General features: G+C 39.9%; 1 protein-coding gene across 1 annotated transcript; it reads left to right on the forward strand.

The window, feature by feature from the left end:
- Positions 1-829: 829 nt before the first annotated feature.
- Positions 830-52,519, forward strand: FYB2 (FYN binding protein 2; the record flags this gene model as incomplete). The annotated part of the gene is made up of 18 exons (XM_084242365.1): positions 830-1,547; positions 4,857-5,018; positions 6,708-6,741; positions 18,655-18,755; positions 23,563-23,597; positions 26,035-26,066; positions 28,211-28,313; positions 30,939-31,083; positions 34,698-34,812; positions 34,923-34,963; positions 38,275-38,332; positions 40,418-40,516; positions 40,841-40,872; positions 41,797-41,857; positions 46,637-46,723; positions 48,908-49,001; positions 52,221-52,377; positions 52,482-52,519. The coding sequence occupies exons 1-18, from the start codon at positions 896-898 to the stop codon at positions 52,517-52,519; spliced, it is 2,046 nt and encodes a 681-aa protein (XP_084098491.1). The 5' UTR covers positions 830-895.
- Between the last annotated feature and the right edge of the window lie 19,570 nt (positions 52,520-72,089).

The raw sequence follows: 72,089 nt of genomic DNA on the forward strand, positions 1-72,089 counted from the left end.
AAAGATCATCTAGTCTTCTCTAAATAGCTTTTATTCATCATGGGCTTACTATGTATCAGGCACTGTGATAGACACTTGTGGTAGTCCCGATGCTTCTACCACTTGAAAACTTATTTTTAGGATGAGACTACTTGTAGGTAATACCAAGTTTCCCAAAATATTTGCCTAAATGATCGAGCAGAGTGAAGATTTGAACATAGGTCTGTCTAGTTCCAAAGTTTGCTTTTTTCTCTATTTCATGGTGTTAAATTCAACAGCCAAAGAGCTATGGAAGCAGCAAGGAGATAGGGCAGATGTTAGCGCTACCTATCATGCCCAGGGGAAGTCTGAATAGATAAGGTAGTTGGGGGCACAGTTCATGAAGCAAGCTCATACAAGCAAAGTCAGGGTGGTAGAGAGTACAAGGTTTCTAGCAAAACTGTAAAATAGTCCTGTTTGGTTTAAGGGTAGTTGTGTTTGTCTGGAACTAGAGGCATTGGTTCCACCATCTTTGAGGTAATAATTCCACAAAGAACCTTGAATGCTGACTTAGGTGGTCAGGACTTAGTTTTATAGGCAGTAAGGGAGCCATCAAAAGTTAGTATCAAGGGATTTATCAGCAATTGTTACAAATATCTAAAGAATATTAAAAAAGGAGACAATCGATTTCATTCCATGTCATGTAGATAGTAGTATTATTGGCTGATAGTACCTGATATGCGAGCAATGATATTACATGGACACGTTATTACATGGAACCCTTAACATGCACAGGGAAGTCAGCTAATCACACTGCTTTTTCCCCTAGAATAATGACAGGTATTTCTTTTCTTTTATGCTTTAGGAAGGGTTAATAAACTTCCAGGAACTTCGAGCCAGATTTCAGAATCCTGATGCCTCATCTCTTCCCGGAGTCATGAAATTCCCAGCGGGTGTTTCTCAAAAACCAGGAAGCACACAGTTGTCGAAGATTTGGGCCAATGGGAAGCCCCTCTCATCCAGCCATAATCAGCTTCCATCCTATTGTCCCAGCACTGAACCCCAGACTCTTAAACCCCAGAAAATGGAGGTGGTGCAGAGGAGCGAAGTTCAGAAATGTCCTAATTCCCCAGGACCTCCAGGAAGGACTACTGCCTCTCCAGTAAATTTGCAGAATGCTTCTGTGGTAATAGATGTGAATTCATCAGATGCTGAGATAACCAAGAAGAAAACAACCAATAGTTTTAGAGACAAACTATGGAACTGGGAGAAGGTTTCATCACAGAAAAGTGAGATTCCACCACACTTTCTCCATTGTGGAAGGAGGGCCTTCCATCTGGAAGAGCAGAAAAGTGTGGGACTTCCTTCAGAAGAGCACGGGAAAAAGCTGGAAATTAAACAAGCAGAGACTCTTCCTTCTCAGAGGCACTTAATGGCCCAAAGAAACTCTATCACTCCTTCTGAAGATTCCGCTTTTCTACTTTCTCAGCATGGTAGGAAGAGCCTAGAAATGCTACATCCTAAGAGGAGCCCAGGAGAGAACACCTACCAGCCTGTCTATGAGAGTGAGCTCACCTGCCAGGACCCAGGTAAGACATCTAATCCCACAAGCCTGGGGGAAGACCCATTGTTCTAATTTCGAGCTTGCTAGCTTGGTATGGTCACATATGTGACCTTTGTAATGTTTGCTCTAAACTCCAGAGAAGATTTTCTAGGCCCATCTGCTGAATTATAATTTCAGGTCTGGGTAAAGTGATTAGGCTCCAGAAATTACACTGACAGACAATGGGGCAAAACTTGAATTTGAATGCCATGTAAGATGCATGAACTTGGATAATCTTTCTTACTTCTGAGAGACTGATCTGCTCTCCTATAAATCTGATCCATCACCTGTCTTTCCTGTCTCGGTAAATAGCACCACCATCTTCTTAGTGCTCAGTCCAAAAAGGTAGGAGTCTCCCTTTCTACCTCTCCCCCTCATTCTTGGCATCTAATCTGTCAGCAAGGCTTTTGGCTCTACAAGCAGGATTCTTTCTGAATCTCCCCTTTTGTCCACTTCTGCCTTCTCCCCTTATTTGCCAGCAGTCTGTTCCCTAGACCACTACAGCAGCCGAAATGATCACCCTGCCTCCACACACTTGCCCCCTTCCTTTCTGTTCTCCTAGAAGGCACCATCATCCTCTAAAGTATAAGCCATATCTCCCCTGCTCACTTGAAGTCCAGTTATCTGCTATGGCTCATGTGATTTGGTCCAGGCCTACTTCTCTTAGGCCCTCCTCTCAGAGCATCAGCCTTCTTGCTGATCCTTAGATATACCGAGCTGCTTCCACCCCAGGGCCTTGCATTTGCCTATCCCTCTGCTTGGAACATTTCCTCCCCAGCCTTTGATGTCTCACCCTCCCACTTCATCAGTGTCTTTCTCTCCCCATTCAGTTTCACCAACTCTGAGTGGACTTTGTAGGCCATTCTATCTAAACCTCCTCCTCCATTACTATCTTCTTACATTGTTTTGGTTTTCTTTATATCACTTAGCCCCACCTGGTAGATTGATATGTATGTATTTAACCTCAGTAAAATGTAAGTTACATAGACATAAAACCTTTCTTCTTTACCACCATGTCACTAGCACCAAGGAGAACAAAGCCAGGTTTAATGATTGGTTGAATGAATGGATGGAGATGTGCATGGCCGGGTCTCTTGATGACTATGACACATGGTTTCTCTTAGAAAGCATCCAAACCACTTACTGCTGGTTTCATAGCTCTGTTCCTTCTGGTCCCTGCTGTGTGTCCCTGACTTCTGGCCTGCCTCTCTTCCTCTGTATTACTAACCCATAGTCAACAAGGTTCTTGAGTGGACCTTGATATGCCTTAGGAGTTTAGGCCTGCAGTTCCCTCTCCCTAGAAAACTCCTTTTGAAGTTCAAGTGACACTGTCTCAGATAATCCTCCCCTAAACTCTCCTTTTCAAGGACAACCTCCTCACCACAAACAATTAATACTTTTTCATATCAGACTGTTCTATATCTTTCATAGAACTAATAGATCTCTGTAACTATATTGATTGTTTATGTCTGCTATGTTTGTTATCAGTCTGCTCTTACAGAATGATAATTCCTGAGGGCAGAGGTATATCTGTTCTTGCCCTTAACTGTCCCCAGCTACTGGGATAACAGAGTAAGCCTTGGAATATTGTAGGTAAATAGTTATTGAGGAATGGAGGGAAGATGCATGGGGGAAAGGATGGATAGAAGAAAATGTGGATTACCTACCTGATGAGCTGTTGAGAGGATTATATGAGATAACCCATTTAAGATAACCCAGAGTCTTATAGAAATTCAGAGCCCAGTTACTTGGTGATCATTCATTTTCACATTGTCATCTCCTTAGTTTGATATAGAACTTTCTGACAATGGAACTTGTAATTAAAGTCAAAGGAGATGGGAACCCCTGCTGGTAGAGCAAGGAAGAAACTCCCTCCCTGCTTGCAGAGGACAGCAGAGCTTTGAGGAAGTGGCACAGAGGTATTGGGGAAATATTAGCCAACTTTACTTTTACTAGTGAAAATGATTCAAGAAAATTCATCTGAATAAATTGGAAGCTCTAATTGACTTTATGAGATGATTCACAAATGGGCAGCACTGCTTCCTCTAGCAAGTAGAAAGGGGAAGGATTTTGTAACCCAAAAGAAGGTATGCCAAGGTTATTACTAAAAGAAGAGAAAGATCATTTCAGGCAAAGCTACCTTCCCTTAGTGCTGGCAAAAATTCTAAGTTGAGTGATTTAAAAATTCCACATTTGCAGGGAGACTGAAACTATATTTAAATTAGGTAGTAGGTGTTGAGGGGGTTGGTGTAAATGACTCCATTTGGGGCCTATTTTAATTTTAACATCGTGGAGTCAGCCACTCTACAATTTAAGTCAAAAATCAAGGCACTTGGATTATATAATATTTTGTGTTATTTCCAGTATAAGAGATGGAGATGACTTCATATATAATATTGGAATTTGTGTTAGGGTTTCACTTAGGAGTGCAGAAGGACAAAGTAAATTAGGACTGTTCTGGCAAATTCCAGGACACAAAATTCAAAGATGCCCAGATACCACAAAGTCAGCTTGATGCCTGGCCCAGATGTTAGGCCTGGAAATCAGAGCAGCCCTTCCTCCTTGAGACCTTGTTATTTACTCCATCATAAATCTTTGAAGAATGGCATTGTCCATTTCCTCTGAAGCAGACCCTGGGTTTGGAGTAGATCAATATGACTTGGTCTGTGCCTCTGAGGAGACTGCAGTGAGTGAGAAGATAGACAAACCCTTCTAACACAGGCTGGAGTGGTGTTAACAATGAGCTTTGGGGATATAAAGCAGCATGGTTGATTAAGGCCTTGATTTCTGATAGAAATGAGGGAAAGCTTCCTAGAGGAGATGTCACTAGAACAGGACCATAAACGATGAATCAAGCTTTGCCAAGAGAGAAGTGACAGAGCAACATTCCAGGGCCAGCATTGGCATGGACAAAATCTTGACATATATGAAAGCTTTTTGAGACTTTTAAAATCAAATCTAGAGGATTGAGAAACTAGTGGCATGACTTAAAGAGGTTTGAAATTAACATCTGGGAAGTAGGATGCTTAATGTGGTAAGAAAAGAATCTGGAAGTGTAGATAGGGCTGGTGGTGTTACATGCGAAGATGGAGGAATGGCTGACATTCTGAGGTTGCATCCTCTGGGCAGCGGGAAGGTGACAGCATCAGGTTTGCATCTCTATGGGGCACTCTGGCTGCTGGGTGGATATAGTTTGGAGGGGTGTGAGACTGATGCAAGGAATTCAGTCTGTTTCATCAGACAAGCCACGGTATGGGAATAACAATAACCTACATTTTGGACTCTTTGTTCTTAGAAAAACAGCCAGATGTCAAGCATCACCAGCTTCCTAAAACTAAGCCACTGCCTTCCATCGAGTCCCTGGGTCCTCCTCCAAGAAAACCTCCAAAGCCCCCAGTTGTGGACCTCCAGGCCTTCCAGAGGCTGCCAGCTGCTGTCCCCAAGACCCACAGGGAAGGTAAGGGAATGTGTAGGGACTGTACACAGCCAGCCAGAGGCATGCCTGTGTCCCCCAGCATCACCTCCTCCTTCCAGGTGACAGAGCCAAGCTGCGTTTCACAGGGCTGGACATCCATCACTGCTCATTCTCACGCAGAGCCATGGCACCTGGCCTGAGAAATGACAAATCTGTGGGAATTGGCCCTTTATCGCTCCCGGGTCAGCCTGCTTCCCCTGAGAGCATTGCATTTGATCACTGGGAATCTGTCCAAGAGGAAGAAAACGAAAAAGTAGCTGAGCAGGAGGCAGTGAGCCTTTGTGTTTCCACAAAGCCTGTGTTGTCAATACAACCTGTGCAGTAGGTGGGTGGAGGGGGTGAGAAAGGAGGAAAGTCAGTGTGAACTTGACCTGAGATCCTCTGAGGACCCTCAGGACTCAGTGGTGAGTTGAAGGGCTCCCACCCTGCCGCCACTGGTCCTTTCCAGGAACGGAACGACCTTGGGAACTGGTTTGGTGTGCTTTTCTGTGTCTTCCCTGCTGTTGTTTGGGACGCCACTTCAGCCCTCTGCACCCACGCCAGCCTGAGCCTGTTGACGCCGTAAGCACCTTTGCTTATGTTTGCTCACATGAAACATGAGGTGAACGTACACTTTGGAGTGCTCTGCCAGTGTTTGTTTTTCTGTAGCCAGGAGCGCTGGCAGATGGTAGCCCAAGAGAGCAGATGTGGTCTTGATATATTTGGTGACTTTGGGCAACCTCCTGGATCTATGCCTTTAACTTGGTTGTTCTCAAACCTAAACAGTTTCAGCATCACCTAATCGATTTGTATTGCTGGGCCTCATAATATATATATATATATATATATATATATATATATATATATATATATATACATATACATATATATATACAATACATATATATATTGCTGGGCCTCATCCCCAGAGTTTGAGATTTATTTGGTCTGGGCGCTGGGGTACCAATGCTGCTGCTCTGAGGACCCACTTTGAGAAGTACTGCTAGAAGTCATCCAAAACCTTAGCCTAAAGGAGAATTCCACATAGAGAGGTCAAGCCCTACAATAGAGTAGACCTAAATAGTGCAACCACCTCCATATCAGAGAAGGCTAAATAGGGCTTTTATAAATAATAAATAATGTAGGCCTCCGGCCACCTCTCTGAAAAAAAGTTATCACAGGACAAATTGCTAAGTCTTCTGTAATTAATTGGATGCGGTCAGTCCCAGCCGCCCTTCTCACTAGGTATTTAACTTTGGGCACATTGCTCTCCGAGCCTTGTTTTCCTCATCTGTCAATAGGGATGACACTCACCTCATAGGATTATTGGGAAGACAAACAACATGAGGTAGGGGAAAAGTTTAAACAGTGCTCTGCACACCAGTAAGTGTCCAGTAAAGTCAGTATTACTTTCACTTCAAGCTTGCCTTGAACCACTCCACTCTTGGGTGAGCCCTGTGCAGACGTGGGAAATTAAGAGAGCCCCACAGAAGTTCTGGCCTCCAAAGAGCTCAAATTCTGACACGAGAGAGAGTGCTCATAAGGGCAGTCCCCTGGGAACTTGGGGCTTGGGAGGCATGGGTCACAAACCACACCACACTTTGCTTCCAGGGTCAGGTCACTGCACATACGTCATTCACTTTATCGGCCGTTGCTAATGCCTCTTTCTCATGCCGCCCCTTGCCCTTTCAGCTGCCATGAAAGAGGGCAACCTGCCTCCGCAGAGGTGAGTACCTGTTTCTTAGTTGTGTGGAAGTGTAGCAAGGCACTGAAGGCAGCAAGGCTGCTTAGCCTGCCCAGGAGCAAGCAATAAGCACACGCCAAGTGTGTGCATTTCTCAGAAGGATTGCAGGAAGAACAGATTTATAAATAATGAGCTGCAACTTTTGTTTTAAATGAGAGATTAAATAAACCGCAGTTAACTATGTGCTGTGCTGACGCTATGTTGCAAAGATGGTTCTCTGAGGTACTTTTATTTATTATACAGCTAGGTTCAGTAAATTGAAACATCAGCTTCCACAGTAATAAATGGAATTAGAGGCTCTGGAGTGTGCTGGGCAGCTGGTGTGATGCTAGGGATTGGTAATGGGACAAAGGATCTTCTATTTTTGGTGTACTCATTCTAAAAATCTGGCCACAGAAGTATCAGTTCATTAATTCACTCGACCAAATGCTCTCTAGTGAGCCTTTTGATGTGTCATGCTTCGAGCTGGCTATTTTACACAGATGTTCTTATTGCCTTTTCTCAAAAAGGCTGCGAAGTTGCTGTCACTGTCCTCGTTTTACAGTTAAAGACTGTGGGTTCAGAATGTTTGTCACTGCAGAGTCACAATTCCAGTCCATTCTGACACAATGACCTATGATGTGTGTACGCTTGAGGTGTGCGTTGGTTAGATACATTTATATATTGCAGTATGAGTAAGAGAGTAGGGTTAGCTACTGCCTTTACCACCTCACATAACCATCATGTCTTGTTGAGAACAGTTAAGATCTAGTCGCTTAGCCACTTTGCAATTTCCAATTTTTTTTTAATTACAATCATTGTGTTCTACATTAAATTTATAGATCTACTAGTTGCAAGTTGGTATCTGTAAAAATATTTTCTCCAATTCCTTCACCCCAAGTGCCTGGTAAACATCATTCTACTCCATTTTTGTAAGTTCAGTGTTTGTTGATTATACATATAAGTGATATTATACAGTATTTGTCTCTGTCTTACTTTTCTCACTTAATATGTTGCACTCAAATGGCAGGATTTCCCTGTTTCTGATGACTGAATAATAATCCATTATATACATATATGTATCGTTGCACTTTCTTTATCCATTCATCCACTGGTGGACACTTAGGAGTGTCCATATCTTGGTTATTGTAAATAATGCTGCAGTCAGGACAGGTGTGAAGATATCTCTTCAAAATATTTCAATTCCTTTGGATATATACCCAAGAATGGGATTGCTGGATCATAAGGTAAATCAATTTTTTTTTGAGGAACTGCCATGCTATTTTCCATAATAGTTGTGTTTGTAGGTGTACCCAAACTATTTTGATGATATCACCTCCCCTCTCTTCCTAAGATGTTCCTGTTCTTAAGGTGAATCTTAAGAGAACCAAACATAAAAACCAGTAGTCATGTTACTAATTCATCAAATGTTTGTAATAGTAAAGGATGTTAAGTTTCACAATTGAGGAAGGTAAAAGACTCACAGGCTGAACAAACAAGGGAGGGATTTCTTTTCTCTGGAGTGTTTATAGAACGTCAGTTGTCTAACCCTGCAGCACTGCTATGTAATAAGCAACTAGCCTTCTATGGCATGTACCATGAGTGTGAGCTGCACCTGATCTGTACTGGGTTCTACTGGGCTTTGTCAGATATTTGCAACGGACTGGGGACCATCTACTTAGCTTTGTGGTTATTATCTGGAGTTGCTCACATGTCTGAGTCAGCTTGCAGGTAGCTGATGTAGGATTGCCTTGGCTGGGATGAATAGGGCAACCTGACTTTCCTAGCACATCCAACATCTAGCAAGCTAGCCCAAGAGGTGTCTAGCAGTCACAGCAGACAAGCAAGACAAGCCCAATTGCACAAGCCCACTTAAGGCCTCTGTAACATTTGCTGTTACTCAGAGCAAGTCATGTGGCCAAACCAAGTCAGAGGAGGAAGGCACTGAAAATTTATCTGGCAAAGGGCAGGAATCCAGGAAGGGGTGAAGAATAGGGGTGTTAATCCAATCAACCTAACACTGAAGAGGAAACACTTGAAATAAATATTACGGATAATGTGAGAAGCGACACTGTAGGCAGAGGCTGGAGATGTGAAATAACATGGCATATCCGTGCATGATCCTGTGACTCTGAATCACAAGCAGTATTATAAACCAGTGTTGCCTCAATTAAAAAAAAAAGTGGCTTATCTATGGAAATTGGAAATAAGTAGAATTAGAATATGGAAGGTATAGTAAAAATTAGAAAGAAATGACCATACATCCCATTAACTACAGGGATACGTTCTGAGAAGTATTAGGTGATTTCATCTTTGTGCAAACATTATAGAGTGTGATTACAGACATCCACAGGATAAATCCTACTGCTTTACACCAGGCTGTATATAGGGGCCACGTTGGTCTATGCAGTCTGTCATGGACCAAAGCATTGTTATGTAGCATGTGACTTTATAAGCAGATAGGAACCAGATTATGGAGGATCTGTATACCAAGGAATAAATAAGGAACTACTGCATGGTGCTAAACGCCTTTCATTGTGCTCAAGAACTTTTTGTCCAGTTGCCCACTCCTTGTTATCCATTTGAAAGAGTGGAATGACAGCATGAGGTAGTTCAGTGGAGTCACATTCTCTGTGCATTTCTGTGAAAGGGGAAATTTGGACAGCTTGGCTGTGATCTGTACCATGGACTCAATAAGCATCATTCCCAGTGTCAGTTTGAGGGGACAGTGTGTGCTGTGCCCTATCTTGTCTTGGTTCCCTGGTGCCTGGCATAGAACGGGCATCTCAGTGTGCATGTGAGTATGCTCTGACCATGGCATTTAGTTGGGTATGCAGTCTTCCTAACACTTGGCTCTAATTAGACTTCTTCTCTGGCACTTCAACCAAAGAAACAGCAATTCATTTGAACATGGGGCAGACTTGGTGTGATAAGCAAGTAGAGGAGACAGTGGTCAGACTATATAGTGTGACACCTTTTCCCTCAGAGATTTACAAGGACAATTTGTCTATTCTGTCCTAATGCACTGACTTTAGAATCAAACTGCCCTCTGAAATGAGTTGACCGTATCTCTTGGATTCAGGTCTTAGTGCAGTAAGAGTGCAATAGACATTATCTTTTCCTCTTCTTTACATAGCAGTCTTTAGACAATCTAAAGACATCTAAGGACTATATTCTTCTCTAAACTAAACCTTTTATTGTTTTCTCATTATTCACAAAACACAAGCTTTTGTGTTTTAGTTATATTTTTGTGGCTATTTTAATCATATTGTCAATAATTGAGCACATTTATAACAAACATTCCATTAGGAGCTTCTTACTGTGCACTGAATGGGAGATGCTGCATTGTATAATGGGCAGAGTACAGGTCTGCACTCAGATCAGCACGCCGTCAAATCCCTCCTCTGTACCTTAGCTAGCCACCTAACAGCTTTGGATCTTATACAGGATGGATAAAGTAGATGCAATATTTTCTTCATTATTTGGCATGAAGACTAAATGAACTACGTTATATGAAGCATGGAGTACCCAGAAGGTGTTCAATGAGTCCTAGTTCCTTCAACCATTGGCCTCTTTGTCTCTTGTTATCTCTGAAATATTAATATCTCATTAGTCTCCAACAGTGAAATGATTCTTTTGAGATTATTCTGTCATCACTCTTTCATGAGAACTGAGTTGGCTGGCGTCCCTCTTGAATAAGCAGCCTCTACTTGTGTGAGCCAAGCAGGTTATCCAGGGCACAGCCATCCCTGGGTCTCTCTCATTACTTAGCAGAGTTGGCTAATATTTTATTCATTAGCTATAAATATGGCTTTTCTCCCATTAAGTAGTGTCAGAGGGTAGTCCTGACTCAGGCAATCTCCCCCTCAGACACTGGTCCCTCAGACAAGAAAGAGGCTGTTTATTTCAGAAATAGAAACTGTTCAAAAGTACAGTGTTTCTTAGATGAGGATCTGTGGGTGGATCCCAGGAGGTCACCATTTTCTCTCTTGAACATTTTAATTTTGTGTATTTATTTAATGATAGTCTTTAAGAGATAATATAAGGCCATTTGGAGTCTTCTGGATGACCTTTTGCAACCTAATACTTTGGGACATGCCCTGATGTTTCTGTTTTTGATAATTCTACCCCCTTGCAGAGCAGGAAACACAGATGTCTAGGGACAGGTTATGTGACCGTGTGACAGACCTGTGTGAGATAATCAGGAAGGGAGGCCAGGGAAGTAAATGCATCACCAAAGGCACGAAAATAAAATAATGACAACCCCCACTACATCTTGGCCAAACAAAATGTATCTGCAATCCTTGTTTGGATAGTGGTAAGTGCTATAAAGGAAAAATTTTAATTAGCATTAGGGTCTTAAGTAGAATTGGGAGTAAAATAAAGGAAATGGAGGATGATCAAGAAAGGCACCTCTGAAGAAATGCCATTTGGGTTAAGACCTGAATAATGAGGACAGTCATGGAAGGTCTAGGAAAGAACATTACAGGGAAGGGAATAGGTCGGACAAAGTCTCAAGGCAGATTCCCCCTCAGCATGTTTAAAGAGCCAGAAAGGAGGGAAGCATAGCTAAGCAGCTTGTCCCGGGGGATTGGTGACTGAGCCCTAGAAGAGTTCAGATTTTGCACTAAATGCATTAGGAAGCCATAGGTGAGTTTTAAGCTAGGAAGTGATGTGAGCTGACATTTATTTTGTAAGGATCACTCTGAATGCTGTATGAATAAATTTAGTGGGGAAGCAGGTGGTACTAGGAAGCCAGTCTCAAAGGCCATTCCAGCAACAATGAAATGATGATCAGAACATTAAATACTACAACCAACACTCAAATTGTGTCTGTTTTTGACAATCTTAAGAAGTAGATGATGACCATTTCCTAAAGAAGACTGAGTCACAGAGAGTGTAAGTAACAGGAGAGGAACAAAGGGATAGAAATGGAGATAAATGAATAGATTTGAGAGATATTTTGGAGGAAAGGCCAGCTTCGAGGAGTGAGATGGAAGGCAAGAGAGGAATCTAACCCAATTTGTAGGTGATTTGCTGCTTCCTCCATTGATACTAACACATGTCAAGTACTTGGCAAATCATTTGTGCTCACTCAGTCCAAAACTGAGCCCTCCTGAAAGTTATTGAAGGTTGTTTACTACTTAACAAAACAAGCCGTGATTTTTCTTTGTCATGAATTTTTTAAAACATTTTTTTTGGGTTCTATTTTATGCATTGTTTTTGTTCCCTCCACCAAACTACCCACACCCATTGCCCATCTGCCCCCTCCCCCAATCCCTCTATCCTTTCCCCTATTTCCTCTGATACCTATTCTCTTCTTTTTGCCAAGTTCAAATTGGTTTTTGGGCATTTATATTCTGCAGATGGGTGAGACCATCTGAAATCTGTCTTTTACTTTTCGACTGTGTAATATTCCGTTGAATATATGCTCCACAGATCCTCTATCCATTCATCTGTTAAAGAGCACTTGGATGTATTTGTGCCTTTATGCATGTAAGACCTGAATGTCTACAGGCTGATTTTAAAATTATTTTTAACTACAGTGTTCTTTCCTGAATGGCTGTGTTTTGGGTCATTGAGACAGGAATAGACCTGTTCTGATTGACCATCAGTCAAGCAGAACCCTCATGATGCTATCTGGGAGATGTGGGCTACAAGATCCCAGTGTGCTAAAGTGAATTACTATGGGCAAAAATAAAGAATAGGAAATTTTTTGAAGCCTATGCCTTTAAATTTTAGACCCAGAATATTCAGTTGGCTTCAACTCAAGTCACTTCAGTAAATTCTTATTATCCCCCTTTTAATTGGACCTCAGGGATACAGGCCAATATTTGGTCTACTTTTCACAAGGGCAGTGCTGTCAGGAGTAGTGGGTTTGTTTTTAAATATTCTTCCTTTAGAGAAAATTCACTTATCCATTCTATTTATTGAGCACTTTCCATAGACAAGGATGTGTACCCTGTATTTATGTCTGCTTCCTTATTTTAAAAGTCCCAATCACAGCCACCCCACAAAGCAGGTGGTTAGTAGACAGTCTGACCACAAGTCAGGTAAATTAAATCAGGATGATGCAACAGGACCACAATTAGTCAGCTGACTCCAAGGCATCGCTTCACCTGCCGCCCCTGGCTGCCTTACAAGATGTCACATGGGGATCTTCATCCACAACAAGAGGACAAGGGTTAAAAACTCATGGTCTGCTCTACTACTGAGTGTGGACTTACTCCAGGCAGGTGTTCTTGAATGCCTGTGTTAGGATAACATTTTCTGTCTGCAGAAAGATCTATGTAAGGGAATAGGCAAGGGTGGAGCTAAACTATTAAAAGCCTTTGGAGCCAAGTATGGCTTTTTCTCTTTAGAGGCATTTAGATGATAATCTAGAAAAAGTCAACTTTGGGAGAACTCAACAATCCCAAGATGCAGACCAGCAGCCTATTTTTGTACATAGGTATGTTCAGGAAAGGTGAGTCGAAATGAAGCCACATTTAGCCACATGTAGTGAAAATCTTTCTGATCATCTAACATCAGACATTCATTGCTGACAAAAGTATTCCAAGAAATTGATTAGACATCTTTCCATTTTTCCACAATTTGTTACTTATTAATAATTTTCTCGGGCCTCCCCGGTGGCGCAGTGGTTGAGCGCTGGGTTGTGAAGCTGCCTGCAGCCTCTGCAGCGCTGGTTCAATCCCCGGCCACCGGGCAAGGGTCCCACATGGCGCGCAGACCTCTCCTGCCACCTGCTGCTCCCCTCAGCAGTGTATTTCTTCACTCTGCCTGTTCTACTCTCCGCTCTGGCTCTGGTGAATTCTCTCACCCTCCCACACCTCTGACTGTACCCAATGCTTGTATAAATAAATAAATCTTAAAAAATAATAATTTTCTCTCTGTCATGCTCATTTTAGTGCCGTGGCCAGCATTAATATCCCATTTTGTAAAGGAGAAACCAAGAGCTCAGAGACTTTCATGACTCGCCCTAGAGCCAAGGTAGTACAATTTATCCAGGATGTGAGCTGGGAACTGCCTTTGGAAAGATGTTCAGCTACACTATCTTATCTCAGAACTTTCCCAACATGAGAGCTTTTGGAGATAAATGCCATGTGAGAAGAGATCATCTGTTTTTTTTTTTCCTTTCACCTTTGTTTCCCTGGAAAATACCAAGCATTTATTTAATGACTTAAGTTGGTAAGGAACTGATAAATAGGGAGAATATGGGCTGATAGACTATTCCCTTCTGTTAGTTTTTATAAATAATAATAATTTCAGGAGGCCATTATCTGTATATTTTACATTTATTTGCATATCTAATAGTATATCCTTCTTATGTTGAAGAAGGCTAAGTAACAGCACCATCAGAGCTCTTCACTCGCTCTGCAGATCATGTAAGGATGCTGCCAGATGAACACAGGAACTCACTGGAATCCATCTTTCCTCTGCTGCTCCTCAGTCCAGTGTCCAGCTCCAAGGGACATTGCTCCAGGAAGCTTCTCCTGGTTACCTCAGCCCTGCTAGGAGGTGCACACTTCTCTTTTCCTGCTCATGTGAACCCATCCATTAGACTTTGACTTACATGTTTATTTAATCAAACAAATCACAGAACCATAGCCTTCATTTTAAACTCAGAATAAAATTTAAAGGTCCTAAACTTTTTACCATGACCAAGAAAGTGCTCTAAGTTCTGGACACTGTTTAGCTCCCAGATTCTTTTCCTAACTCCCTCTCCCCTGTTCACTGACTTCAGTTCACTGACTGGCCTTCTGCCTTCTTTCTCCTCAGGAGAACAGCAAGTTCTCACAAAGCAGAAATACTTGCATTTTTCTGTGTATAGGGTGGTCTTCTTCCAGGTCTTACCTGGTGATTCTTTCTCATCACTTAGGATTCCCCCACCTGTCTCCTGCCCCATAATGTTGGAGATTACATTAAAAAACATTAATAATGTATTATGTAATTTTTAAATTTCTAGAGATATTTCCTTAATAAAATTAGAAAAGATTAAAACATACTCAAAGAATAAAAAGAGCCTTCCAAAATTCAAATCTCAACACTAACTTTAAAAATGCTATCATTTCTGTCCTCTACTAGAGTATTACTAGCCCAATTTTGTAAAATCATTTGTGCAAATGGAAAATATTTCATGCAATATCTACCATATACCCTTAAAGTAGATCTTATTTCTACTTTATAGAGTAAAATTCTCAGAGGAAACTGAGCATCAAGGTATTTATCCAATACTTTGAAACTGTGAAAGTAAAAGAGATAGGATTCAAATTCAAATCTGTCTGACCCCAAATTCCGACTCTGTCTGTAATTCTATGCTGCCCCTTAATGTCGATAGTGCTAGAGAGAGATTAGAGACAGGTATTTTAATAAAGGTGGAAGCAAAGGAATTGAAGCATAGATGTATTTGAATCATGGTGTTATTTCTTCCTTGCAATCCAAGTTCTCTGTATTCACCCACACTATATTAAATCAAGGTAGATCTCAGATCTGGTTTTAATGGACCAGGAAAAGGATAAAAGACTTTCTCAGGTAGCAAAAAGGAAGATTTAAATACATCAACGATATCCCTTTTTTCTGTAACATTAATCCTGGGACTGCTTCTCTACAAAGACAATTGATCTGAAACACTGAATCTCTTTATGTTCAGTTGAAAAATCTTTCTGATCATCTAATGTCAGATAAATTTATTCATTTCTGACAAAAGTGGTCCAAGAAATTGATTAGACTTCTTCTTTCAATTTTTCCACAAATTGTTTCTTATTAATACAGTTAATTTACCATTGACCTGATGAGACTGTCAGGCCACTGGAGCATGGGCTACATGGAAAAGTCCATAATTTAAGAAAGTTTCTCTCAATTACTTCATGCAGGGGGGAGGGAGCAAAATAATTAGGGGAGAAATAGTTGATACATAAGCATTCATAATTTTTCCTTTTCAGCGAAATGAACTATCCAGACATCTTTAGAAATATTACAGAGTAGATGAAAGAAACCACAAAATATCTAAAATGGTCAAAGGAGAGAAAATAATTGGATGGAACCTATTTATGATATAATAATAAATGGGGGGGGGTAGAACTGTAAACTTCGCATTGTCTGCAATAATTATATGCCTATAAGTAGGGGAAAATAAGGAAAAACACCAAAGTACTGAGACCTCAGTTTTGTGTGGTGGGAAGATAATGGGTGACCTTTTCCTTCTCTCCTGTCAGCATTAGGTATGAAATAGGATTTTTCCACGTGTTATGGACATAGCTGAAGCGTCCTTCATTTCACTCCCCAGTCCCGTTACTTTCTCTCCTTTCCCACAGGCAACTCCTCTTATGAATGGAGTGTCTCCATTTAGTATATTTCTTATACTTTAGCTACAAACTCACAACTCACATCTACAAAACAGCACTCACAGTTTTGTGTAAATGACATCTTACCCTTTGCAACTTCATTTTTTCCAAGCTAGATTTTCTGTTCTATGTTGATGAATGTAAGTCTGGTTTGTTCACTTTATTACACACCACAGCCTCTTCCTATATTTTCTTGCTGAAGGATATGTAGGTTGTTTTAAATTTCTACCCTTCAAAGGATGCTGCACATACTTACAAATGACTGTAGCCCGAGGTTTCCACTTAGAATTGCTGAACCACAGTAATAAACAACTTCAATCAGTTTTACCAGATTTTGGAAACTTACCCTCCACAATGGATCCTCTCAAATCAGTGAAGTTGTTTCTCCATGGCCTTTCCAAGTGAGATATTGGGTTCCTGACAACATGGTGGGTATGAACCAAATTATCATTGTCTTTTCTTCATTTCCCTGTTTACTGTGAGGTCACAACGTCACTTTTGTAAGCTATTCAAGTTTTCTCTTCTGTGATGTCCACCATACCCTTTGTTCAATTTTCTATAGGTTTGTCTTTTTCCAATTACACAATTTCCCAATAGAGTTTAAATATTGACTCTATATTACATTTCACTCTTAGGTATGATATTATTATAGGTTAATCTCACTAAGTTTACCTGTAATTTTTTTGCATCTCTTAAAATCTTTTCTTCCCCCTCTCACTGTTTTAATATGATTAATTACAATAATAGATTTTCAAATGTTGAGCTATTCTTGTAAGCCTTGGAATAGATTTGAGTTGTTAAATACTAGTTCTCTTTTTCAGTATTTTTGGTGAGTTTTCACTAAAATCTCTTAAGTGAGATTATGTTCCTCTTTTCTCCTTTTGTGGATACATATCGAAATTGCACTATCCTCTTAAACTGAGTGGGGCATTTCTTTTTCTGTTCTCTGAAACTGTTAAAACTTGCCTATTAAATTATTGGAGGAGGAAAGGGGAGAGAGGTGGGTTGAACTTGGAGGTGGGTAGAGGGGAGATGGGTGTTTGTACCATTGATTCAAGCCTTTAATGGTCATGTCCCTTTTCAATTTTAGAGAAGTCTTAGCTATTATCATTTGACTATTTACAGCTTTTCATCATCTGCTTCCTTTTTCATTTTGAAATCCAGTGTATCTGTGTGTTTACAAACACATTATACCTTCTGATTTTATTCTTGCTACGGTTAACTTCTCTTTTTTAATATTATTTATTTATGCACATGAGAACTGGGGGTACAGGCCAGAGTTGTGGGGGGTGAGAGGATTCACCAGAGACAGAGCGGGGAACAGAACAGGCAGATCGACTGAAATACACTGCTGAGGAGAGCAGCAGGCAAGTCAGGAGAGGTCTGCTGCGCCGTATGTGTAGCACCCTGGCCAGGTGAGTGAAGTCATGCTGCAGTGGCTGCAGACTGCCTCATAGTGCTGCATCTTAATGCCTTGTGCCACCAGGGAGGCCCCAACTTCTCTTTCAATATTTTCCAACTCTTACTCTATCTTTGCTTGTCTATTTTCCAACCTCTACATTAATTTCTTATTTCAAGAGCTCTATGATTTCTGCAACTCCTTTCTTCTGTCCTTAAATCTGCATGTTCTTTTATTCACACGCTCTGTTTAACCTCATGGCTTATATTTCTTTTTGTTTTCTTTGAATGCACTTAAAATATATCTTAATGTCACTTTTGTGTCATTTCCCTATCATTTAATTCTCATGTTGGTTACCTCTACTCACAGTGTACGGTGCTCATCTCCTTGTGCTGTTTTTGCTTGTTCTGAGTTGGAATGATTCCCTCGGGAAATCATAGGTGCCATGGTTGTAGGAGAGACTTGACATGATTTCAGATTTGCAATTTGGATCTCAAGCACCGGTTTTGACTTTGTTTTCTTAAACATACAGATGGTATGTGTTTAGAAGCCACTCTCACTTTGGTGCTGGGTTTTTTTTTTGTTTGTTTGTTTCTGATTTCCTTTTTAGTTCCAGTGGCCTGAGTCCCATAGCAGGTTTCCCTCTGTGTACCCAAGAGAGACATAAATGCTTTTTAGAATTTGTGTTGCTGATGGGGTGGTGTTTTGTGACACGTTTATGCTGATAGCTCATTTCCAGTTTCCCATTCAGATGAGGCCTGTGGCTGAGATTTAACATCTGACTCATACATTAATCCCCAGCCACCTAGTCAAGAGCTTTCTTTATCTGGTCACAATTTGCCTTTGAGTCCCTGGGCTGCAATTCCCACCGACATGTTTACCTGTAAATTTCCTCTCTATGAGCGGCACCCAGGGATTTTAACTTACCGAGTTACATTTCCTTTGTAAGTTACATTTGCAAGTTACTTTTTCTTTGTATAATTTTTTGCCTTGTTATATTTCATATAGAATTCCTACATGTTTAAAGTAGGGGGTGGTGTACCTCTTTATCTGCTTAGGTCACTGTACTGACCAGACATACTACTTCCCTAATAAGGAAAAGAGTACAAAAAGTTTTAAAATGTTTAAAGATATTTTAAGTAACCTTTTTTTTTTTCCCTCCATGCTTCTTAGTGCTGAATTTGAAGAACCACATAATTACGAGGCCACAATTTCATATCTGAGACACTCTGGCAACTCCATTAACCTGTGCTCTGCAAAAGAAATTGCTGATTGTAAGTCGGCTAAGCCAATTAATATTGTATCCCCATGTGGAATGAAAATGTGTCAAAAATGGTATTTCCTTCTAACTAACTGAAGGTTTAAAAATTCACTGCCGTGCTGCCCTTCCATCTCATTTCTTTTCTTGCCTTGTCTGGTCTCATAAATAAATCCAGTTGTATATCAATGCTATCTCACAACTCCTAGTGCTGGCTTCTCTCTGCCTTTTCTCTCCTCCCCCAGTCTAGTTACATGCTTTGCCCTTTGTAGATATGTGGGAGGGAAAAATCAAGATACAGTCATTCATTTTTCTTCCTTCTCCTCCTTTAGAAACTTCTTCTCTCTTTCTTGTGGTATCTTTCTTGAAGTCCCCTGGTAACTCCATGTGTGGAGAGGGAGATAACAAACCATGAGAATTAGGTCCCTGTGTTGAGCCTGAATAGGAGCTGAGGATTCATTTAGTGGATCCGACCATTGGTTCAGAGCTAAGGCTTCCTGCCTCTGCTATTGTCCATGAAGCCTAGACCTTTTGGTGAATAAAAGAGACCCCCAGGTAAGAAGATGAAGCAGGCATTAAAGCATTTCTACAAGTTTCTCTGTCTTTATTCTGCCCGTAGGATGAGCCAGTTCTATAGAAACAGCGTGAACATTAGTGCTGGGAAGCGCTTGTATGTCACTAAGCCTGTGCTGTGTGCCACGTTCTGTGTTAGGTTCTCTGTGTACACCCTTGCCCACAGCGCAATTTCATTATTCACCTACCTTCAGAGAAAGTAAACTGAAGATCAGACAGATTGCACAGTCACATGAGTAATACGTGATAGAACTATAATGTGAAACAGGCTGGGGCTGCCACTAAGATTCATGCTCTTTTCACCATTTAATGCTGCTAAACATTTGAGGATGTTTTGACTTCCTTGGAAGGAGGGTTAGAGAGATCATCTGGTCCCAACTCTGTTGCACACACAAGGAAACTGAAGCTCTGGGAGACGAAGTAATTTGCTTGGGAATGTAAATTTGGGAAGTTTGTGGCATTAAGACCCATTATAATTACTCTCCCCTTCCTCAGGAAATAATGGGTTAAAGAACTACTGGAAAAACTCTCACTTCTAGACTGGGCATTTCAAACCTCCCTTGTGACTTGTAAAGCACTTGCCATAAAGAGTAATGCCTGCCTCCCAACACCCCCATAAGGCAATACTGTTTCATACTTGGGGGTGTCTGGGCCTCCTGCATTAAAATATGGCTTGTCAGACTCTTACAGTCAAATGAGTCACCTAGAATCTTGTTAAAACAGATTCCTGTTCTGTGTCTCTGGGATGGGGCCTAAGGTCCTGCATTTCTAACAAGTTCCCTGATGCTGCTGCTGCCGCTCAGCAGAGCAGAGTGAATGGAAAGGCCATAGGCCACACATGGGCTGAATTCTCACTGCATACCTTTCTGCAAAGCTAAGGGCTCACAAGCCAAAGGGATGCTCCAGTCAGAACTGACACGTTCTCCCTCTGGACTCCTTGCCCAAGATCCTGCTTAAGACACTTCCCTGGTCTTTGCTCCTCAGGACAGACTGTGCTGCAGGGAAAGCATATTCTTTAGAAGCCTCCCCTAAGGTGGTGTGCACAGGGTTTGCGTATAGACAGGGTCTCCTGTGGTTCTGGGTGAAGCTGAGATTTAAATTGGGAAGTTGGACTTAGAGGTCTGTATTCATTTTCTCCAGGATACAAATGTTCCATAATGCTAGGAACATTGAGTTACTTAGAGAAGGAACGATTAACCCAGGCATCTCTTCAGTGTTTCCCTGAGGGAGTATCTGTGTGCATCATGGATGGTGCTGCTAAAGAGGCAAATGGTTGTGACTAAAAAGAGAAAGGATTCAGAAAATTGAGTGGTGACAAAACACAGGGCCATAGACAGGGGAGTGGGGTGGAATATAGGGGAGGGTAGTGAGGGCATCCCCTACCAGAGTGGGTATCCCTGTGGGAGACAGAAATAGATGGGCTGGGGCCCATGAAACTGGGAACTGCAGGCAGGGATCCACAGCATTCTGTTGTAGGCCCCCATTTGCATCCCTGTTCTTCTCTAAGGAGCAAAGACAGTTGCCCTAGAGGAAAAAGAATGGGTGGACATGGGTTCTCTTACTGCAATTTGTTCCTGTCCATTTAACCTTTTCCCCAGTTTCTTCTATACTCTTTCACATCACTTACTGATTGACAACTGTACCTCAGTTTCCTAATCTATAAAATGGGTATAATCTTTGTAGCATTATTCTGATATATATTAAATGGAATTCTGCTTATGAAAGGATGGAAGAAATCTACTTTTCCCTGTTCCCCTGCTAAGTATAATACCCATGGATATTACATATAAAACAAGCACAGGAAAACCAGAAGACTCTGAAAAGGCAGACAGAAAAAGGTAGACTGGGTAGGGGCCTCAGGACCTGAGGAAAGATAGTTGGTGAAGTCCCTGGGCACTGATGAACAAAGCTCAAACTAAAGCCTGCTTTTTCTAGCCTAAACAACAGGAAAATAGGAAGCCGGGAAACCAGAAAGCCTCTAGACAATAACCACTCTGGGTAAACATCACAGGAAAAAAAAAAAACACCATGATTCTACCCCCACTAACCAGTGCTGAGTAAGGAGTCCCCTTCCTCAGGCTGTGATGAGGCACCCCTCCCTGCCTCCATCCCGGGCCCTCCACAGTGGTGGTGACAGAGCAGGCCAAGAAGGGGCTGAGATTTGCCCCTGCCAGGGTTAACAAAAATCCTACCTTTAGTGAAGGTCCATAAGAACCACATGGGTAAAATTTCATTTAAAGGAATGATTCCAAGCCCGAAGAAAATTTCAAACCATTTCATAATGGAGTGGCTTTGAGCAAGTTACTTCACTCTCTGGTTGTCTGCTTTTGCATCAGTAAAGTTTGAATACAGTAGTAATCAACAGGAGTATTAAGTGAAATTGCATTGAAATGTTTAGCATTGGTGCCTCTATCTACAAGTGCAGAAAATATTAGCTGCTTCTTATTTTTATAATTTTAACAATCATCTCACCTGGTGTAAATGAGGTAAAGGGATATGTTCGGGTCACATGGGAGTTGATGCAGAAAATGCTGAGTGTCTGAAAGTTGTGACCACATTACAGTAGTAGCAGTCGGAATGTTACTGAGGGCCATATTCTGATATTCATCCTTTTCCTCCCAACTGGGATGAAGCTGCTCAGTGGAGAGTGTGTCACCCCACAAATGAGTGAGTGGGGGCTCCAATTCTGTAGGTTGCATCCTCCCACAGAGGATGAGATTTTCCTAATCCCTTCTGACCCTCTTGGGTACAGTTCTTTGTACTTCTACTTCAGGAGCACCTTTTGATGGAGCAGGTTCGTTGGCAAACCTGTACTTTGTTAAAAAGCAGTATCAGATTATGAGTGTCTGTTATTGATTACTGATTATATATTATCTTTAATTACAAGCCTTGGCAAGTAAGGATTCTCTGCCCCTTGGCTTCCCCATTTGTAGGAATAAGCCTATCTCTCTTCCCTCCCCAGCAGACAAGGAAAAGTAAAGACATCATCACTTGTTAAATATTTGAGAAACACAAAATGGTTGATAAATTTGGGGAGGGAGGGGATTATTATACCCATCTTGGATGGATACTTGAAACGGACTTGAGGCAAACTGCATACATTTTGAATGAATTAAAGGCTAAACAAAGTTTCTAAAGCAAGTAACAGGATAAAATTCTCTGGTCAAATAGGATAAAATGCTCTGGTCAAAATAAAAGTGTAGTAGCCCAAGTTGAAGTACATATTCTTAATCATCCATGTAGCATTTTAGCTCTGTATGGCCACCATGATCACATGTGGACAGTCCCTGAAGGAAACCTAGGATTTTGTCCACTTCATCAATGGACTGTATGTTTAGAAGAATAATACTTAGACAGCAGCATGTTTCTGGTCAGTACTTGGGACTAAAGCCACAGGACTCTCTAGCAGCAAGAAAGAGAAAATAGATTGGGGAGCCCACTAATGAAATTCACTACTAGTAGAGGGGAGGCTTCTACAGAGAACATTCAAGCAAAGAAAAGTCAAATTCACAATTATCTAAAAAACACATCACTAGTTGCTATACCTGTCTGGTACTTTGCCAGCTAGCTATTATGTTCTTGCATCTTCTCCTTTAATCTCCGCATTAACTCTGTAAGGCAAATATCAGTTGACCACATTTCTCAGATAAGCAACCCAGGGCTCAAAGAATAGAATTTGTCTGTTTTCTCACAAATAGAAAGAGGCAGGACTGGGCTTTGAACCTAAATTCTTGCCACAACTTATGTTAGTTAATAATTTAAGTTGGCATTATATTATTAACTAACATCCACAGAACTATCAGAAAAATATATTTGAACCAGCATTGGTGGTGATATATTTCCAAGCTATTTTTAAGGGAATAAATTACTTATGAAGCCACACTTGTAAGCATGTATTCACCTTTCGAAGTAGGCTTTCGGCTTTTGTGTGTGCCTGCTGTTGTTGCTCTGATTTTAGGACTTTCTCTTATGTATGAAGAATGCATGTGTTTAGTATAACAGGAAACTGAGAATTGTTTCATGTTTCCATTGACTGTACATTCTACTCTGGAAATTCCCACAGAAATTAAAACCTTGATCAGTGACTTAAGAATTTCCCAAACCACATAGTCAAAGCCTCACATAGATCAATGTTCTGTTAAGTTGATAAAACTGAATTCTGCAATCTTGCATAACTGCTTTAATTTTGAGTGCTGTGAGAAACCAATGAGTAAGTTGCCTTGAAATAATTTTCTTCCTGTTTATTTTAGCAACTTATGAAGTTGGAATTGAAGAACTCAAAAAGGTATTGTTTCATCTCTTCTTACTACCTCTCTAACAAGGTGTGCAGGGTTGATTCCAAGCAGTTTCTTTTATGAGAGGTCGGTCTTGGTTTTCAGTTTTCCCTTGATGTCTGAGCCTTTTCCAGAAACCAGCTGCTAAGACTCTGACCTCTCGTATATCGGAGACAGAAAATGAGTGAGGGGAAGGGGAAAGATAGGCCTAATTCATTCCCAGCTTCTGATCTAAGGTGGCCAGCACCAGCTGGTCTTTAATAACTCTCCCTTTAGACAGAAGAGTTATTTGACACAAACATTTGTGTATTTTGTGCTTTCAAAAACAGCATTTCTTCTAAGCTCTCTGTTGGCAGGGTGCTGGGCGCCACCTTGCAAGCAATGGAGCAGCTCAGTTAGGGTCCAGGCAGAATCACTGCTGGCCTCCATCTAACTTCTAGCTGTATCACCTTGATTCCATTTCCTTACCTGTGAAACAGAGATAATGACACAGCCACATCCGAGGTCATTGTGAGAATGAAAACAAGTGAAAATAATAGTAAGTGCCTAGAATCTGTTCTACACGTCACTTCTCTGAGCTTCAGCTGGTTCTTCTGTAAAATGATGTATTCTGCATAAAGGCAAAAGGTATATGCCTTGTGACTACTGTTCCATAATAGATGCTCAGTAAATAAAGGAATCATTGTTCCTGCGTTTCAGTGAATGGCTGGGAGAGCTAAGTCAAACTGTTTAAGCACTGACAGCAACACCTGGCTCACAGCAGTACTTCCTGCTGTAATGGACGCAGTGAAAGTTTTCTTTTCTCACTTGGTCTCGACTCTGTTTCAGTTTTCTTATGCTTACTGGAAAAAATTGTTTATAAATACACTTTCTATCTAAAAAACTACAAATGACTATTAACAAAAGCAGAAACATTCTGTTAAAATGCTTCACTTATCAAGAAATATCAGTGAATACATAAACTTTCCTGTACAAGCGAACTTTCCAAATAGCCAGATTTTATTCCATTCAAAAAATGTAGAAGCAGGCCTCCCTGGTGGCGCAAGGGGTTAAGACACAACCTATGAGGCTGTCTGCAGCCACTGCAGCACGAGTTCCAGCCCCGGCCAGGGAGGTACCCACATGGTGCAGCAGACCTCTCCTGACTCGCCCACTGCTCCCCTCAGCAGTGTATTTCAGTCAGTCTGCCTGTTCTGTTCCCCACTCTGTCTCTGGTGGATCCTCTCACCCCCCGACACCTCTGGTCTGTACCCCAGATCTTGTATGCATAAATAGATATTTAAAAAAATGTAAAAGCATGAAACTTTAAATACTAAGCTGTTTAGCTTTAGACATGCGTGATTTGCACCTCAGTGTTTTCGGGCTGAGTGGGTGGAATCTGGTTTTCTGTGTGACTTGGAGCACCCTGAAACACAGGGACCTAGGGACCACAGCTGCTCTTGCTGAGACTCTTGGGCCTTTGTAGGGGGTCAGAGTTGCTTGCCTTTACACCAAACTACCCCACTTCTGTTTTCAGTGATTGCTTTCTCTTTTCTGACAATTACCATTTCTATCTGCTGTTCGTATCTTTGTGTCCAGCATGGAGTGTCACTTTCCCAGCTGCTGTTCTGTGCCAGGCACATTGACATACACGGCTGCACTCAGTCCTCAGCATCCCCAGTGACCTCTTACCCCTACTTCCATTTTACAGATGATACCTTGAGGCTCAGAGAGGTGAAATAACCTGTAAATAATGTAGCAGAGATAAACCAAGTACCGTCTGACTTGTCATTCTACCAGTGCTGCCATCCCTTTGCTAGAAATTTATGGAAAGGAAGAGTCAGTTGTTGGGAATGCAGGCCTGTGGGGCTTTCCTGGAGGAAAGACTATTAGCTGGAGTAGGTTGGGGTCTGGGGCAGCATTTGGGATGCTTAGATATTTTGTTTTCTTTAGGCACCCTGGCTAGTCGATTCCAAATCTCAAATGACACCAGATCGGTGATGATTGAATAAAGGAGGGCCTGTGTTGTGGTTATTGGAGCATAATGTATTGGAGCTAAATCTAGAGCATGTGGTTTTTGATTGGAGTGCTCGTGATCAGTAAAGGAGAACTCCCAGCATGATTTGCACTGCTGAATATGCCAATTTTTCCCCCTGACACCTGCTCAGATATCACAAATGGGTATTTCCTCTTCTGATTTAAAGGTTCCGTATTCTGCAGATAAACATTCCTGGAAAGGCCTTCAGAGAACAATTTTCTAAGTCAAAGCATAGATTCCCTCTGGAATGCACAGTGACTTCAGGAATGCTTATTTTCTTTTTGGATTAAGCTTCAGCTCCACAGGCTGTTGCTCATGGTACTTTGAATTGTCATTGTCCACTTTCTCTGGTACCGAGTCCTTAGCTGCCTCTCTTTGGATCAAGTCTAAAGATCTGTAATGGAAACGACTATTTTTCTTTTTACTTTCAGCCTTGGAAAAGTTTCCTCCATCAAGAACTTAGGTGAGTTTTACCTCCAAAAGGAAAAGAACTCAGCTCACTGAACTAATTTTCCTTGGAGGGCAGCTGTGTTTCCAGGGCCTGACCTGGTTCAATTGCTTCCATTCCTTGCAAGGTGCCTGTGCAGCAATGCTGCCCAGGGACCCTGCTGGCCTCTCCCTTGCCCCTCATTCTAGCCCACACTGCACCTCTTGGCAAATGCTTGTTGAGTCCCCCATGTGTACCACCCTTGCTGGGGCTGTGGCATAGATGGAGATCTAGTCACTACTCTCAGAGGCTCTGGGAGTTAGAAGGAGGGCCAGTCAAGCAGGCCTATGATATAATCACAGGAATCCCCAAGAATATGCAAGTTCTGGTATGTACTAATGCATGTCAAGTCTCTTTGCCTTTGCTCTTTTAATTCATTAACTCATCCCAACTTAATGACCTGGTAAACTTCTGGCCATGAAACATTCCCTCCTGGAAGAAACCTTTCTGAATGTGTTCCTTCATAGAGAAGTAAACAGTCTCTTCCCCATGGTACCTACATAGGGTGCACGTTTACACCAGTGTCACTGTGTGTTTGCCAGCATGCCAGGTCATCATCACTCACCACCCCAACTTCTGGCCTGTGAGCTCCTTGTGGGCAGGGCCCAAGTTTTCTTTTTTTTCTTTTTGGTATTCCTGGCACTTTTCATACTCCCTGGGGCCAGAGCAGGGCCTTGGCCTTTCCTGCCTCCTGAGAGTCTAGGTCTAGTGTCTCCCCCTGGAATTAATTTTATTCCCTTGGAATAAACATGACCTGAGGCCAGCACAGGAACCACCAATCAGACTGAGGTGGCCTGAGCATGCAGTGTAGTGTGGGACCCTCCAGAAGCTGGGAACTTACGCAGAACGGAGGCCAGGAGGGCCTGAGCATCCTCACTGGGACCAGCCCTGTCCAAGAGAAGCCTAATTCAGGTCACATACGTCATTTAACATTTTTCAGGTAGCCATATTTTAAATGGAAAACCAGTAAAATTTTAGTATTTCATTTATCCTGATATACCCAGAACATCATTTCAACATCTATTTTGTTTTTTTCACACCAAGTCTACAAAATGCAGATGTATTTCCAACTAGGCACATGTGAAGGGTTCAGGAGCCACAGGTGAGCAGTGACGTCTGTGCTTATAGACAACACTTCCTGTTGTCTTTCAGAACAGCATTCTCACCACTTCTGGCTTTCTTTGAAAGATTCTTTTTCCTCTGCTTCCATAAAAAATGTGTAGAAGTGTCTAGTTTGCTATCATGCTAGGGGCAGAAGTTTGGGCCTCGCTGTTCCTATTCCCAGGACTTAGCTCTTGGTTTTGTCATTAATCTCTCCACCTTGAGTCTGCCCTGTGTACCTCCACTGCAGCCACTGACTGTATGGGCACCTGCCAGGCATTCATTTCATCAGGAAGTCCTGGCTGAGACCACTGTGCCAGGCAGTGCGTTGCTACTGCTGGGGATTACACAGCAGTAGTGCTAGGACACATACATCAGAGCACACTGCCTCTTTTCACTTGATTTTTAGGTAGCAAGACAAAGTGGAGGGACTAGAGCCAGACTGATAGGCTTGTTACAATATGACATGCAAGGACAAAGTATGTGGAGAACAAATAAAGTATAACATTTTGGGAAAAGCAGGGAAGGATTCCAAGAGGTAAGATGATGTAGGCAAATTGAGAAGGTATTGTGTTTTCCAGCAATCTGAGGATGTAATGACTTTGCCATGACTGACAAAGGAAATAACAGACAAAAAGGGAGCAATGTCCAACACACAATGATAGGTAAGGGGAATTAGACTAGAGTAAAAGTGAGAGAAGGAGCAGAGGGCGAGAGGTTGAAAGAAATGGTAGGGGCCAGATCACAATGGGTCTTGTGCTTTATCCTACAGGCAACTGGGAGACTGTAGAAGATATAGCACAGAAATTGACATTCCGACATTCTGTATTAACTCATGGAGTGAATGTAGAGAGATGTGCAGCTTTCCAAAGACTCAGACAGAAACTAAGGGAAACTCCATGGTTGACCTGATCCTGACCTGTGTTTAAATTCATCTTTCCTATTCCATTTAGTATTGAGTGGTACACTACCATCTAAACTATGATTAGTTATTCCCAGGTATCTCCTCATTTTTTTAGCCCTAAACATGCAGATGAAGATCAAAGAACAAAGGAGAAAGAACCACGTGAACTGGAACCTCAGAGAATAGAAAAGGATCCACATTCAAACCACATCTCCAAGGTATCTGTGTTCCAGGGTTCCAACAGTTCTGACATTTCAGTGGACTAATTCACAGGGTGAGCTTTGAGATACATGCAGCTTTTTAGAGACAAGGCGTCAGAAGAGTATGGATGTTGAAACATTTTACCAAACAAGTGAGTGTGACAGTAACATTGTGTTCTAGCCTCAGATTATCCAGTTATTAGCCACAAAAGCCTTCAAAGCAGGTCTGGGGCTAGTGTGAGTTCAGTAAGATAACCAGGCGGCAAAACAAAGTGGCTCCCATTGTCACTCACCTGGTATTAGCCCAAGCTTGTATTAGCCCTACCTTGGAGTACAGACCTACTTCAAAGGCCTTGCTCACAAAGGTGACTTAGTCTCTGAGCTTGGTCACAGCCACCACGATATTGACACCTGTTGTTGCCCACCGTGGGATCATCATGGGATCCCGGTAGACATGGGCTTGTTATACATTCAAAAACATCATAGGATTGACCTGTCAACATAGGCTCTTCAGAGGCTTGACACTTGTGACTGGACAGTGGATCCCAAGATGATCCCATTATGTGTGATGGATTCCATGACACCCAATAGATCCCATGAAGTAGATCCCATGACGACAGAGGGATCCCATGAAGCAGATCCCACGCTTTGACCGGTGGATCCCATGAGAGTAGATCATGTGAAGTCAATCCCATGATGGTAAAGTGGGTCCTGTGAAGATCCCATGACAAAGCAGGTGATGTCATGATTCCTAGTAGATCCCATGAAGTGGATACCATGGTATAATGGAGTCCATGACAATCCCATGATCTCAAAATGGATCCCATGACACCCAATGGATCCCATTACATTAGTTGAGCCCATGACGTCAAAGGGGGCCTGTGAAAATCCCATGACAAAGCAGGTGATCCCGTGATTCCCAGTGGATCCCATGGCCTAATGAATCCCATGATTATCCATGATATCAAAATGGGTCCCAGGCACCCAGTGGATCCCATGAAGTTGATCCCATGATGGCAAAGTGGGTCCTGTGAGGCTCCCAAGACAAAGCAGGTGATCCCATGATCCCCAGTGGATCCCACGAAGTGGATCCCATGGTGCAATGGATGCCATGCCACAGTAATGGATCCCATGACAAGCCCATGATATCAAAGTGGATCCTATGACACCAAAGTGGATCCCATGAAGATCACATGACAAGGGTGAGCCCATGATGCCCACCTGACCCCATTAAGTGGATCACATGGAGCCCAGTGGATCCCATTACATCTAAATGGATCCCATGATGCAGTAATGGGTCCCATGAAGAGATGAAGAGCCCATGGCAAAGCAAGCAATCCCATGTTTTGGCCAGTGGATCCCATCACATCAACAAAGTGGATCCCATGACATCATGGGATCAAGCATAGAAACATGGGATCTGCTTTATGTGATCCACTTTGCCATCATGGGATCCTCTGGCCAAACATGGGTTTGCCTGCTTTGCCATGGGATCTTCATTGTATCCATTACTATGCCATGGGATCCACTCTGATGTCATGGGATCCACTCTGATGTCATGGGATCAACTTCATGGGAGCCACTTGGTGTCATGGGATCCGTTATGCCATGGGATCCACATTGATGCCATGGGAGCAACTTCATGTGATCCACTATGATGTCATGGGATCTACTGGGTGTCATAGGATGGGCACATGGGATCATCTGCCAGATCACATGGTTGTCTCGGGAACATGTTCAGTCACGTGTAAGGTGCATGATCACATGAGTCACAGGAATGATAGCATTATGTGTTGCAGTTTTGTGAGTGCAGCACGAGGGTCACGACATTCACATCATACCTTGACATCATACTGTGACATGCTCTACTCAGCACACAGCATTTACCCATTCAGCAGCCTCCAAATACCCCATTCCTTTGCTAAAAATGTCAGCCAGATATTATTTTACCCTATCAGTCTTTTAAATTAAACCCTATCAGTTTAATAAAACTTGTTAAAATCTTCCCAAACCTGTCTCCCTGCCCACAGAAACCCCCACACCATGTTTCCATCTCAGCAATACTGCTGCATAACATTTTCCACATTGCACCTTAGTTGTATTGTCGCTCATGACCAGCGTGTAAAGGACCATGTCCATTGCATCTCTCTCCAGAGCTTAGCATGTTCTCAGTGTTTTTTAAAAAATGCTGGGGAGGAGAGACACTGGAGAAATGATAACAAACAGAAGAATTGTGAGTGGGAAGATTAAATATAAGGCAAAAGGAAATGGCCCGTCCACAGCACAGGACTCTGGTCAATTCCTGCCTTAATACATTATGAGCTGTGAGGCCACAGACCAGTTAACTTTTCTAAACATTTTATCAAAAGAACTGACATTTTCCTAACTAAAGGTGAAAATTATAATTTTAAGACAGCCTGCCCTGTCATCAGTGTCCCATTATACCTTGGCTGCCTCCTGGAGGCTGCCTCTGTGCCAGACATGCATTGGTCATTCAGAGGTGAACAAGATATAAGTATCCTCATGAAACTTAGAGTCTAGTAAGACACTGTTAAATAAAATAATTGCTACCCATGAGGAATGAACAGCCTGAGTAAGCAGAGAACAGGTAAGTCAAAATCCCCTCCAACCATATGCCTTTAGATGGATGCCTATGAAGGTACACCTCGAGCAGTCCAGACGATGAAAGTCCACATGAGGAGGAGTGTGCTGGATGGGAAGCAAGAGGTCATCCACACAAAGGCCTGTCCTGAGGACCCAAAGCTGGCGAGGCACTCCCAAGGGCAATGTAAGTTCACTTCTTCCCTGGTTCTCATCACCATCACCAAATTATTTTAAAGCTGTGTCTGGTTGGTATTTTGTTTATTGAATATTATGGGCAAAGTAACTTGCCCTAATGTGGCAGCTGTGCCATAGTGGAAAGAGCAGTGGATTTAGAAGACCTGAGTTCAAATGTCAACTGTCACACTTGCTAGCTGTGTGGTAACTTCATATACCTGCAGCTCAATTTCTTCATTTATGAAAAGGGATCATAACACAGATCTCACATGAATTATGAAAGTTGCGTAATAGGTACTCAGAACATGTTTATTCCTTTCTTTTCATATTTATAGTTCCTGTTGCTTTTTGTAGGCCCACTGATTGATTCACTGATGACATAGTATGGTGTCGATAGTTGGCTGTATTTAGATTGCTTTTTACCTTCATGATGTTAAGACTCTTGATTGCAAGTAGCAACCATCAAATACTGTTAAGCAAAAGTAAAAAAAAGAAAGACCCACCTAGCAGAAATGCTGCAGAGACAGGGTCCAGGGACATAAACAATGACCATAAGGGGGCGCTCCTGGTGACGCAAGGGTTTCAGATGCAACCTATGACGCTCGCTGCAGCCACTGCAGCATGAGTTCAATCCCTGGTCAGGGAGCTACCCTCATGGCACAGATTTCTCCTGACTCGCCCACTGCTCCCCTCAGCAGTGTATTTCAGATGATCTGCCTGTTCTGTTCCCCACTCTGTCTCTGGTGAATCCTCTCACCCCCCCCACCAACTCTGGCCTGTACCCGTTTCCCAGTTCTTGTATGCAAGAATAAATCTTAAAAAAAAAAAAAAAAAAATGACTATAAGGACTCAGTGTTCCTTTTTTCCACTCCTGGACTTGGTGCCATTTCAGACAAATTCTACTTTTGTAGAGGCAAGACGCTATCTAGTAGTAACAGTCTTACACCTATTCTCTTAGATACCCCAGAGGAAATTTAGAAAATTTTATGTTCTTAACAAATACAAGAAAAGGCCCAGGTCTGGGTCTGGACTAGCTCTGGTTGAGCTGCACGTGATCCCTGCACCAGTCATCATGAATGGGGATCTAAGCTCTATGAGACCCAGCCTGAATCAGATCCTTCCCTGGAGCTGGGGGAAGAGTCAGTCACACCAAAGCTACATGACAACTGGTTGAAGGGTTTCCCAAGGGAAATAAAAGGATGCTGAGAGAAGGTAGGGGTGGCAGTCAACACTGAATACACAAAGCAGATGTCCATTTCAACTCCATAAACCTGGTAAGCCTCTGGCATTTCATGTGTTAGTGTCATGGGAAGAATCCATACAGTATGATAAGATGGACTTAAGGTCCTTTAAATCTGCTTCCAGCCTTGTTAGCCATGTCCAACTGCACCTCCTTCTCTATTTAGTCTCTGCTCTAGTCTCAGCCATGTGCTTAAATGCCTCTATAATTGTGTGTGTCATCTCTCTCTAGAATGCCTATGCCCATTCTCTACCTATTGCTATCCTCTTCATCCTTCAAGATCTATGTGTAAGTCACTATTTCAGAAGCTGCCTTTCTCTCAGTTCGTCCTCCTTTTCCAGAATCTCCAGGGACCATAATTCCGCATGTGTTTCCATGACAGTTAAAAGAGCAACCGAATCATCATGTATCCATGTTATGCTTTAGAGTCAAGCTATTTGGGGACCCAGAAGCATTATATATTTATCTTATAACCTTGGGAAAATTACTTACTTTCACATTCAAATGGAGATAGTATTACTTAATTCCCAGAGCTGTTTATCAATGCATATGAAGTATCTGGTTCATGTGCTGTTTTCATTTATTTCTTTTTCTGAAAAAGAAAAAGATAGCATGTATTGCATTAAAATTCATGGTGTATGTGTTTGTATCCCAGGGTATATGGTAAGCACCTTTAAATCAGAAAGACCATTTTGGTATTTTTCTGTAATCTGGTACAGTGTCTTGCATACTGGAGATGCCCAGCAAAAGTTTGCTAAAGGAATGAAAAAATAAATCAAACTTCAGTCAAAGCATGGCAGATTTAATGATCTGAACAATCTCCTGACTGAAGGAAAGAATTTAAAAAATAAAATATAAAATTTGAGTTCTCCTGCCCGTCCGTCACTATGTAGATAGCTCTTTTTTTCCCCCTCCTTTTCCAACTAAACCTGTCCTTTTAAGCTGTAAAAAAAAATAAAATAAAGGTCATGGAGAACTGTTATAGAAAGAAAGCATCCACCTACCTGTAGTAACCAGGAACCATGGAAAGGGAGTCAGTGTCAAAGTGATCCTTAGCCCTAAGGGTTTGCACGTAAGAACAGAATGATCTGACTTACATAATAAAGAATGATCAGTCCCGGCCACTGACTTGGAAGAAGAATGTGTAAGGATAAATCAGACCTCTTAGGTACTTGTTCCAATAATTTAGGTACAGGATCTTGGTAGGTAGAGTTGTTGAGCGGTTTGAGTTCAGGATATATTCTGAAAGGAGAGCTGACAGGTGGCTGTGGATTAGAGGTGGGATGTGAGAGAGAAAGGAGTCAATGATATCTTCACGTTTTTGGACTTAAGCAACTGAAAGGATGGGACTGCCACTTACAGAGAGGAGAGAGGCTTCAGAACAGTAAATCTGCAGAGAGAAATTGAGTCTGGTGTGGAACGTAAAATATTTCGACAACCCAATAGAAATGTGTGAGTTCTGAGAATCTAAAACTTGAAAGGAAGTAAATTTAGAAGTATTCTGTACTTCTAAAATGTAGCTTTAAACTGCTTTTGTCTCAGCCAAAAGGAAGATTCAGAAAAAAAAAAAAATCTGCCCTGAACTGAGAATTAAGCAACTTTATATTCAGCATCTTAGTTTTGTGCTGAAAACTTATGCCTCTGACATTCATGGGGACATCTGAGGCCTACATGCTAGTTAATCCTGCTGCTTGGTTCCTTTAATTATTAGGCACAACTAAGTTTGCTCATTGTTTATTTCTCAGATATATTACTACTTACTTCTGATTAATAGTTCATGAATGAAAATGGTTCTGAATCATCTATGATAAAAAAGATGGCAATGGCAAAGACAAGAGTACAGCTCTGGAAGAAGCTAGTCCCTACCTGCATCTAACAGGCTACCTACTTGTGTGAACAAGCCATATGCATTTCAACATGACATGCTGTCTACTGGCTAATTCTGTTATTAATGACTCATAAATGCTGCCATGTGCTCAACTGTCTAAGAAATTTTACTTTAAGGGGAAAAATGCACAAAAGTGGTAAGGTGATCTAGCTGTAGAGGAAGAAGCCCCAGGTAGTATAATGGCCTCACCATCTGAGGCCAGAGATTAGAGGTAGAACCAGAAAAGGAGGGAAGAGTTACTGGTTTACTAGTAACTAGTACCCTTCAAAGAAAAATGTAAAGTCATGTTATCGTTATTACCAACCTCAGATAGTCATAACTGGCTCTGTAATTTGAAGTGGTTAGCCAAAGGGTCATACTCACCAAGACAGAATCCAGCTTTAGCATATTTAATGTGATTTCTCCTATGTTTGCCTCCACTGCCAGTGATGTTTTACTGCATTTATAATAGCAATTGATGAGACTTTTTTTGAGGTATTCTCTCTTTTTCCTATAGGTGGCTATGTGGAAGCCTTAGAAGTGACTAGTGAAACCCCAGGCCAAGGGGTCTTTAAGCGAAGTTCCATCTCTGAGGAGATGTATGATGATGTGGAGTACCCTGGGAGAGAAGGGTATGTACACTGCAGCCCTTAAGCAGTGTTGTGAGACTTTTAAACAAAGATGATAAGACTTTAAAGGTTTCATGCAACAGGTTAATGGTCTTTGTGTCTTTTCTCCCTAGAGCAAAGTCAGACTTCTCTAATTCATTTGCCTCAGATAATGGTATGTATGGGTGGACATTTCTGAAGTTGTAAGGAATTGCTGAGTGCTTCTATGACCTATTAGTTATAAAGTGGCTCTTATTTATACATGTTTAATAATGCTAATTGTGTGGGTTGGTGGTAAGCTGAAAGAAGTGTTCCCAAGTATGTGCCAATAAATGCATTTAGTATCATGAAGAGAAAAGTTGCTGATAATGGACTTCTTGTGGTACAAAAGCAACTTCACTGTGAAACTGCTTCCTTCCTGATCTCTTCACGGTGGAAGTTTGATATAGGAATGCTTTTACTTAGGACCTTTTCAGAGATTCCCAACACGTTCAGAGTACTTTTAACATAGTCTCAAGACCTTGAGTGGTTTGCCCCTTCCTGCCTCTGAGGTCTCTTCTTACACTATATTCAACAGACACCTGTTGTGCCAACCTTCTTTTTTCTTCTCTGACTGGCAAAGCTTCCACTGCATGTGACTACCTTCTTCCTGGAATGTTCTTGCCTTTGTGTGCCCCTTTGCCTAGGTGACTCTTCTAATCTTTCTTCTGATCTCAGCCAATCAGTATTCTCCCAGGAAGTAGTCTCCTGGGTGTATAATCCATACTGCCATGCCCCCCTTTTTCATGGTACTTGTCACAATTGTAATTTTATATTTAAGTGATAATTAATAACTTTGTTAATTAATAACTATCTTCCCTCCTAATCCAAACTGGGAAAATAAGTAAAACTACCATTATTTGCAGATGATAATATAGAGAACACTAAAAAATTCACAGAAAAACTAAAAAAACCCATTTAGTAGGAGGTTACAAAATCAGTACACAATTATCAGTAGCCTTCCTATATGCAAACAATCAGTCTGAAGAGGAAGAAATTAAGAAAACCATCCCATTTACAATTATATTCCCAAAAATGAAATACCTGGGTATAAACCTAACAAAGGTGGTGAAAGACCTATATAAGGAACACTGTTAATAAAACACTGTTAATAAAAATCTCAATGGTCTTCTTCAAAGAAATGGAACAAATATTGCTGAAATTCATATGGAGTTACAAAAAGCCGCAAATAGCCAAAACTCACCTGACTAAAAGGGGGAAGAACAGAGAGTATTACACTCCCAGATGTCAAGCTATACCAAAAAGCTACAATAATAAAAACAGCCTGGAACATAACAGACACAGACCGATGGGATCAAACTGAAAGCCCAGAAAAAAAATCACACATATACGGTCAACTAATGTACGACAGAGGAGCAAAGAATATACACTGGAGTAAGGAAAGCCTCTTCAGTAAATGGTGCTGGGAAAACTTGGACTGTTACATGCAAAAGACTGAAGCTAGACTACAATCTCACACTATACACACACACACACACACAAAAAAAAAAAAAACCCTCAAAATGGATAAAAGATTTAAATGTAAGCCCTGAAACCATAAATTATATAGAAGAAAACAAAGGTAAAACACTTCATGACATAAACCTCAGAAACATCCTTGAGGACATCTCTACAAGCAAAGTAAACAAAGGCAAAGATAAACAGCTGGGACTACATCAACAAAAAAAGATTCTGTACAGCAAAAGTGGCAGTAACCAAAATGAAGACACCCTACTGAGTGAAGAAAGTATTTGTACACCATACAGCTGATTAGGGGCTGATAAGATCTGCAAAGAATTCACACAACTCAACAAAAACAACCCAGTCAAAAAAAAAAAAGAGGGCAGAAGAGCTAAAAAGACACTTCTCCAGAGAAGAAATGCAAATGGCCAACAAGCATATGAAAAAATGTTCAACATCACTTACCATTAGGGAAATGCAAATCAAAACCACAATGAGATACCACCTCACACCTGTGAAAATGGGCCCCATATTAAAAAAAAAAAAATAGAAATGCTGGCAAGCATGTGGTTAAAAAAAAAAAAAAATGGAGCCCTCTTATATTGCTGGTGGGAATGTAAACTGGTCCAGTCACTATGGAAAGATCTGTGGAGGGTCCTCTAAACACCAAAAATGCATCTACCATATGATCCAGTGATTCCACTCTGAGGAATCTACCCAAAGGACACAAACATACTAAGTCAAAGGAATCCTGCGCTCCTATGTATACTGTAGCACTATTTACAATAGCCAAATTATGGAAACAACCCAAATGCCCCAAAACAGATGAATGGATCAAGAAGATATGGTGTGTATGTGTATACATATATACACACACACTATGGAATACTGCTCAGCGATGAAAAATGTTAAATTCATGCCATCTGCAGCAACATGGATGGAGCTGGAAGGTATTATGCTAAGCAAAGTAAGTCAGAAGGAAAATAAATATATGGTTTCACTTACATGTGGAATACAGAGAAACCAGAGAGTAAGAAAAAAGACAAAACTGCATACAGCAGAGAAAGGGGAGAAAAAGGGGACACAAATGGAGGGAAGAGCACAAGAGTTTGTGATCACAGGTGCTATGGTAGTAGAACTATGAGGACTATACCTGAAAAGTTAAATACTGTACAAAAATTAACAACAATGTAAGAAATAATTTAATGATAAGAAACTATCTTCCCTCTAGATGGTTACCTTCTATAGCACTAACATTTTTCTTAGTCCCTAGCATAACACTGGGAGCATGCTAAGATATGACAAAATGTTTGTTGAACCAATGAATGAAAAAATGGAGGAAGAATAATGACATGCTCTTCTGGTTTTTATTCTTATGGCAGAATTTTAGGCAGAGATACAACTTTAAGAATTATAAAACTCAGCAGCCTTATTTTAAAAAGGAAACTAAGGACAGAGAAATTAAATGACTCTCTTAGGCTCACTATGTGAATCAAGTCTTAAACTTGAAAATCATCCGTTGTGAGGGGAGACTCCAAGTATGTCTGTATATATTAACCTCATGTATTGGGCTAGGCTAGTCATGCTATGAAGGCAAAGATTACTCAAGCATAGCCTGTTCTCTGTTATTTCCCCAGCATTCCACACTATGATTGATGTCTACTAGATTCCAAATACTATATATTAAATATGTAAAGGGGGTGGGTAGAAGGAAGGAACCTGTTGATTAAACAACTTTGATTAAATCAGATCAGATCAAACTTGGAATCAGGGTCAAAGCAAGTATTACTTTTCTTTTGTACATAATTTTATAGAGATTTATATATCATCATGCTTGTAAAAAAATGTGTGCGTGTTTCAATAAAAATCTATTTAGTAAACAAATGAAAGACCAAAGTACCCAGTTCTGGGTAGGTAGCAAATCATTTCTGTAAAGGATGAATGTGAACTATTATCATTACAATGAAAAATTTTTTTTAATTTCAGAAGAAAATGGTGAAGAAATGTATGAAGATGTATACAAAACAAAGAGCAACTACCCAAAGTGAGTTGACTTCATAATGATGGTGCTTCTCTTAGTCTAGGAAAACCAGAGTTTAAGAAGCAACCCCTTTTCACAGACACAGACACCCACCACCATCTTTAGGGAAGATTTATAGAGTGGAGATAAGCAATTTGAATTATACATTGTGGTCAGCAGAACACTTGCAATTGTGTACAATCACCTGCTACAAATTTCACACTTTCTCTTTTAAGAAAATGCCCATCTCCCAGAATAGAGGGCTTAGATATTATGTTAGGAAATAAGTGAGGAAGCAAAAGTAAACATCAATACAGCCTGTTTTAATTCTGTAATTGCTTTTCCAGGAAGAAATTAATGATTGTGACTTAACTGTGTCTTTGCAAGTTAATAAGACCAACTCTGGGATTTGAGTTTAATAATTTAACATTATCAAGAATATTTATTGGGCCTCCCAGGTGGCGCAGCGGTTGAGCGCTGGGTTGCGAAGCTGCCCGCGGCCTCTGTGGCGCCGGTTCGATCCCCAGCGGCTCCCCGGCCACCGGAGGAGGGTCCCACATGGCGCGCAGACCTCTCCTGCCGCCCGCTGCTCCCCTCAGCAGTGTACTTCGGTCCTTCTGCCTGCTCTGCTCCCCGCTCTGGCTCTGGTGAATTCTCTCACCCTCCCGCGCTTCTGACTGTACCCAGTGCATGTATAAACAAAAACAAACAAACAAACCAGCAAATAAATAAAGCATGCCTCTATTTAAAAAAAAAAGGAATATTTATTGTGATCACTTCAAAATATATACAAATATCAAATCATTATGCTATATACCTGAAATCAATAAATGTAACATGTCAGCTATATCTCAATTTAAAAAAAAAAGACAATCTACTAAGAGATAAACCCTCATTTCCAATGTAACAATATTGGGAATAGGAGTCTTTCAGAAGCATAGTTGCTTTAGGTAAACATGGGTGAAAATAATGATTTTTCCAAGGGACCGAGAAATAATTACAAAGAAGGAAATTGCTTCTGCCAAGCACATTTGTTAGCTGTAAGATTATGACAATTTCTCCTAAAATAGCCACCTTGAAAAATAAAATGTTAGGGTCTAGCATTGCCAAATCATATGTTGTATATGTCATATATTGGGTACTATATGTGTGAAATAATGTCTTAAAGTGTCCTGGGATTGTATGAGTTTCCATTCTATGGAAATGGTTATATGGTGTCATTTTTTTTTTAAGATTTATTTATTTATTTATACAAGCACTGGGTACAGTCAGCAGCGCTGGAGGGTGAGAGAATTCACCAGAGCCAGAACGGGGAGCAGAGCAGGCAGAAGGACCGAAGTACACTGCTGAGGGGAGCAGTGGGTGGCAGGAGAGGTCTGCGCGCCATGTGGGACCCTCCTCAGGTGGCCGGGGAGCAGCTGGGGATGGAACCGGCACTGCAGAGGCCGCGGGCAGCTTCGCAAACCAGCGCTCAACCGCTGTGCCACTAGGGAGGCCCTATACAGTATCATTCTATGGACATCAGTGTGTTGTTAATTCTAGGACATTATGAGTTGGGTCTTAGAGAATGCAGCCATCATTTTAATTGTACAAATCAAAAAGGACTTTAGCTTGTAACTCTTTTCATTGTTTTGCCTTTCACATGCTGCTGTCCACAGGTCTTCTTCATAACACTGCCCACCTGACATTCATTTTATGTCCTTAAGATATTCTAAGAAAATGTGAAATGAAAAAGAGTATTTGTTCAAATGGACATTATCCAAGTTAACTTATTAGAGGCACACTGTGGAAAGGAAAGTGGTAATGGTCAAGAGCAGTTTGGTCAAAAAAGGCTTGAATATTGAAGGGAAATGGGCATCAGTGCTGTTATGTGATGATATAGGTATATCATTCCCTACTCCAGAAATCCCTTCAAAGCTGGGTGATGTGTGCTACTTCATTTCAGCACCTATCAACAGTTTAGAAGGCTGATAAGGCATTTTCTTGCTCTTCCTGGGGTGGAGTGTGTTTTGGGAATGAAATAGAAACCTCTAGTTCTTTTTCCTACAAAAATCTTCCATTTCAAATTTTCTCTCCAATATTGTTACTTTTTCCCCTACCTCCTCTTAGTTTAGATGGAAAAGAAGCACTTAAAAGACTGCAGAGATTCTTCAAAAAAGAAAAGGATAGATTTAAAATGAAGAAAACCAAGTCAAAAGAAAATGTAAGGTAAAATGTCCCTTTTTATTTCTCTTCCTAGGAGAGAATTAGCAGGGTCAGCCTGGTAGTTACACAGCTTGCTGTTTGCCATTCTATTCTCAGATAGTGAAGGGGAATCAGAAACTAAAGCCAAAGGCCCTGGTTAACACTTGTCTCCTCCTTGCCAATTTTCTGAGTGAACCACACCCACAGATATTAATGAACTGCTGATGCCCACTTTGCAAAATATCTGTCTCAAAAAACCTAGTGAATAATGTGTTGCTTGAGATATAGCAGCTAATCTTTCTGAACATGGCTTTTTTCCTTAACCCTTTTGTGTCTTTTGTCTATCAGGAGTGCATTTTCCATTTCGCTGCCTGATTTACGTAAGTGACATCTGCTTATTGCTGGTACAGAACTACTCAGCATTGCTATATTCAGGAGCAGGGAAAGAGAAGTAGTAATCTCTTTTCTGCATTCCACATTTAATGAAAAATTGATATATCAAAATCAAATAGGATACTTTACTTAACAGTATTACTTTGGGGAGGTACTTAACGTTTTTAAGTACTTACTTAAATATACCAGGTCTCTTTAAAATCCCAGAGAAAGAGCTGTTATTCCTTTTTAGGGAGGCACTAGGACTCACATCCAAACTCTAACAACCTGAGATTTGTACTCAAATCTCTCAGGTTATGAAGTGTGTGCATTTTACATTATACCATATAGTCACTTGAAGTAGTTGATGTCAGATCACCCTAATTAAGACATAAGTTGAACATGATCCCACCACAGTACCTATACTAACTGAATCAAGCATGGATCATGGAAATATCATTTGCCCTACTATTAAAAAACAGTGCACAAACACATAGAATGCTCTCTGTACGTGCTCAGTACGTGCTCAGGTTGAATCTGATAAAAGTTTTGTTGTTTGTTGGGACTTACATCATGGCTTTCACTCTTACATGGCAATTCAATTAGTAACATATATAAAAGCTGGTAAAAGCATGGGTCTCCCCAAACATGGAGAGAAGACCAGTAGGAAGATGGGAACCTAGTCTAAAAATGTTTCAGCAACTCATATTTTCTGGAAAACTGCATGAAATCAAATTGATATATATGTATATGTCTGAGACATTAGATCATGTGTTCTTCAATCCTTCCAGCCTATCTGTAACTATGATCAAATTTTGGTAAAACAGGCTTGGGGGTGCACCTGGATAATTAGGTAATTGTGTATAATTTGAAAAGTCAGAGATTATATAAACCTTCCTTAATAATCCATTTTGGTCCTATCTTGATCCTAGAACTTAGGTCTCAGGAAGTTATTATCTACGATGATGTGGGCATACATGAAAAAGGATCAAAGTAAGTCAATTTATCTCTTTGGTCATCCCTACTAATATTTAAGACATTCAGGCTTGTTAAATATGGTCAGAGGACCATCTCTTCAGATTCTAGAAGACTGGATAAAAAATCTGTGTCAATCTGTGATATGCTCCCCCACTCAAAAGGGAAAGCAATCAATGACATAGATGTTCTAACAGTCGTAGGTGAATCAGTAGTCACTGAAGCTTTGAAATCTCTTATCTTTCAATACGGACACTTCAAAGTCCTTTCAGAACAACAACCTTATTTAATAACCTCCTATGTACAAGACAGTATGAAAGGTAGCAAGCATTAACCGACAGAACCTCTGTTCTCAAAGGCCAAATAATTATACTCTATCAAAAAAGACACCATTCTTAAACTTGATACCTCTACCTCTCTCCAGCTATCTTTTATCAGTCTGTTCTCTCTCTACTAAATGGATGAAAACAGAGATCTCCTCAACGTATCGTCAGTTCATCTTTGTAAGGTCACTGCAATTGGGCTTCTTTCTATTCTAGTCATACCAGTGAATTTATTTTCAGTAAGATCACTAACATCTTTGTTAAATCTAGAAGATAACTTTATTATATTACATAGTTTCTCTATATCTTCAGCAGCTGATCATGTCACCTTTCAAAGAAAAAAAATGTGAACTTTTCTCTACATTTCCATGTTGTAGTTCTTATTACTCACCTTCTACTGTTGCTCTTAAGTGTGTGTTTGTGTGTGTGCATGAACTCATGTGTACACTCCCATTTTGTAATCTATCTTCATCTCTTTAAAACCTGTGTTACATTTCCACATGGAAAAATGTCCTAACATAGTTCCTGTTTTCCCCATTGTTCTGCAATGCCATCTGTCATATCTCATGTCAAGATCATGTGTTAAAATATAGTTGCAGTCATACAGGTGAAAGATCATCAAAATGTGTTCTAGGTTATTGAAAAAAGGGAGAAGAAAAGATATTTCAAAGGAAAACTTAAGTAGATATCTTAAATTGTGAAATCTGGTAAAAACTGTATTCACTTCTTTATTTGCCAGTAATACAGGCACTAAAGACATACTAGCTACATGAGAAATAGTTTATGAATAAATGATACTTACCAAATCACCTAGCCCTATTAAAGCCTGACCAATTTCTTTTTCAAGAGATAGAATACATCTTCTGTAATTTGGCCTCAGAGGAGCCAACGGCGAAAGGCATTTGTAGCAGATGGAACACTGATGGAAAGTAGCAGAATGTGGACTAAGAGAGTGAAGATGATGTTGGAGTTCTTCTAAATTTGGCTAGTTTGCATGCCAGGTTTTGGTATTAGATTAAGCTAAACAACACTGCATTAAATTACTGCTATTAATAGAAAATCAAAGACTTCTGCTTTAAATTTCATTTACTTTTGTTCATTAGACTAATGAGTCAGCAAGGGAAGGAAGGGGGGGATCTTGAAGAGGACTCTGAACAGCTTCTACAGCGTGGCACTAGTGTGACCTATAGCACATCCCCTTACTTCTGTGGACCTTAGTTTCCTAACCTGTGAGATGGCAACCACATTCATCAACCTGTCAAATTCATGAAGCTTTCTAACTGGATCTTTAGAAAAGCTAAAATAAGTTTTGATCATAATGTTCACATGATTGGTATGGGTTTAAAATGTTTTCACTTTTATGAAAGATTAGGCAATGTGTACCCAAAATGCTCATACTCTTTACTTAGTAATTCCACTTCAAGCAATTAGCACTACTGAAAAAAAGGCAAGAAAAAAAGTAAAAAAAATAAACTTCAGGGCCTCCCCTTGTGGCGCAGGCAGTTGAGCACAGTGCTGTGAAGCTGTCCCCAGCCTCTTCAGGGCGGGTTCAATCCCGGCCAGCCAGCGAGCAATCCACATGGTGGGGCAGACCTCTCCTGTCTCACCTGCTGCTCCCTTCAGCAGTGTGTTTCAGTCAGTCTGGCTGTGCTGTTCCCCACTCTGTCTCTGGTGAATCCTCTCACTCTCCCACACATCTGGCCTATACCCGGGTTCTTGTATGTGTGAACAAATAAATCTTTAAAAAAAATAAACATCATGAAGTTATGCCTTTCTTAAGGTTATGATTAATGTTGTTTAAAACAACCTAAATATCCAGATTATTTTCTCATATATATTTTCTTACATGCTATACTATAGCATATTATAGTATTCAACATGACCTCTTATCTAATATTAAATACATGCTAAATATATACTAATTTATACTAATATATAATAAATATATACTAATAGTATATATAAATTAGTATATATTATAAATATATATATTATATAAAATATATATTATATAAAATAGTATATATATTAGTATATATAAATATATACTAATATATACTAATATATAGGACATGTAGAAATGCTTATACTGTGATAGGTGGGAAAAAACAGAATGCAAATTATGTGTCATGAGATCAATTCAGTTTTTAAGTTTTTGAGAAAATGTTTAGAAGGGAACCTGAATTCCTTCAGAGGTTAATTATGTTTGTCTCTTTACTTTTGCTTCCTTTATCCTTCTGCTTCCTTTTGACCTACTTTTTTTTAAAATACACAGGGTGTATTGCTTTATAATCACTAGAGAAAATAAACTTTCAAGTAGGCATTTGCCTTGGCTGTGCCCCACCCTCACAGCTGTAGTTTCTTCCAAACAAGTTCATGTACAAATTCTCTTTGAGCCCTTGCCATGTGTTGGGTACTATCTTCAGGAACTCAGAGTAGAGAAAGAAGAGAGAACATTAGTTTAAAAAAAAAAACAAACAAACAAGCATTTGTGGAATTTGTTGTTACAGACTCCAAAAGTAATAGATATTGAGAAGAGGATAATAAGAGATCCCTAGACAAGTCCAGGAAGGTTTCTTTGAAAGCCTAACCTAAGCTTTCTAATGATGATCAAATGCTAACTCTTGACATTCATTCTGTTGGACACTTGTGACCAGAATCTGAAGGTAATGACCACATAGTATCTTTGAAAATCGCAAAAGTTCTTCTGACATAATATCCTGATGGTTGTAATTTAGCCAAGGAAGAGGTATTGCAGTAATCAGATGTATAGACACTATATGCATACAGATGGTCCTGGTTGGCCTCTAAAGTGATGGGCATATTGGTGACTTTGTCTAACCCTGGAAAAAGTGTTTTAAAGTGGCAGATATGGTGAAAGACCACAGACTTTGGAGTCAAATGCACCTGGGTTCAAAGTCATTAGTTTTGTGACCATCTCTCTAGTCCAATTCTCAGATCATCTCTTTCTTCCTTTGCAAAGCTTTATGCACTACTTTAAAGGACTGCTGAATGCTTAGTGTGAAAACCAAATTAGTTAACATACGCAAAATGTCTAAGAGCTGATAAGAAGGTACTAGCGCCTACTTCAACTACCCATCCTTGCATTCTTCCCCCTTCACCCTCCCCAGGGCAGAAATTGTGTCCTATTTGATTTTATTCTTTAAATTTTTTTTTATTTTTATATTCTCGATACAATTGCAACCCCAATTTTGACCCCAAACCCTCCTTTCCCCGCCCACCCCCCACAAAGTGTGTCTCTGGTTCATTGTTGTTTGTTGATTTTGATTTTTTTCTTTCTTATAGTTATTCTTTTTCCTGGTCCCTTATTTAAGTTTTCTATATTCCTGTTATGAGTGAGACCATCCGGTATTTTTCTTTTTCTTTCTGGCTTATTTCGCTGAGCATGATCCCTTCTAGCTCCATCCATATTGCTGCTTCTTAATTATTTTTTACTTGAGGAAATAGTGGGGTAATCCCATCAGATATTACCACCATAGTGTACCTACCAACAACTCAACCATATTCTAACATCATAGATCATTGTGCTTCCTTCCTTCTTTGTTCTCACTCCTCCCCCACCCTCCCCGTTGATGCTACCGTTCTGTAGTCAGTTATCAAGGGTTAATTTTTCAGCTTAGCTTTATCTGACAATTTAGTTACTTTATATTCCAAATATTAGTGACACCACCCAGTGACACCACCATCCCTGCATTCTTTTCTGCCCAGACCCACTAGTGCTAACACGGATCGATCTTTGCTCATGGTGAAGACTAAGAAACAGAATATCAGACAGGAGACAAGTGTGATCTTAAGCAGGTTGATCTCTTGTTTGTGGTTTCAAAGTTGGATGGCCACAGGTCAACGGTCAGTAAACTATGGCTTGAAGACCAAGTACAACCTTGCTATTTGTTTTTGCTGCAAAAGCAGACTTGAATAGCTGTCATAGAAATGGTATGCCCTCAAAGTCTATACTATCTGGCTTTACAAACATCTTCAAAAAATACTTACAATTTTTTAACATTTTTGTGAAACATAATTGCCCAGAAAGTAGTGATGGTCTCACAATTTTAGCTCAATCTTAATCTTGCTCAAAACATTTTCCTCCTTCAATTATGCTCAGTGAAATAAGCCAAAAGGAAAAAGAAAAATATAGGATGGTTTCAGTTATAACAGGAATATAGGGGAACCAAATAAGACATCAGTATAAAAAAATAATAACAGTACAAAACACAACAAAGCAAAAACAGACAATTATAAACCAGAGACATACTGAAGGGGAGGAGGAGGGAGAGGGATCAGAGAGCAGGAGGGAGGAGCACAGGGGACTGAGGTGATGATGCACGGGTGCCTTGGGGAAGGAAACTATGGGAACTACACCTGAGGGGGTGGGGGAAGCATTGTTGTTTAAAAATGGGCAATGATGTAAATAATAAAAAAAAAAAAAATTTAAAAAAACATTTTTCTCCTTCAGAGATGAAGATAAATTGAAAACATGGAAGCCCAAGTTTTTGACACCAAAGGAGAAAAAGGAGAAAAAAGGGGCTGTAGAATCAGAAAGGTAGGTCCACAGGTGCACTTACATTTCACCTTATCTGCCTTAATTTATACCTCCTACTAGTTGTATAACTGCAGGCAAGTCATTAAATTTGATTTTCAGGTTTCTTATTTACAAAAGGAGAGTAACACCTACATCACAGAGCAGGTGAGTGGATTAAGAGAGACAAAGAACATGAATATGTAAGGTGCTATACAATTTACCTTCATTATCATCATCTCCCTGCTTTTGGCAGATAGGGGGCAAATAAATATTTCAAGTCAGTCCTTATCAAATGATGAAAAACTTAGTCTTCTTTTAGTTTGTGAGAACTTTAAGACAGAACTTAAATAAAACACCATTTAGAGTTATTTCTACCTTCATTCATGTAAGTTCTCAGTTGGCTGTTGGAGGAGGTAATGGGTTTCACTCTCTCTGACACCTAGTGCTCTGTGCACCAGTCTTCCCCTCAATCACCATGACGTGGGGCAGAATCTGAGTTGCCTTAACAAATGTCTTAGAGAAATCCTTGTCTAAATGGTCATTGAGCTGGGAATACTGTGTGGTCTTGTCTCCTCTGGGAACCTGTTCAGAAACGTCTACGAGGGGACCCAAAAGTCAGACAGCAGTGTAAACCAAATCTAAACGCAGAGAATGGCTGGCCTTTCCCTTAAGTTTTTTAGACTTGATGTAAACTTAATTTTTCTCAAGTCAGAAAGATTTGCAGACTAGACTAGAAAAGCATTTTTACACCTAGAACTTCAAACTTTTCACACACAGTATAGCAAAACAGAATCCTAAGGAAATGCCATTGAAATTTCTGACCACCTTCTACCCAAAAAAGATTTTTAGTATTTTACTGTTTACATGTAAGTTTTTTAGGGAACAATTTTCTAGCATTTTTTTTCTTAAAAGAAATTGATGTAATAGTTTACTTTTATGCTCAACAGAGTAAATTTAAATGTGAAATTTGAAAGTGTGATATTGAGTTATCATTCTTGTAGTGTAGACTGATGTATCAATTTTTTTCTTGTTTTTTTCTTTCAAAATCGTTTCTACTGTAAGTTATTCCACCAGTAAGTATCTTTCTATATTTAGCCCATTCATTATTCCTGTATTAATTAAACAAGTTTTCAGGGAAAGTGGGGAAGAATATCCCAGGTAAAAGGTATTGGAATGACAGCCTACCTTCTAAGATTTTGCATGGAGACTTTGTATGTCTATGTAGACAGACAGTTGGAGAGGTAGTTTGGGGCCAGATCATAAACTGCCCTCTGTGCCATGGTAAGGAATTAACTTTATCTTATAGCAAGAGAATTGATCGTTTTACTTTTGATCAATTAAATTTTTGAAATATGACTCTGGAAGTAGATATGCAAACGGATTCATGTAAAGAGAGGCAAGATAGAGACGGCATTTTGGGCAAGAAGTGCTCATAGCCTGAAATATGGCAGTGGCTAAGAATACTGGACAGAACAAAACAGATATAAGACACACTCTGAATAAAACTGACAGGACATGCCTGGCTTTTTATTTCTATCACTATATTAATGTGATGTGGCATCAACCCACATGAAAAGCAGGAAAGAGAAGAGGGAGGAGGATTAAGAGTATAATCAGCTTCTGCTTTCAGGTTATCCACTTTATATACTGAAATTTTTGTGCATATTTTGTGACATTTTCTTCACTATATACTTTTCCAAACTGTATACTCCAAAATTACTCAACAAATAAGAGAGCTTTTTTACTGAGGCACAGAGACTTGTGACTCCCCAGTTAGGTTTGGAAACCTTAAGGTATAAGCCATTTACTCTCCACTGGTTTCCATTAAGTAATCCAAGGATGAGTAGGAATATTTGTAAATTTCCTTTCGACTCATTTTTTAATAAGTTAACCATGTTTCTAAGTCATATGTATAAAAGTTTAACTTAAATTGTTTAACAAATGTGTTTTGATTCTAGTCATCTTGCTATCAAAATTTTAAATTGCAGGGGAAAACAATTCATATTGTTTTGCCCAATGTGCTCCAGTGGAAATGTGTGTGTATAGTTGGAAGTTTATGTTATTTATATGAATTTACATATCACAATTTTATTTAAAAAATTACACACACAAAATTTATCCTGAAATGGAATGACTATAGACTTGGAAACTTAGATTTGTATTATATAATAGTACATTTAACCCTACTTGCATATTTCTTGGCAGTTTATCTCCTACTAACTTCTTCAGAATCAAGAAGCAAAACTTAAAAAAGAACAGACTAGAAAAAGAAGAAAAACTTTTTAGAGAAAAATTTGAGGTATGTTCTCAGAATGTAAAAATATTAAAGATGAGGGACCTCTATTCTAAAAGATACTGTGTTTTACCCCTCTGCCTCTTTGGGATAGACATATGATCTTTGACTAGAAGGCTATTATTTTTTTCCTGATGCATTTTTATATTCTAATGCCCTCATGCATGGTATTCTGACTGAAAACTGTAAGTTGTTCTTTAAAGCTGTTCTTCCCTAATTCCACCAAAGCTACTCTCTCAGCATACACAATTTTATATATGTATATAGACACATATATACATATATAGGTATTATATATATATCTCCATCCCCACCTATGATAACACTGATAAATTGTAACATGTATTTGTGTGAACTAAATTCTTGAGTTCCCTCTGAATGGGAAGACTGTCTCACTCAAGTCTGCTCCTCAACACAATATAAAAATACACACATTAGTGTTTAGTAAATGAATGACTGAATTACACATGAACACAACTGAACTACTAAATGAAACAATCGGAAATCCCTTAACTTCTTTTATTGTCATGAAGAGTTCATGGAACATTTCTCCTTAATTGCATCTTTCCATAATTCCAAAGTTCAAACAAGCTTCCTTTCTGATTTCATATGCTGTCAAAGTGAGAATTTATTTTAAAATGTATATTGAACATTTCCACTTTTCAGACACTGTATTGAAAGAGATAAAGTATGCATCCTGCTCATATTTTTTAGATAAGTCACTACTTTGCCTAAAATCTTCCAAAAGTTCCCTATTGCCAAGTGGATAAATACTAGGCTTCTTAACATGATATATAAAGACCTTTGTCTATCTGGTTTTACTTTCTCCCATTCTTCACCTTGCATTTGATGGCTGGGCAACAATCTACCCATAGTTGTGTCCTTTCTTTGTCCTACCTCCTCCTTCTCCATGTTTACTTGATCTTTCCCAACTGTCTGTAACACTTTTGCTACCTTCTCTGTCTAGCTCCTGTTCATTAACCAACACCCAGTTGAAGCATCTCCTCTAGGAAAACTTTTAAAGAAACGATTCTTCCTCTACATACCTTAACAAACCTATAGCTTATCACAAAACACTAACATTGTAATTATGTATTAATCAATGAGCTCCTAGAAGATAAGGATAAAAAGGTATTAGTAAGTTCATGTCTGTGTGCAGAGCAGAATAGGCCTCACTAGCCCCTTCTAAACATCCAATAATTGTTTTTGGAATGAACTGAAATAGGAACATACAAAAAGTTCTAATAGAAACTAACTCCAAAGAAGATTAGGGTTACTATATTTAGAAATTGTGATATGAAATGGTTTATTGCTGTTATTTGATAAGCTAAAAAAGCAACATTGCCACAACTGTTAGAAGACCCTACCTTCCATCTACTGCTTTTCTCCTATATTTTTGTGACTATCTTATATTGGTATGATTATGTAGGTATGAGTCCATTCTTCCTTATTACTGTGGCTGGTTTCCTTGATACAGCACTAGGAAAAAAGAAACCACTATGCTATTTCAATTACTATTGAATTATTCAATTATTCATAAAATAATTGGGTAACTCACTTGTGATCGCGGCCAGCTGGCGAGGGTCCCACATGGTGCTGCAGACCTCTCCTGTCTCGCCTGCTGCTCCCCTCAGCAGTGTATTTCATCAGTCTGCCTGTTCTGTTCCCTGCTCTATCTCTAGTGAATCCTCACCCTCCCGCGCATCTGGCCTATACCTCGGTTCTTGTATAAATAAATCTTTAAAAAAAAAAAGAGTATATGTAATGTGCCATTAAAAAAGTAAATTATATATGATGAAAATCTTCATGCAAGGTGAAGAGAAAAAAGGGTATTTCAGGCAGAGAAAACCACATGAGCAATCACATCAAAATATGAAAGGTACATGATATAGGGCCTCTCTGGTGGCTTAGGGGTTAAGTCTCAGTGCTATTCACTGTTGAGGTCTGAGTTCCATACCCATCCAGGGAGCTAATCCATTAGCTTAGTAGACCTCTCCTATATCACCTGCTGCTCCCCTCAGCAGTGTATTTCAGTAGATACGCCTGTTCTGCTCCCCACTCTGTCTCTGGCAAATCCTCTCACCCCCTGCATCTCTGGCCTACGCCCCAGTTCTTGTATGCATAAATAAATAAAAATTAAAAAAAAAAAAGGTACGGGATTTACTTAGGATCATCATATAACTTGATACAGCTTGAGTAAGAATGACAATATACAAAAAAACATGAATTTCAAGCTAACATGGACCTTATCCTGAAAGTAATGAAGAGTTTTCAGGACTTTATAAAAAAGAAGGTGGCCTAATAATGAGATCTGAATTTTGAGAACTCACTGTGTATATACAGTGGACAATAGCCAGGAAAGGGAAAGATGATCTGTTAGGAAGCTATTGCTTTGTTAAATGAAAGAAAAATCTATCTGGTGAATCAATTTTATTTGGTATAGGGTGATCTCATAATATGTCACCAAAATTCTGGACACTTATGAGGGTGGATGCAAGTATACTTGATCGTAAGTATTTGTAAACAGAAACATTATCTATAAATAGAAACTGTCCTGAGCAACAGGAAATGTTTGGAAACCCTAATTTGAGGATGTAGACATCTAAAATTTAAGATACATATACTGGAACTACTTTTTCCTGGTCCACGGATTTCAGTGCATTAGAAGATGGTGTATATGTAGATGTTAAGGCCAGTTGTTTATCACACAGGAAAAAGAAAAAAACACCCTGAAATAAGAAGTTCAATTTCTCATCAGTTTTTTTTTTTAATATGTGTGCTATAGATATATACAAGACTATGTCCACCTAGAAAGGAAGAATGGAAAAAGAGTGTCATCTAGAAATACAAGGTAGATAAGGCCATTATAAATCCTGAAGCACTATTAGATAAAGAGATTGTTCTCATTCCAACTTCTCCTTTTCTAGGTTTGGTTAAACTTAATTACTAGAACAGTTAACATGCCATCCACAAAAGTTAATTTATACCCATGTTTTTCAGCATTCTCATCCAACAGAATCCATCTACTACAATTAGGTAATGAGTATACAAACACTTTGAAAATGAAAACTAGCATTTTACTATTTCCTTAAATAGCATTCCTTTCCCTCAATATTGTATTATTTTCTATTCCCTCAGATGTTACATCCTCCACTGATTTTGTTATAATGAAAAAGAGAACAAAAACTATGCAGGCATATTCTGATTAGTAATTTTTCATTTCAGTATGACAAAGATATTACTGTTATCAATACAGCAGTGGCATGTTCCAATAATTCAAGAAATGGAATATTTGATTTGCCAATAACCCCTGGAGAAGAACTAGATGTCATTGATGTCACTGAAGAAAATCTAGTGATATGTCGCAATTCAAAAGGCAAATGTGAGTTCCTGACATACTATTCACAAAATTTCGAACATTAAAATAAATTTCAAAGCATTATCTCTGTAACTTTCAGATTAGTAATAGTGATTTTTTTTCAATAGATGGATATGTGCTAATTGAACATCTAGACTTCAAGTAAGTACTCTGATTTAGTATTTCAGAAAATGAATTTTAAATTTTAAATACTTTCGTCTCAAGGAAAAATTAGATATGCTATGATGCCCTTCTCTGCAATTTATTATTGTGTTATCTGAGTATACTATCAAATCTTTCTACATAGTATATATTGTTTTAGAACTGTTTCTTAAAATCATTTTTTGGCATATGATTTAGATGGGTAGTAGGTTCTTACCTCCGTCAGATGTTACCATACAAGACCCACCACCAAAGCGCCAGCATAATCCTCTACCATAGTCCACTGGGCCCCTCCACCTCTCACAGCCTCAGTTCTACTGTCTTATTTCTGGGTTTGTTTGGATTAGTTTTGCCTGTTCCTTTCTTTAGTTTCTTTATATTCCACACTGGGTGTAATCATCCAGTATGTCTTCCTTCTTTTGATGTATCAATTAGCATAATCCCTACAGGGCGTTTCAACTTTGTGCCAAGATATGGAACTCTCTGGGTATAGTGTCCCCCTGATTAACTATTAGATGGTACTCTCCAGCAAAGCATGGACTCTCCTGTTGCCAACATTTTAAAGGACTATAAAAACATCCCCCGAAGGAAAAGATGAACAGCTGGGATTACATCAAACTAAAAAGCTTCTATACAGAAAAAGACACATTAACCAAAACAAAGAGAAGCCCTACTAATTGGGAGAAAATTTTTGTACACAATGCAGCTGATAAGGGATTGATCACAAAGATCTACAAAGAGCTGATGCACCTCAACAAAAACAAACCAGTCAAAAAATGGGCAGAAATGCTAAAAAGACATGAAAAAATGTTCAACATCCCTCATAATCAGGGAAACACAAATCAAAACCACAATGAGATAACACCTTACACCAGTGAGAATGGCACATATTAAAAAAAACAGGGAACAACAAATGTTGGTGAGGATGTGGAGAAAAAGGAACTCTCCTAAACTGCTGATGGTAATGCAAACTGGTCCAGCCACTATGGAAAGCTGTGCAAAAGTTCCTGAAACTACAAAAATGGAGCTTCCATATGACCCAGCAATTCCACCCCTAGGAATCTACCCAAACACTAAACATTAATTCAAAAGGATACCTGCACCCAATGTTTACTGCAGCACTATTTACAAAAGGTTAAAATTGGAAACAGCCCATATGCCCAAAAATAGATGACTGGATCAAGATGATGTGTTATACCTACACAATGGAATATTACTCAGCAATCGATAAACTCATGCCAGTTGCAGCAACATGGACGGCACTAGAAGGGATTATGCTCCATGAAATGCCAGAAAGAAAAAGAAAAATATTGGATGGTTTCACTTACAGGAGGAATGTAGGGGAATGAAGTAAGAGATCAGGAAAAAATAATTATAATAAATCAAAAACCAAAATTAACAGGCAACTGTAAATGAGACATTCTGTGGGGCAAGGGGGAGGGACCAAAACAGGGTAGAGATTTTAGAACAGGGATCTCTGCATCCAGAACCCACCTAGAATGTGTGGAACTGGGAAAGGTCTGTCCCCACAGCCAGAGGTGAGTTGAAAAGCTCCTGTGAGCCAGGTCCCATCTGGCCTCCAGTTAGAGCCCAGAAGGGGATCCAGCCACTGCCAGGGCAGATCGCGGGTGCAGGGAAGTACCCTCCTGACTCGCCATTTTAGAACAGGGATCTCTGTGTCCGGAACCCACCTAGACTGTATGGAACTGGGAAAGGGCTGTCCCTGCAGCCAGACGTAAGCTGAAGGCCCCCACAGGCCAGGCCCTGCCTGGCAGAAAGCTGGAGCCCAGAGGGGGATCCAGTGATTTGGAGCCCAGCAGATGATCCAGCCACTGCCAAGGCAGTCTGTGAGATCTCAAAACCCACCTCTGGATTTAAACAAATGCAGAAGGAAGAGATTTTCTGGGACAGCCCTACTGGACATCTGGTATAACAGCATTGGACTCGATTAGACCACCAGTTTGAGTCCCTAAAGAGGGAAGTGAAAGAAATGCAGGAGATCAAAGGATTAATGGAGGAGCTAAAGAACTCTGGGAAAAGTAATGAAAGCAGAGTAGATGAAATGGGAGAAAGAGTAAGTACTCTCGAAGACACAGAAATAAAAAGAACTGAAACAGAAAAGGAAAGAGAAGTACGAAGGAAAAAGAGTGAAGAAAGACTTTGGGAACTATCTGACTCCATGAGGAAAGGAAATATAAGAGTTATAGGAATTCCAGAAGGAGAGGACAGAGACCTAGGAACAGAGAAAATATTCAAGGAAATAATTGAAGAGAACTTCCCGAACATGAAGGAGCGAAAATAGACATACAAGTAAGAAGAACACCAAACTTCCATGATGAAAGGAAAAATACAGCAAGACACATAATAGTAAAGCTCCCAAGTATCCAAGACAAGGAAAAAATAATGAAGCTGACAAGAGGGAAGAAACCGGTAACATATAAAGGAAACACCAATCAGGCTGACATCAGACTTCTCTGAAGAAACACTACGGGCAAGGAGAGAGTGGAGGGACATAGTCAACAGACTCCAAGACACAAATGCCAACCAAGAATACTCTATCCCGCAAAGCTTTCCTTCCTCTATGAAGAAAAAATAAGGAACTTCCCAGACAAACAGAAACTCTGGAATTTCATTACGACCAAACCCCCACTCCAAAAAATACTACAAGGAGTCCTGATGCCACAACCAACAGATGGAGGAATAAGAATAAAACAAGACCCCCAAAAACATTATTAAATAAATAAAACCAGAGAAAAGACAAACAGAATGGCAAATATAGATGCTAACATAGCAATACTAACTTTAAATGTAAACAGACTAGACTCTTCAATAAAAAGACAGAGTTGCAGGCTGGATTAAGAAACAAAACCCAGCCTTTTGCTGTTTCCAGGAAACACATTTAACTGCAAAAGATAAAAATAGACTGAAAGGATGGAAAACAATCCTACAAGCAAATGGACCAAAAAAGAAGGCAGGAACAGCTATAGTTATATCAGATAAAACAGATTTCAAACTCAAAAAGGTAAAAAAAGAGACCCAGAGGGTCACTACATTAGGATCAAGGGGACAATACTTCAAGAAGACATAACACTCATTAACATATACTCACCAAATGAAGGAGCACCAAAATATATCACACAACTATTATCATCTCTGAAAACAGACCTCAGAGAAAATACATATGTAGTAAGAGACTATCATATCACACCACTATCAACAATGGACAGATCAATGAGACAAAAAATAAGTAAAGACACTAAAGCTCTAAATAAGGATCTAGACCTCACAGGCTTAACTGACATCTATAGAACACTAAACCCAAAAAAATCTGAGTTCACATTTTTCTCAAGCACATACAGCTCATTCTCCAGGACTGATCACATACTGGGACTCAAGACAAACATCAAACAGATACACCAAGACTGAAATCATAGCAACCATCTGCTCTGACCATGAAGGCATGAAACTAGAAATAAACCATAAAAAGAAGGCAAGGAACCCTCCTACCTCATGGAGGTTAAAACCCACACTACTGGAAGACCACTGGACTAATGAGGAGATCAAAGAAAAAATTAAAAAATACTTTGAGTTGAATGACAAGGAGGACACACATTTTCTAAATGCATGGGATGTAGCAAAAGCAGTAATAAGAGGAAAATATATAGCAATACAGGCTCACATCAAGAAACAAGAAAGAACTCAAAGAAACAACCTAATCACACATCTCAAAGAACTAGAAAAAGAACAACAAAAAAACCCTAAAAGCAGTAGAAGAAAGAAAATAATAAAAAAGCAGAAATAAATGAAATGGAAACTAAAAAACAATCCAAAAGATCAATGAAACCAAAAGTTGGTTCCTTGGAAAAATACATAAAATAGACAAACCCCTAGCAAGGCTCACAAAGGAAAAACGGGAGAAAGCACAAATAAATAGGATCACAAATGAAAGAGGAGAAATCACAACAGACATAGCAGAAATCAAAAGAATCATCAGAAATTACTATGAACAGTTATATGCAAACAAATTCAACAATCTAGAAGAGATGAACAAATTCATACAACTTTATAATCAACCAAAGCTAGATAAAGAAGAAATAGAACACCTAAACAGACCAATTACAAGCAGTGAAATTGAAACAGTAATCAAAACCCTACCCAAAAACAAAAGCCCAGGACCAGATGGATTTACAAATGAATTCTACCAAATATTCAGAAACGAACTAGTGCCTATCCTTCATAAAATCTACCAAAAAATTGAGAAGGAGGGCCTCCCCAGTAGCGCAGCGGTTGAGCACTGGGTTGCGAAGCTGCCCGCAGCCTACGCAGCGCCGGTTTGATCCCTGGCCACCAGGCAAGGGTCCCACATGGCATGCAGACCTCTCCTGCTACCCGCTGCTCCCCTCAGCAGTGTACTTTGGTCCTTCTGCCTGTTCTGCTCCCCTCTCTGGCTCTGGTGAATTCTCTCGCCCTCCCGTGCTTCTGACTGTACCCAGTGCTTGTATAAATAAATAAATAAATAAATCTTTTAAAAAAAATTGAGAAGGAAGGGATAATACCAAACACATTCTATGACGCCAACATTACACTAATACCAAAACCAAACAACAACAACACAAAAAAAAGAAAACTACAGGCCAATCTCTCTAAGGAACACCGATGCAAAAATCCTCAAATAAAATTTTAGGTAACAGAATCCAACAATGTATCCATAAGATAATTCACCACGACCAAGTAGGATTTATTCCAGGGACACAAGGATGATTCAACATCCAAAAATCAATCAACGTAATCCAACATGTCAGCAAAAAGAAATATAAAAACCATACGATAATATGAATAGATGCTGAGAAAGCTTTCAACAAAGTCCAATATCCATTTATGATAAAGGCCCTTGAAATTCTCTGGATACAAGGAACATACCTCAGCATCATAAAGGCCATATATGATAAGCCTATCGCCAATATCATTCTCAATGGTGAAAAGTTAAAAGCATTTCCATTAAGATCTGGAACAAGGGCCTCCCCAGTGGCACAGCAGTTGAGCACTGGGTTGTGAAGCTGCCTGCAGCCTCTGCAGCGCCGGTTCGATCCCCGGTCACCGGGCGAGGGTCCCACATGGCACGCAGACCTCTCCTGCCGCCTGCTGCTCCCCCTCAGCAGTGTACTTCGTCAGTCTGCCTGTTCTGCTCTCCGCTCTGTCTCTGGTGAATTCTCTCACCCTCCCGCGCTTCTGACTATACCCAGTGTTTGTATAAATAAATAAATCTTAAAAAAAAAAAGATCTGGAACAAGACAAGGATGTCCACTCTCACCACTGCTTTTCAATATAATACTGGAAGTCCTAGCAAGAGCAATAAGAGAAAGACATACAAGGAATCCAAATAGGGAAGGAAGAAGTTAAATTATCACTATTCGCAGATGATATAGAGAACCCCAAAACCTCCACAAAAAAACTAATCAGTTTAGTAAAGTAGCAGGATACAAAATCAACACACAAAAATCAGTAGCCTTCCTGTACACAAACAATAAATCTGAGGAAGAAATCAAGAAAATCATCCCGTTTATTATTGAAACCAAAAAATCAAATACTTGGGACTAAACCTAACAGAAGAGGTAAAGGACCTATACAAAGAAAACTGTAAAACACTATTAAAAGAAATAGAAGATGGGCCTCCCTGGTGGTACAGTGGTTGAGGGCTGGGCTGTGAAGCTTCCGGCAGCCTCTGCAGCGCCGTTTCAACCCTTGGCTGCCCGCTAGGGTCCCACATGGCGTGCAGACCTCTCCTGCCGTGCCCGCTGCTCCCCTCAGTAGTGTATTTTTTTTTTCTTTTATAGAGGCATGTTTTATTAATTTATTTGTTTGTTCGTTTGTTTCGTTTATACATGCACTGGGTACAGTCAGAAGTGCGGGAGGGTGAGAGAATTCACCAGAGCCAGAGCAGGGAGCAGAGCAGGCAGACTGACGAAGTACACTGCTGAGGGGAGCAGCGGGCGGCAGGAGAGGTCTGCGCACCATGTGGGACCCTCCTCTGGTGGCCGGGGAGCAGCCAGGAATCGAACCGGCGCCGCAGAGGCCGCGGGCAGCTTCGCAACCCAGCGCTCAACCGCTGCGCCACCGGGGAGGCCCTCAGTAGTGTATTTTGACAGTCTGCCTGTTCTGCTCCCTGCTCTGGCTCTGGTGAATTCTCTCACCCTCCCACACTTCTGACTGTACCCAGGGCTTGTATAAATAAATAAATAAATCTTTAAAAAAAAAAAAAAAAAAAGAAAGAAAGAAAGAAATAGAAGACGACACAAAGAAATGGAAAGACATCCCCTGCTCATGGGTTGGAAGAATTAACTACCAAAATGGCCATCCTACCAAAAGCAATTTATAGATGCTATTCCAATAAAAATTTCAATGACATTCCAATAAAAATTTCAATGACATTCTTCAAAGAAACAGAACAAATATTGATGAAATTCATATGGAGCCACCAAAAACCCTGAATAGCCAAAGCTCCCCTGAAAAAAAAAAAGGAAGGGAATGTAGGTATCACACTCCCAGACTTCAAACTATACTACAAAGCCATAATAATCAAAAGTGTATGATACTGGAACAAGAACAGACACATGGATCAATGGAACCAAACAGAAAACCCACGGATTTATGGTCAACAAATCTTTGACAAAGGAGCAAAGAATATCAATGGAGCAAAGGAAGTTTATTCAATAAATAGTGCTGGAAAACTGGGTTGCTGCATGTAAAAGAATGAAGCTTGACTACTACCTGACACCATGCACAAAAACCAACTCAAAATGGATTAAAGAACTAGATATAAGACCTGAAGCCATAAAATATATAGAAGGAAATATAGGTGAAACACTACGTGACATACACCTCAGTAATATCTTTAAAGACACATCAAAGGGGCGGAGCAACATGGCGGCGAGGAGACGCTGCGAGTAAGATCTCCCATTAAAAAAAGTTAATAGGGAGGAAAAGCGGCAGGTCCCAGTGAGAACTGGGACACGGAAGATAAACGGACGACTCCAGCAAACTGCCCGAAGAAGAAAGTTGCCATAAAAGAGGACGAGAAGGGAGGGAAGCGCAGAACCCTGCTCCCCTCCCCCGCCCACAGAGGCGGCACTCTCCGACCGCAGAGACCAGGGAAACAACAAACCAAAACGCCCAACAAGAAAAACGGATGCAGCAAGCGGGACTATGAGTGGAAAGGAACTATTTCAGCCACCACACCCCGTGAACGGGAGCTGAGGCGAACCCTGCAGGATCCGCCGCGGAGGTGAGCTCCACGCGCCATTAAAAAGAGAGCCCCGCCCACCAGGAGGAGACCAGCACCAGCACACAGCCCCGGCCGCCCGGTAAGCTTGCGCGAAAGCGGCGCTCGGATTGCAGCTGCCCAGGCCCCTGTGCCTGCGACCTAGGCTTGCGGGGAGACGGCGGAGGCCCTCCCTGAGTGAGCAGGAACAAGGTGCCCAGGCAGGGGAGCGGGATTCAAAAGGCGCCATTCCCGCGCCACTGATCTGGGCTACAGCCCACGTCCTGGAACTGAGGGCTTTGGAACTGAGACCCGGGCGAGGCCCTCCCTGAGTGAGCAGGAACAAGGCGCCCAGGCAGGGGAGCGGGATTCAAAAGGCGCCATTCCCGCGCCACTGATCTGGGCTACAGCCCGCGTCCTGGAACTGAGGGCTTTGGAACTGAGACCCGGGCGGAGGCCCTCCCTGAGTGAGCAGGAACAAGGTGCCCAGGCAGGGGAGCGGGATTCAAAAGGCGCCATTCCCGCGCCACTGATCTGGGCTACAGCCCGCGTCCTGGAACTGAGGGCTTTGGAACTGAGACCCGGGCGGAGGCCCTCCCTGAGTGAGCAGGAACAAGGCGCCCAGGCAGGGGAGCGGGATTCAAAAGGCGCCATTCCCGCGCCACTGATCTGGGCTACAGCCCGCGTCCTGGAACTGAGGGCTTTGGAACTGAGACCCGGGCGGAGGCCCTTCCTGAGTGAGTAGGAACAAGGCGCCCAGGCAGGGGAGCGGGATTCAAAAGGCGCCATTCCCGCGCCACTGATCTGGGCTACAGCCCGCGTCCTGGAACTGAGGGCTTTGGAACTGAGACCCGGGGCACGAAATTAGGGGCGTGGGTTCCCCACGACGGTGGGGCACAAGGCAGACACAGCACCCCAAAGCTGTTGAGGTGTACCCTACCATCCCCGCTCTGCTCCCTGTCCCACGGGGTGGAAAATCAGCTCCCCAAGGGCTCTAGGAGAGATCTCTGGTGCCACCTAGCGACTTGACCCCAGCACAGGCTACTGAAGGAGCTAGTGGCCAGCTGGGGAGTTAGCCCACACCGGGCCCCTTCTGAACAAGTAGTCTGAGCCCACAGGGAGAGCGAGCACCCACAGCCGGGGCAGACCAGGCGCGCAGAAGAGTGTGCCTGAGACCAGAAGCGCAGGGAGTGTGTCCCACATCACCATTTTAGAACAGGGACATTTCTTCAGTAAAGACTACCTGCAGAAGGCTTCCTCAGGAGCCAGAGGTGAGCGGGGGAAGTTCGCCCACGCCAGACCCCCTCTGGCCTGCAGTCCAAGCCCAGAGGGAAGCAGGAACCCACCGCCGGGGCAGACCAGGCGCACAGGGGAGTGTGTCCCCACATCGGCATTTTAGAACAGGGACCTTTCTCCAGTAAAGGCTGCTTGAAACTGACAGATGACTCCTGGAAGAACCAGAGGGGAACAGAGAAGCCCACCCAAGATGCCGGCAAGTCCCAACAACACAGTGTCCCAACGCATACGGCAAATTAGAAAACAGACAGTAGGGAGGAGAAGAACCACACGCAACCTAGCAACTCTCCAGAGAAAAAGCACACCACAAAAAGAAAGCCAGCCCCCAGATTGCAACGACAATAACTTGGAAGAATTTCTGAGCCTTCCAGAAAGAGAATTTAAAATTGCCGTGATTAAAAAACTGACAGAAGTCATAAAGGAAAACAATGATAAGGGAAAAATAATCAACGATCAGAAGAATGCAATTGAGTCCCTAGAGAGGGAAAACAATGGTCAGAAGAAAGAAATTGAGTCCCTAAAGAGGGAAGTAAAAGAAATGCAGGAGATCAAAGAATTAATGGAAGAACTAAAGAATTCTGGGAAAAGCAATGAAAGCAGAATAGATGAAATGGAAGAACGAATAAGTAATCTTGAAGACACAGAAATAAAAAGAACCAAAACAGAAAAGGAAAGAGAAGTACGAAGGAAAAAGAACGAAGAAAGACTTCGGGAACTATCTGACTCCATGAGGAAAGGAAATATAAGAGTTATAGGAATACCAGAAGGAGAGGAGAGAGATGTAGGAACAGAGAAAATATTCAAAGAGATAATTGAAGAGAACTTCCCAAATGTGAAGAAGGAGCTGAAAATTGATATACAAGAAGCAAGAAGAACACCAAACTTCCACGACGAAAGGAAAAATACAGCAAGACACATAATAGTAAAGCTCCCAAGAATCCAGGACAAGGAAAAAATAATGAAGCTGGCAAGAGGGAAGAAACAGATAACATTCAAAGGAAAACCAATCAGGCTGACATCAGACTTCTCCGAAGAAACACTACGGGCAAGGAGAGAGTGGAGGGACATAGTCAACAGACTCCAAGAAAACAGATGCCAACCAAGAATACTCTATCCCGAAAAGCTCTCCTTCCTCTTTGAAGAAAGAATATGGACCTTCCCAGACAAACAGAAACTCCGGAATTTCATTGCAACTAAACCCCCACTCCAAAAAATACTACAAGGAGTCCTAAAGCCAGAACCTCAGAGCGACGAATAACAATGAAAGAAGGCCAAAAAAAAAAAAAAAGTTATTAAAAGAATAAATAAATAAAATCAAAGGAAAGACAAACACAATGGCAAATACAGATGTTAACATATCAATATTAACTCTAAATGTAAATGGACTAAACTCTTCAATAAAAAGACACAGAGTTGCAGCCTGGATTAAGAAACAAAACCCAACCTTTTGCTGTCTCCAGGAAACACATTTAGCTACAAAAGATAAAAATAGGCTCAAAGTTAAAGGATGGAAAACAATCCTACAAGCAAATGGACCAAAAAAGAAAGCAGGAACAGCTATACTTATATCAGATAAAACAGATTTCAAACTCAAAAAGATAAAAAGAGACCCCAATGGTCACTACATTATGATCAAGGGGACAATACTTCAAGAAGAAATAACACTCATTAACATATACTCACCAAACGAAGGAGCACCAAAATATATCAGACAACTGTTGTCCTCTCTGAAAACAGACATCAGAGAAAACACATACGTAGTGGGAGACTTCAACACACCACTATCAACAATGGATAGATCAACAAGACAAAAAATAAGTAAAGAAACCAAAGCTCTAAATAAAGACCTAGAGCAATTGGGCTTAACAGACATCTATAGAACACTAAACCCCAAAAAAATGGAGTACACATTTTTCTCAAGCGCACACGGATCATTCTCCAGGATCGATCACATACTGGGGCACAAGACAAACATCAACAGATACACCAAGATTGAAATCATATCAACCATCTTTTCTGACCATGAAGGCATCAAACTAGAAATAAACCATAAAAAGAAGGCAAGGAACTTTCCTACCTCATGGAGATTAAAAACCACACTACTGGAAGACCATTGGACTAATGAGGAGATCAAAGAAGAAATTAAAAAATTTTTTGAATTGAACGACAAGGAGGACACCAATATCCTAAATGTATGGGATGCAGCAAAAGCAGTAATAAGAGGAAAATATATAGCAATAGAAGCTCACATCAAGAAACAAGAAAGAACGCAAAGAAACAACCTAATCTCGAAGCTCAAAGATCTAGAAAAAGAACAACAAAAAAACCCCAAAACCAGTAGAAGAAAAGAAATAATAAAAACCAAAGCAGAAATAAATGAAATTGAAACTAAAAAAACAATCCAAAAGATCAATGAAACCAAGAGCTGGTTCTTTGAAAAAATCAATAAAATAGACAAACCCCTAGCCAGGCTCACAAAGGAAAAAAGGGAGAAAGCACAAATAAACAGGATCATCAATGAAAGAGGAGAAATCACAACGGACACAGCAGAAATCAAAAGAATAATCAGTAACTACTATGAACAGTTATATGGAAACAAGTTTAACAATCTAGAGGAGATGGACAAATTCCTACAACTCTACAATCACCCAAAGCTAGATAAAGAAGAAATAGAACACCTAAACAGACCAATTACAATTAGCGAAATTGAAATGGTAATCAAAAACCTCCCCAAAAACAAAAGCCCAGGACCTGATGGATTTACAAATGAATTCTACCAAACATTCAGAGACGAATTAGTGCCTATCCTTCACAAACTCTTCCAAAAAATTGAGAAGGAAGGGACAATACCAAACACGTTCTATGAAGCCAACATTACACTAATACCAAAACCGAACAAGGACAACACAAAAAAGGAAAACTACAGGCCAATCTCCCTAATGAACACTGATGCAAAAATCCTCGATAAAATTTTAGCTATCAGAATCCAACAATGTATCCATAAGATAATTCACCACGACCAAGTTGGATTCATTCCAGGGGCACAAGGATGGTTTAACATCCGAAAATCAATCAACGTTATCCAACACATCAACAAAAAGAAATATAAAAACCATATGATAATATCAATAGATGCTGAGAAAGCTTTCGACAAAGTGCAACACCCATTCATGATAAAAGCCCTTGAAATTCTTGGGATACAAGGAACATACCTCAACATCATAAAGGCCATCTATGACAAGCCAACAGCCAGTATCATTCTCAATGGTGAAAAGCTGAAAGCAATTCCATTAAGATCTGGAACAAGACAAGGATGTCCACTCTCACCATTGCTTTTCAATATAATACTGGAAGTCCTAGCCAGGGCAATAAGACAAGAGAAAGACATCCAAGGAATCCAAATAGGAAAAGAAGAAGTCAAACTATCACTATTTGCAGACGATATGATATTATACATAGAGAACCCCAAAAACTCCACAGAAAAGCTAATTCAACTCATCAATCAGTTCAGTAAAGTGGCAGGATACAAAATCAACACGCAAAAGTCAGTAGCCTTCCTATACACAAACAATAAATCTGAAGAAGAAGAAATCAAAAAGACCATCCCTTTTGTTATTGAAACAAAAAAAATCAAATATTTGGGAATAAATCTAACAAAAGAGGTAAAGGACCTATACAAAGAAAACTATAAAACACTGTTAAAAGAAATAGAAGAAGACACAAAGAAATGGAGAGACATCCCCTGCTCATGGATTGGAAGAATAAACATTATTAAAATGGCCATCCTTCCAAAAGCAATATACAGATTCAATGCTATTCCAATCAAAATTTCAATGTCATTCTTCAAAGAAATAGAACAATTATTGATGAAATTCATATGGAATCACAAAAAACCCCGAATAGCCAAAGCTCTCCTGAAAAAAAAAGAAGGGAATGGAGGCATCAGACTCCCAGACTTCAAACTATACTACAAAGCCATAATCATCAAAACCGCATGGTATTGGAACAAGAACAGACATACAGACCAATGGAATCGAATAGAAAATCCAGAAATAAACCCACAGGTTTATGGTCAACTAATCTTTGACAAAGGAGCAAAGACTATGCATTGGAGCAAAGAAAGTTTGTTCAATAAATGGTGCTGGGAAAACTGGGTCGCTACATGCAAAAGAATGAAGCTTGACCACCACCTCACACCATACACAAAAATCAACTCAAAATGGATTAAAGAACTAGACATAAGACCTGAAACCATAAAATATATAGAAGGAAATATAGGCGAAACACTACGTGATTTGCACATCAAAGACATCTTTACAGACACATCACCCAAAGCTGTGATAGTGAAGGCAAAGATAAACAGCTGGGACTATATCAAATTAAAGAGCTTTTGCACAGCAAAAGAGACAATAACAAAAACAAAGAGAAACCCCACCAACTGGGAGAACATTTTTGCACCCAACACTAATGATAAAGGACTGATCACAAAAATCTGCAAAGAGCTGATGAGTCTCAACAACAACAAAGAAAATAATCCAGTCAAAAAATGGGCAGAAGAGCTTAAAAGAAACTTCTCTGAAGAGGAAATGCAAATGGCCAACAGGCATATGAAAAAATGTTCAACATCACTTGTCATCAGGGAAATGCAAATCAAAACTACCATGAGATACCATCTTACACCAGTGAGAATGGCACATATTAAAAAAACTAGCAACAACAAATGTTGGCGAGGGTGTGGAGAAAAAGGAACTCTTCTGCACTGTTGGTGGGAGTGCAAACTGGTCCAACCACTGTGGAAAGCTGTGTGGAGATTTCTGGACCTACTAAACATAGAGCTTCCATATGACCCAGCAATTCCACTCCTAGGTATTTACCCAAAGGACACAGAAACATCAATTCCAAAGAACACCTGCACCCCTATGTTTATAGCAGCACTGTTTACAATAGCTAAGCTTTGGAAACAACCCAAATGCCCAAAAATAGATGACTGGATCAAGAAGATGTGGTACATATATACCATGGAATATTACTCAGCATTCAAAAAAGATAAACACATGCAATTTGCTGCAACATGGATGGCGCTGGAAGGGATCATGCTCAGCGAAATAAGCCAAAAAGAAAAAGAAAAATACCGGATGGTCTCACTCATAGCAGGAATCTAGAAAACTTAAATAAGGGACCAGGAAAATGAATAACTATAAGAAAGTGAAAATGAAAATCAACAAAAACTATGAACCAGAGACACTTTTAGGGGGGCGGGGGCGGAAGGGGAGGGATTGGGGTCAGAATGGGGGGCTGCAATTGTATGGGGAATATAACAATAAAATTTATAAAAAAAAAAAAAAAAAAAAAATAAAGACACATCACCCAAAGCAGTGATAGTGAAGGAAAAGATAAACGACAAATTAAAGAGCTTCTGTACAGCAAAAGAGACAGTAACCAAAACAAAGAGAAACCCCACCGATTGGGAGAAAATATTTGCACACAACACTAATGATAAAGGACTGATAACAAAAATCTACAAAGAGCTGATGAGACTCAACAAAGTAAATAATCCAGTCAAAAAAGGGGCAGAAGAGCTAAAAAGAAACTTCTGCAAAGGAGAAATGCAAATGGCCAATACGCATATGAAAAAATGTTCCACATCACTTGTAATCAGGGAAATGCAAATCAAAATTACAATGAGATACCATCTTATACTAGTAAGAATGGCACATATATTATAGAACTAGCAAAAACAAGTGTTGGCAAGGATGTGGAGAAAAAGGAACTCTCCTGCACTGCTGGTGGGAGTGCAAACTTGTCCAACCATTATGGAAAGCTGTGTGGAGATTCCTCAACCTGCTAAAGATGGAGCTTCTATATGATCCAGCAATTCCACTCCTAGGTATTTACCTACCCAAAGGACACAGAAACATTAATTCAAAAGGGCACTTGCACCCCTATGTTTATAGCAGCACTATTTACAATAGCTAAGCTATGGAAACAACCCAAATGCCCCAAAATAGATGACTGGATCTAGAAGATGTGGTACATATACACAATGGAATATTACTCAGCAATCAAAAAAGATAAACTCATACCATTTGCAGCAACATGGATGGAGCTATAAGGGATCATGCTCAGAGAAATAAGCCAGAAAGAGAAAGAAAAATATTGGATGGTCTCACTCATAGCAGTAATTTAGAAAACCTAAATCAGGGACCAGGAAAAAGACTATAATTATAAAAAATCAAAATCAACAAGCAACTCTAAACCAGACACGGGGGGTGGGGGGGAGGAGGAAGTAGGATCAAAACAAGGGGGGGGCTGGGAATTGTATGGGGACTATAACCAAGATGAAAATGCATACATTGTGTAAAAATGAAAAATGATGTAAAAAATATATAAAATTAAAATAATAATAATAATTAAAAAACAGCACAAGGGACTATGGTGATGGTGCATGGGTAAATTGGTGGTGGGAATTTTACAAGGACTACACCTGAGAGGAGAAAGCATACATTGTGAAAAAAGGAAAATGATGTAAAGTATATAGAAAATAAAAAAAAAATTAAGGAGCATAGAAATATCAAACTGGAGTAAGAAATCCCTAAGACTATTCATGACTCCTCAGGCCTACAGATTTCAAAATGTATGTCTATTTTCTTTCTCTCAGGCATCAAGGCTGGTCACCATAGAGGATCAAGATAAGACTGTATGGGCTGCACAAGTGAGCACTCGTGTGGCTGACATGTAAACTTGTTAGGAATGGAAAAGAAAAAAAACCCTCCACATTTAGATGTTGGTTTTACTCCTAAATGGTTATCTTTCAATGTCTGCTTTAATATCTTTCGCTGCTGGCCCAAGAGCATGTGAAACTCTGTGCCAGCATTTGAGCACTTGTTTAATGAGCCATGTCTGAAGTTAGAAGCCATGCCTATGGCAGCTAGTCAGCTTGCAGATGGTTGGCTTGCGTCTAATACTGGTACAACAGTGTCTGTAATTTCTCAATGTTGTGCCTTTAAATTGGGTGTTATTAAATTATGAAAAGTAAATAGTGTAACCAAGGTATTTTAAATACTCAAATTATAAGTATAATTTTAAAATAATTACAACTTGGTCTTTATCATTTCAAGAAATAGTTAAATTGGATGCTATAACACTGAAAACATCCTATTGTCCAAAAATAATTATTTTAAAGCTGACTTGTAAATAATATTCTATTTTTTAAATGATGTACACTGCCTGCTCAAAAAGATAAAATAAGCAGCTTCAAATAAATATATCTTCAGATTTGCCTCTTTTTTCCCATGCTCCAAATGGCACTTGCAATAAAGGCCAAACTTAGTGTAGAAAAATCAAAAGCACTTATAGAAATGGGAAAAGATAGAGATTATTAACATATGAAACAATTTTACAAAGTGACATAAATATACAGTATATTTGTTAGATGAGAAAAACAGCTAGAAAATCTAAGCTATATTTAACAACTATGAAGATATGGAGGGCAAGTCGAAGGTAGCATGGAAAGAGCTGCAAGGAGAGAAGTTGTGGGAAGCAAGGAGTCAGAGTTAGTAAGCAGAAAGGCAATGCAGATGTTTACAGAGAAAACAAGCCACAACGATGTGGGCGATACATTAGAGAAGAGAAACGAATTTTAAGACAGCAACTGAAATATACAGTACAGGGCGCCCATTAAAGGTATCACAGCAGTCAGGAAACAAAACGTCCTGGTGACTGACTAAAGGTAGAGATGAAAGAGAGTTAAGGAATGATTCATTTCTTTTTTAGGAGGTGAGATTAAGACTGGAAATATGTTTCTTCCTTGCCCCCACCCCCCTGAATTAAATTACTACTCAATGAGAGGAAGGGCAATCAAGTGACTGTAGCCCTCTCCCACACTCCAAAGTAAAAATTATGCAATGGCCACTGCAGAAGACAGGAATAAGTCTGGACTGTGGGCAAAGAGGTAAATGACTATGGTGAAAGATCTTTCATGCAACAATTCTAACAGAGAATCACAAACTATATAACACTCTTACCACTTCACCAAAACATAAAATATTTTAAATCCTAAATTGGTAGGGAAAGTACATTTGAATTGAGATAGGTTTGTCCTGTGCACTTACCATGTCATTGCAGGCCTCCTGTTCCAGTTCAGTAACAAATGAGTCTCAATTTCTACATCAGTAAAACAGGGTTAATAACACCCTTACTACATGACAGTAGTACACTGCTAAAAATTTTAATACATGGCCTTTTCTGAACTTGCAATATATGAAAAACAAAATGCAAAATGTTCAAATTCTAATACTTAAAAGAATGGCTGGGCTGTAATTAGTTTTACATAAAAATATTTAATAAGATTTTGAAACTGAACATTTTTCTATTTTTAAAGTATAAACCCTTTAGTCTAATACAAACTAGCACCCAGTTACTATTTATAGATATGGTCTGTTCTGCAGGAATAGTAGCTGCCTCTGACAAATCTATCTATACTCAATGTGGCTATATTTCTCTTTCACTGATATCAGTCATGTTTCTTCCATTCTTTAAGTCACAGCAGCATTCAAGGTAAATTTGTCATGCTACTGATCTGCAAGATTGCTTAAAGTACACAGTGTGAGACTTCAGTGATGATGTCCCAAGCAGATGTCATATCCTCAAGAAACCCTTGATCTAGCATAAAGCTTCCATGGAAAGACTGAGATTCCATTTTACTTGTAATTTTGCATAAAGAGATCAGTAAACATAAAAACATTCTATCAGATAAAAGATAATATCCAAAAGTACTTAACCCTAACAAAAGTTAACAGCAGCCAAGTCAAATTCATTTACAGTCCAGGCCTCCCACAACTTGTTAACGTACACCAAGAAACCTTCCCTACCTCCTAGCAGCACCTCTGTGAAATACTTGGTCTTCCAAGATGATACAATATTCTCTCAGTCGGGCCTTCTCCTACACATCTTCAGAACTTTTAACACAGAGATTCTAAAGGGGAAGAACAGGGAGAGGAAAAAAATATATATATATATAATGATAAATTCCTTAAGAAATGGTTGTTTCTGGTGACAGGGCTAGGATTTCTTTTTCAGCTTCTTCAAGCTTCCTGTATTTTTATGAATTCCTACATTAAGTATCCATTACCCACATAATTTAAAAAATAAAGGAAAAACATTCACTAATAACAAATACATTCTTTAAACATTAAATAAATCAAATTGAGATCCTTATTAATGTATCTTGACTTTGACGTTTTTAATGAGGGCTAGAATACAGTATTTTTCAAAAAGTTGCATGAAAGGTGACCATTATAAATTCATAAGATCGAATCTACACTGCTGATCCTGTATTCTCAGACTTTAATATAAAATTCTATTTTTAGCCTGAGGTCTTCTTACCTTCCCTTTCTATTCTGATTGTAGTAAGGAGAATCTTGACCTCTAAAATCTTCATGCCCCTTTGTTATTCCTGTAAATGTAATAATGTGAATTGGCAAAAGACATTTTACAGATAAAATTAAGGTTGCTAACCAGTTGACCTTAAAATATGGAGGTTATCCAGATGAACCTAATGTAATCTCATAGGACCTTGAAGTCAGAAGAGGGAGGCAGAAGAGCCAGCTAATCAGAGAGATGTAGTAAGGTGGAGGCAAGAAAAGCAAGCTGCTTTTCTTGTTGTGATTGTTACCCTCAGGTGGCTCTGAAGAGTAGAGGAGCTGTGGGCCAGAGAAGCTGGTGGTCCCTAGAAGCAGCAAATGACCCTTAGCCAACAGTCAAAATAAATAAATAAATAAACAGAACTTTAATCCCACAGCAGCACACAACTGAATCCTGCCAACAACCTGCTGAACGTGGAACAGAATCTCTCCCAGACCAGTCTTCCCAATGCTTTGGTTTTCAGCCTCATGTGACTTGAAGCAGCAACACCAGTGAGCCCACCACTGAACTCCTGACTTACAGAACTGTAAGATAATCAGATTGTGCTGTTTAAGTCACTAAGTTTGGGGCAATTTGTTATAGTAGCAACAGAAAACTAACACAGTGACTAAAAGGAGAAACTATAGTGTACAACAAAGATAGAAATGGTTGAAATCTAAAAAAATGTACAGGCAAATATTTTCTATAATAGCTTTCTCTGTAACTACTGACATGCAGAATATTAGCTGAATAACAAAACGGAAACAATTCAAATTAAACAAAGTCTTTAATTTGATTTTGTGAAAAAAGCTTATAAACAAATCAGACAGGCTGCTTTTCTCTTGTGATTGTTACCTATGCATTTTGTATGGTGCAAATATTAATGAAGGAGAAGCTATAACTATGAAATACTGTAATTCAAGAAGACCTTTTTACCACACCATTACTATAAGACCTGGCCACTGAATTTTAAAATGAAAAATACATGACAAATAAAACTGAAATTTGAATTTATGGTTATTAAAACACAAAGCACCGGGAGTGTGGTCTTTTATTCCCTCTTGTTTGTATGAACATGGAAAGTGATCCCAATTTCAACATTTTGAAAACAATGTTTAAATACATATACAATTAAATACTTAATTATATAGCTATTGAATGTATTAGCCTATGGGAATTCTTTTTCAAATACAGGTTAAGAAAAAATAAACATAGAATATTCTTGAGAAAATTTGAATAACATCCAATCTTATTTTATCATGGACATAACCTACTAGTCGTCAACTTTCAGGGTTTTGTTATACTCAAAATTCAGTGTGTAATATTTAGGCATACATAAGAAAGAACATGAGTATCCTTCCTAAAACAAATCAAGATTACTATACTTAGAGTTCACAGTTTTGTACGAATTTTACATTAAACACTCAATTTTAAAGTAACACAAAACATTGTACAACCACATATATTTGTGAACAGTCTTAAGAAAGCACTGTATTTTGGTACATTAAGGCAGTTTCAGCCAACATTTTAAGAAGTTCTAGATAACTGTTAGAACAAGAAAATCTGGTATTTAAATATTCACTGTTTACAGGAAATTTTAAATCACTTAAAATAATAT

This window comes from Talpa europaea (genome assembly GCF_964194135.1).
Source record: "Talpa europaea genome assembly, chromosome: 9".
NCBI lineage: Eukaryota > Metazoa > Chordata > Mammalia > Eulipotyphla > Talpidae > Talpa > Talpa europaea.